At 37.6% G+C, this 69335-nt stretch overlaps 1 protein-coding gene across 11 annotated transcripts; it reads right to left on the bottom strand.

Moving 5' to 3' along the window:
* Window positions 1-8862: 8862 nt before the first annotated feature.
* Window positions 8863-43929, bottom strand: CR2 (complement C3d receptor 2). Of its 11 annotated transcripts, XR_006785551.1 has the most exons (28): window positions 43773-43927; window positions 35874-36053; window positions 34482-34581; window positions 33967-34052; window positions 32984-33382; window positions 31881-32057; window positions 31696-31798; window positions 30937-31022; window positions 29377-29766; window positions 27830-28018; window positions 27645-27744; window positions 27328-27410; window positions 26465-26872; window positions 25684-25860; window positions 25512-25602; window positions 25146-25222; window positions 23843-24250; window positions 23284-23460; window positions 23122-23209; window positions 22676-22758; window positions 21789-22181; window positions 20627-20812; window positions 18592-18780; window positions 17922-17945; window positions 17159-17234; window positions 12384-12492; window positions 10292-10339; window positions 8863-9622 (listed from the first exon to the last, which is right to left on the bottom strand). XR_006785551.1 is itself a non-coding variant. In XM_045837652.1 (27 exons), exons 1-26 carry the CDS (start codon window positions 43828-43830, stop codon window positions 12399-12401), a joined length of 4422 nt encoding a protein of 1473 aa, XP_045693608.1. In that variant the 5' UTR covers window positions 43831-43927; the 3' UTR covers window positions 8863-9622; window positions 12384-12398. The 11 variants fall into 11 exon arrangements, 10 of the variants coding, with proteins under 10 accessions (XP_045693608.1, XP_045693610.1, XP_045693611.1 ...); XM_045837652.1 differs by lacking the exon at window positions 10292-10339; XM_045837654.1 differs by lacking the exons at window positions 10292-10339; window positions 23284-23460.
* Window positions 43930-69335: the final 25406 nt, after the last annotated feature.

Raw genomic sequence — 69335 nt, 5'->3', positions numbered from 1 at the left:
GTAATTACATATGTTATGGATTATAAATATAACATATTCAAGTGTATAAACTTGTCATATAACAGAAATATAATTTTATGTTGTTATGCACATTAGTTAATACTATCATTAAATATTTATATTTGATATTGTATATTTATAAATTATATGTGTATACTACTATATTACATATAAATTGAGATTTAAAGAAACAGGATACAAATGAAATAAACATTACAGATGTTTTGCTAATAATAATTTAATATGATCTTTGCTAACATCTAAAGGGACAAAATAAGTTACAGTGAGTTTCTCTGTTAAAAATGATGAATATAAAGCTATATTTCAAGTAGTTCCTTGATGTCAACACTTCTGTTTCTGTCAAGTTTTGCATAAGTTGTGATGAGACTGACAGTGCTATTTCCCCATAATGCCTCTCACAAGGAGCTTGTACCTGTGTCTGTGTGTGTTTGTGTTCTGTGTGTGTAGAGGGGTTGTAAGGTTTGCCATTTTCTTGTTTGCTTGAATTGAGTGTTAGAATTATTTCACGCAGTGATTTTATGAAAGAAAATTAGGAAGTTACTTGTTCAGTCATGAAGGTTACAGTGGATATAACCAGGAAACAGAAGGCACGAAACTTCTTATCTGAGCATAGGTAAACTGAAATACTTCAGAAAACACACAGAGCAAACTGCCCTCCCTCCCCCACCTTTCTACTTTGCATCTCTGCAGCAGGGGACCAGTGAAAACTGACCTGAGAACCAGGAGAGGGCGACAGAGACTGCCTTATATTAAACACTATCTTAGTACTGCTTCCTTAGTATGATGAACTTTATCAAATATCTCAGTGAATTATCCTGTGCAACTGTTCTTTGGATTAACTTCTAAAGTGCTGCTTAAGCCATGCTGCTTCCATTCATCTTTCTCTGATCATTGGAGCTGAGATGTCTCCACTGCAGTCATCTTGTGGCCTTTAGATTCTCTTTTGTGACATCTTACTCAGGACCTGCTTGGGAATTTTCAGGTTATGAAACACTATCACATACATTTCCCATTGGGATTTTTGCAATAGGCCCCTCAGATGACCCCATGTCAATTACATTCATTTTATATACATGAACACTTAAAATTAGGGATGTTAATTGACTTAATGGATCCAAGACCCATGAACCCTGGTCTCCTAATCACAGAAATTTCATAAAACCCCACCCCTAGGTCTATATGCATTCACCTTGGAGGCATAGCTCTCCCATGCTTCTTTTCAATCCAAAGAGCTCAGATATTGTCAGCATTCCAGCAGCATTTTCTCTATTTAAATTATTTTGGCAGGTAAATCACTCGTTAGTTTGGTTTAGGTAGTTCCACATTAGGAGGTTATTGTGATAACCTTAATAAATATTTTTTTGCACTTAATAGTGTCTGGGATTTTTCTATAACAGTAACTTAGTAAACATGGGCAAACTATAAGAACATTCTAGTAAGACGTGAGCCAGATACTCACAAGGTCCACAACGATTTCTATGCACTGGTAACAGATTACTTAACTTACTTGGGATGATTTTCATGTCGTAGGAAATAAAATAGTAACTTGAACTGTCACGAACACTTATTTCCCCCCTTTCTTAGAGGAGAAATAATGAGTGTAAAGTGTCTAGTGACAGAAAAGAGCAACCCCAGTTGTCAAGAAGAAGCAGCACAAAAAGAATCAAGACTGTCTCTTAAATGAGATGTTGCCAATGAGTCCAAGCAACTAAGAAGTCTCCTGGGAAAGTCAAACATAAGAAGAAAAGGGTTCTCCTTGAAGTTGTTTACCTGTCTGAAGTTAAAAGGAAGCAAGGAAAGGTATGGTCCCAAAATTTCCATCAGTTATTACAGGCTGTACTTTGTACTGAACATATGAGTAAAAACAGACGTTAAGTAAACCACTCGACAGCTCCTTCCACCTGAGGCTACCTACACTCTGAGGGTTCCAGAGCTTCCACACCTCTTCTAAAACCAAGTGCCCTACAAGGGATAGGTCTTCAAGAAGGCACTCATTACGTTCACATTAATGATGGTGGTGGTGGTGCGAGATGAGTGGGCTGAATATAGCCCAAAGCAGCCGTTTCTCGTGAAAACTGCACCTCCCGGGACAGCTTGTTCAAACACCCTCATGAACAAAGTGCACAGCACCACTAGGTTGGGGAATAGAAATTAGCTGACAGGCACTGTGCTAGATAGACCCTTGGCATGCTTTATGCCATTTTGCAGCAACACCACAAGGTAGGGATATCAGTATTCCCATTCTACAAATGAGCAAACAGAAGCGGGCAGGGATAGTAACTTTCCTCACAGCTAAGAAGTTTTTAGGATTAGCACCCAGGCTGGTCAGCCTTCCAGAACTTTTTCTTTCACTAGGATAAGCGACAGGTTCTAACACAGCCAGCCTCTCTTGCTATAGGAATTTGGCTTGGCATCATTTTAACATCTGTGCTCTCCTCTGCTCTGGGGACCACATAAGACCCTGCAGAAGGGAACTCGACCTTTACCCAGAGGCAAGGAGGGTCTGGGTATACAGAAGGCATCCCAGAGTTTGAACACCGTTGCCCTAGCCCTCTCTCAGGCTCAGCCCTTTGAAAACAAAACCCCGGGATCCGAATGTCCAGCGGCTGCCTTGCCCTCTGGGTCTGCTCCCCACCTCCGCTGGCGTCTCACCCCAGGCTGCCGGCAGCGCGAGCAGTACCAGAACCGCCAGGAGGGCTCCTCGGGAGCAGGAGAGAAGGGACGCCGCTGCTGCAGGCCAGAGAGACTCCTGGCTCTTCGAAGGGGAGTCTCCCATCTTCCCCAAGCACTTCTAGGAACCCGATGCAATCTGGAAGAAAATCCAAGTCACGGGAAAACGCAGCTCAGAGGACAGAGACCACAGTCAGGGCTGTGCCCTCAGGGTCTGGGGAGCGCTGTTGGGGCTCCGGGACAAAAAGCTTTTGACCACAGCTTCCCCTTAATGGGCGAGGTCTTGTTTACTCGCAATTTACACTGTTTCCAGTGAGTTTGCCTCCCAGAGACCACCTTAGATTAGGGACCCATGTACAGAAACAAAATCTAGCAAAGCTTCAGTTCCTTGATGTGTTCTGCCTGCCTGAATGGGCAGTTCCAAAGGAAGTGGATTCTCCCAGCTCAGCTGCCTTACACTCCCACCTGACTTTTGCCCTTTGCAGGAATTTGCGTGGGTAGGTCATCTCATGACATGCTTGCTGTCTGTGTTGAAGTGACAGTTGCAGACAACATGTACAGTGTAGAGGGAGGATGAAGGTTTAATTTCTTTATGTTGAACTGAGATATACCAAGACATTGAAAGGTGTTTTCATTAAAGAGAGTGACTTAGATTTGAAATTTTTAGATATAGTTATGTCTGTTTTATGAAGATCAGTTTACAATAAGAAAAGGGTGAATAGACCCAGAGGCTAGCAAGGAGGCTTTGCCATCACCCAGCTTGGATTTGATATTGGTCTTGAGTGGAGGTAAAAGTGGAGAATTAAAGAAGATAGTGGAGATGGAATGAACAAAATTTGCTTGTGCATTGGATATTTGTTACTTCTTTTCCTAAAGTTAGTGGTGAGAAAAATAAAATAATAATTTGCTCCAGGACTCTAAATTAATGGTTTTATAGTTTATTACAATTTTTAAAAATATGGGGGTGGGACATATTTGGAGCATGGGGTTAAGAGTTTAAAGATTGGAGAAGTTGGAGTGTGTGGTACCCTGAATAATGGCTCCCTAAGGATGTCCACGTCCTAATCCCTAGAACCTGTGAATATGTTACCTTACACAATGAGAGGTTCTGTAAATCTTGAGATGGGGAAATTGCCCTGGATTATCTGGGTGGGGAATGTAATCACTGGGTCCTGGTCAGAGGAAGGAAGTAGGTAGATCATAGGGGGAGAAAGTGATGACCAAAGCAGATAGAATGATGCTGCCATAAACCAAGGAATGACAGTCCCCTCTAGAAGCTGGAAAAAGCAAGTCAGGAATTCTCCCCTGGAGCGTTCGGAAGGCACCAGTCATGCTGACACTGTGATTTTAGCCCTATCAGACTCTTTTTAGACTTCTGAACAGAACTGTAAAGAATCAATCTGTGTCATTTGTGCCTACAAGGTAACATGTTACTGCAGCAATAGGAGACAAATATGAGAGAAAGAGTGTGTGTTACTGGATCAAGAAAAAGCATAAAAAGATTTTCCTTTTTTTTTTAACTGATAAAGCCTTGGGTATGGGACAGATGGAGTTTACTGTGGTCCAGGGGATGTGGGAAAGTTCTAGGAAAAAGTTCTTTGGAAAACAAATATTTAACATTTTTATGTATTATGGATCTTTTTGCCTGTTGGTTAATCCTATGGATCCCTTCTCAGAATTATTTTTAAATGCATAAAATAAAGTACATGGATTACAAAGGAAAGCAGTTATATAGAATAAGCCCTAACCATGAACTTTTAGAGGTCTTTAGCCTCTGAGACTAGAACCCAGATTTCAAAATTAGTAGAAAGAAGACTCAGCTGTTTCTAAAGCAAGAGTTGACATGAGCTGTGTGGAGGGTGCAGGAATTCCAAATATAAAGTACTGTACAGAGGGGGTAGGAAGAGACTTGAAGAGATACGGTAGCAGATATGTCAGAAAATGTGTTAGCTCCTTTGTCTTCCATGCATAGCTAAGACTCATGGTGGAGCAAAGGCACTCATGATGGAAAGGTACACTGAGTGAAACTTCACACATGAACACCCAACATCCAGCAAACCTATATAATTCAGCATGCATAATGTCAGCTCACATAGATTCCTGGACACTGTCTTACTTCATTTGGCTCTTTTACTCAAGTCTTAGCTCTGACCCTCAAAGATGAGAAAGGACAGTGTCGCAAATTGTTTTTTATTTTCCATTAGTTTCCATTCATCTTTCTTTCAAGACTTTACTGCAAAAAATATTTATCATATTTGATCGTATCACTTTTTGCACCTCTTTTTTAATACATTTAATAACATATTTTCAAGGATCTGTTATTATCCTTTGAAGTCATTCCTAGTAGAGCAATGGAAGAAGCAGCAACATCCCAGTAGGCTGATGAAAAGGGAATAGAAGCTTCAACTCCCTAGCCTTACCTCACAAGCTATCAGAATACACCACTCATTACCATCTCTTTTGCACTAATCTCCTGGCCTCTGCTGTCTCCCCTCATTACTTGAAGGTTTTAGCTCCTACCTCACAGCAACCTTCAGCACTCTTATGGCATTCATACTCCCAAGTGATTCAATATTCATAGTGATGCTATTTCCAAATACCTGGTCTTTCAGTGCCTTATATTTTCTGCTGATGATCTGGTCCTTCACTCTACTCTGCCACTTACATCCATGGAAGTACCTTATAACTTGTCCTCATTAATAACTGCAGACCTTCCAGAGTTTCTGTCTTCCCACTGTCCAACCACCAGTCCTGCCCTTCTAGTTTGCCCTGACCACAACAACCTCTGTATTTCGCAGTACCTGCAACCCACTGATCTCACCACCATCGTTCAGCCTCAGACCCTCTTCTCGTCCTCACTTTCAGCCTTACCAGGTTAATTTCCATGTTCTATCACTGTAATCACTATCTTGCATGCAACCTCAGCTCCATTGCTCTTCTGTCACTTATGATACACTTCAGACAAACAATAATCCTGGGTAGAGTCAATTCTCCATAATTTTGCCCCTGTTTCCAAGAAATAGAATATGGCTGGAGAAAAACATGAATCCCTGATGACTACTCTTACTTTAAAGACAACTCATTTCAAGTGGACCATTATAATGCTGGCAAGTATTCCTACTGTATTTGCCTAGTCCATTTACTCTGTCATTCTATTAAGTGATGATTTTATATTTTTAATCGATGTTGAATGTACATATCTCCTAATTCATTCTCAATCTGTTTACAGTTTTTCTGCTTTTCTTCAGAGAAAATAGAAGCAATCAAAACAAATTCTCACAAACTTCTCTCCTCACTTCAGCTGAAGACCTATGGTTCTTCTGTTCACAGCATTATCTAAAGTTACCTTCTCCAAGTCTGCTAGTTCAGGACAGTTCATCTGCTTTTACTTGTTCAAAAACATCACTCCAGGAATTCTCCTCTTTCTTCAGCATGCTGTTTCCTTTTCTAATGGATTTTTCCAAATGTTGCCAGCATAGTTGTTTGTTTTCCTTTTAATGTTCTTTTTGCATGGAACACTTTCTGGCCCGATAGCTATCTGCATGGCTCCCTCATCTTGGGTTCTTTTGCTCACATGTGACCCCATCTACAAAGCCTTCCTTGGCCACTATTAACAATTGCACATCCCCATTGAACTTTCTTTCCTTTTCCACTGCTTTATATAATTAAAAGTATTGTATTTATATTCTTTGTTCAATTGTAATTTGACAATCTGCTTAATTGTCTGTTTCTCCTCACTAGAATGACAGCTACATGAGGACTTTCATTTTATCACCGCTGCATCCCATGACCTAAAACGTTGTTTAGCACACTGAAGGATGTATATAATTATTTGTTGAGTGAATAAGTGAAATAATTGAAGTAACTAAGGTCAACCACTTTTTCAGATAATTTAGTGGTAAAGGGTAGGGGGATAGCTTAAAAGAGAAGCATGGATGGTTTGAGGAGGATTTGTTTTCAGCTGGGCTGCTTGAAGTGAGCCCTTTTATCTGGGATTGGTCCTCTGATTATCCTTTAGGAAATTCCCCCTTTAACTTAGCTCCATATGGTTCACACAGACCATGGTTTCTCTACCCTGACTCTATTGACATGTTGAAACAGCTTATTCTTTGTTGTAGGAGGCTTCCCTATGCACTTGGGGATGTTTAACAGTATCTTTGACTTCTACCCACTGGATGTCAAACACTCCCCTCCTCCAGTTGTAACAACCAAAAATGTCTACAGACATTGCCAATGTCCTCAGCAGAAACTTAGTCACCCCATTTGAGAACCACTGAGGTTGATCAATCCTACCCCAGCTCCGAGCCTGTGCAGGCAGCTTAGGCCTTGTCATCTGGCATTTCATTGCCCTGGCCCTAGTAAGTGGTTTAGTTGGGGACATATGACCTGTGTCTGGACAAATCAGAGGTAATGAAGGGAATTTTGAAGACATTATTGGACAGAAAAAGTTTTTTTCTGGAATGCTAAGCTGATGAGGTGTGTGCTTGTCATTATCAGCAAATATTTTTCCAGTTTTTAGAGTTGTCAACTACAGACTGAGGCCAGCAGAGAAAAGCAAAAAGAGGATGGAAGATTCCTGAGGATGGGGTTTCAATATTAAATCCTGTTTTGACTGAAGCCAGCACACCCATGCTCTTTTCTGTCATGTGATACAATAAAATCCCATTTTGGTCCAAACCAGTGTGAGGTAGATTTTTGTGATTTGCACATGAATGTGTATTAGCTTATGCAGGTTTGCAGGTAGAAAGGAGCCAGTGATGAGAGAGGATATAACTATTGTAGCAATGTCCTGGAGGAAAGAGAAAGGGATGGTATAGAAGAGTATAATCAGTGCAAAGTGGTTGGTGGAAATGACAGTGGATATAGATAAGCTTGGAGGTGGAGGAAGAGAAAGTTGAGAGTTACCCATGATGTTTCCAACATTTGTTAAGAGAAAGATGAATACTACAGATCATGGTAGATTACAGTAGCTGGCCTGAGGTGCATGAACAGATAATAGAGAAATGAAAATGAAAATAGGAATGAAAAAAAGATGCTGAACTACATCCCACTTCTGGGTATATATCCAAAAGAATTGAAAGCAATGTCTTAGAGATATTTGCACACCTGTGTTTGCAGCAATATTATTCACAACAGCCACAAGGTAAAAGCAAGCCAAATGCTCATGGACAAATGAATGCATAAACACAATGTTGTATATATGTACAATGAAATGCAATTGAGCCTGAAAAAAGAAAGAAATCTGAAACATGTTACAATAGGGATGGACCTTGAAGACACTATGCTAAGTGAAATACATTTGTCGAAAAAGGCAAATACTGTATGATTCCACCAATATGAAGTAGCTAAAGTAGTTAATTGATTGAAACAGAAAGTAAAGTCATGGTTGCCAAAGACTGGAGGGACGGGGAAATGTGGAGTTATTGTGTAGTAAGAATAGCATTTAATTTCTTAAGATGGAATTTCAGGGGAACTTCAGGGGAAAAGGGGAAGGGTTTACAGGAATGAGTATAAAGGACACATGGATAAAAACTAGGGGCAGGTGGAAATGGGAGGGAGGAGGGAAGGGCTGGGTGAGTGGGTGGGGATGGGAGTAAAAGAAAATTGTACTGCAATAACAATTTAAATAAAATTTAAAAAATAAACCTGTTTTGTTCAAAGGAAAAAAATTTCTTAAGATGGAAAAGGTCTAGAGCTCTGTTTCACAATGATGTAAACGTACTCAACACTTCTGAACTGTACACTTAAAAAGGGTTTAGAGAGAAAATTTTATGTTTTTTACTTTTTCCACAGTTTTTTAAAAAGACCACAAACAGCATACATAGTCTGGGAGGAGATGGAGAGAGTAAATTCTTGATAGTCAGGAAGCAAGGTTTTATTTCCTCAGTAGTGGAAACAGAGAAATGGTGGAACAGAGAACATTGACAATCGGATTTAGAGTGTGGCCAGAGAGGAAGAGTGTGGTGATGGGTTGTGGAAAGGTGTTAGCTAGGCAAATATAAGAGAAAGTTTTGAGGATGAAGGAATTGAGTTTGTAGATTAAGACTGGCCAAAAAGATGTTGAGGAGGGATCTAGAATGCATAAATGTTAAATCATGAACTCTAAAAACCCTGACTATGTCTATATTCAATAGTTCATTGAAATCAGAAATAAAAGTCATATAAGGCAAGTGTTTTTTAAGATAAAATTTATTTGAATAACTAATGTACATATTATCAAGTGACATTTTACAAGCAACTAGAGCTTCTGACAAAACTGCCAAGGAAATATCTACAGATTGATTGCATACAAAAATGTTAGAATTGAAACTTGACTTCTATAACTTAAAAAATTGTGCAAATTATAATTACTGAGTGATTATGGAAAGGTAACAAATAAGCCAATACACTTTGCCAAATACCCAATAACCAAAGGCAATATGAGAAAAATTCAAACCAAGTGGAAATAGAAGTGAAATGTTTAACCATATCTGAAAATATATGTTTAACCATATTAAAATAAAATCAGACTTCCCAACAAAGGTATGCCCATACTAGCCACAGGAAATTAAAACCACACCATAACCAAAAGTATATGGTAACAGTAAGCATGCTAATTACAAAAAGAAGAGTGTACATAGAAGGACAGTTCATTTTAGTGCCTTCCTTAAAACGGTGACACTTTCAGAGCTACATAATTGATTACAGCCCCAGCCTGGCTCCAGGCACATCACAGATGATGCTTCAAAAACACCTTGAAGAGCAGGTGGCAGTGAAACCAGGCTCCCATCTTTACCATCAAGCAAACTTTCTTTGTTTTGCTTCAAAATAAGTGCAAATAGGAAGAAATAGCTTATGAAATTGTTTCATTCATATTGTACTCATTACTTGCTGATGTTCAAATGCTTTCTTTCCAATCCACATTCAGTTGGATTCCAAGCAAGAAGGCACACTGAAATAGATAATTTGTATTTAAGTAGCAGCACAAATAACATTGGTACAAATCAAACTTTAAATAATGGGAGTGGTAACATTCTCTGCATATACTAATTATAAGTGCTACAACCAATGAAGCATCAAGCCTATAAGAAGACATCATTCTATTAAGAGGTCTTTCTTCAGATAACATGATATAAAACAAATAACTTAAATTTTATATTGATAAATATGAATAAAAGTGAGGAAGAACTGAAGCAATAGTCTCATTCTCACTTATTCAAATATTCATTTAACTAATGTTTCTGTTATAGCTTTACTTTGAATCCCCATGACTTTCAATTTAGAGATCACTCTGCCATGGCCTGATGCTATTCTCAACCCTTTTGTTCTGACTCTCCCATAGCAAGTTACCTTTTCTTGCTCCACTGCCAGAGCTGTTTTTCTGTATCTTGTTTACTCAATGTATTCTTACACTATGATATGTATGTGTCCTATTTTTAATTTTACTATTAAAGTTACAAGAGGTCAGAGATGATATCTGTATTTTATAGATTATGTAAAAGAAAGCAGTTTGAAGTCAGATTTGAACTTGGATTCTACTTTTGTCAATTACTGACCCCAAAACCATGATCAAGAGAAACATTTAGCCCTGGCTTTCTCATCTCAGATATTATCGGCTCACCTTGGTATTATCTTGGGACAATACTCAACTTTCAGTGATGTATCAGGGCTAAACAAGGTAAGGCATGAGAGACTGTCAGTGTAATGCCTGCACACAATAAACCTTCAACTGTTCACTCCCATTTACTCCTGGAAACCTCAGGGGGACCCTTGCTGTTGCCTGCCAATGCAGGGTGGCTACTTAATGCCTTTGCCTTACTCCTTAAATCTCTATCATCTCCTTTCTCAGTCTTCTTCTCAGCTGATCATTTTACTTTCTAGTCAGTGGGAAAACAGAATCATCAGAAGAGAACTTCCACACATGCATTCACCATCACACCTCCCCACCTGCCTTCATCTGCACCCATATGTTGTGCTTTCCCTCCTGTTCCTAAGGCCATGCTCCTGTCTGAGGTCTACACCACCCTGCTTGTGCCCTAGATACTGTTCCTTCTAGCTGACCCAGACATTGCTCCAGCAATTCTGCCCTTTTTTGCCATCATTTTCCCACTTTCTCCTAGATCATTCGCAGCAGCACACAGGAATAGCAGTGCAGCTGCCATTTCTCCATTCTTAAAAGTATATCTCTTGGTTTCTTTCTTATTCTTGTCATCACTGTACTTATCTGCTCTTCCACCCAGAACAACTCCTTGAAAGAGTTGTCTTAATTGATGTCTCCAATTTTTCTTTCATTTTCTCTTAAGTTCACTTCAGTCAAGGTCTTGCTTCCTTCCTCTCCACCAAAACAGTTCTTGTCAAGTTTACCAACAAGTGTTGTACAGCTCAATGCAATGGGCAGTTTCACTACTCATTTTCTTGATCTATCAGCAGCATTTGACAGAGTTACCTCCTTGCAGTTCTTTATTCATATGACTTCTAGACTACCACACTCAGGTGGTTTCCTCTTGTATCAAGGATTCTTGGCTTCTTTGTTGGTTCCTTCTTAATCCGTGACTCCTAATGTTGGAGGATCCAAGGCTCAGCCCTTGGACCTTTTTTCTTCCCTAGCCTCCTTCTCACCCTTGGGGATCTTAGTTGATCTTGTTCATATGTAAATCCATACACTGTCAGGGCCCAAATTTGCATCTTGAGCCTGGACCTATTTTGTATATCCAGCTGCCTTTCTGGCACTTCTACTTGGATGTCTATTTGATATTTCATACTTAACATCTTCAAAGTGGAACTCCTGGTTTATCTTGCAAATCCTGCTTTCAAATTCTCTGGCATTTTAATTGATGGCAGTTCTATATTTCCACTTTGTCAGGCCAAAATACACTTGTATTGTTATTGATTCCTCCTTTTCTTTCATATTCTGACACAAACTGGCAACAAATCCTACTGTCACAATCCTGAAAGTGCATGCAGAACTTGACCTCTTCTCACCAGCTTGGTGGTAGCCACTCACTGCCTGCATTATTGTGGTAGAGTCCTCACTGATTCCCCATCATCCTGCCCTTGGCTTCCTACACTCTGTTCTTAACACAGCAGTTACAATGATAATTTGCTTCTCTGCTTAACACTTCCAATGGTTCCCATCTCAAAATAAACCCCAAATTCACTGAATGACCTAGCACACTCTACATGATCATTCATCCTTACCCTCCTTCCCTTACCTCTCTGAGTTCATCTCTATCACTTTGTTCCTTAGTTAGTACATACTAAGCCATTCTGGCCACAGCATGCACATAACACATTATGATCTTTGCCCTTACTGATCTTTCTTCCTGGAATGTTCTTCTCCCACATGGATGGCTCCTTACTTCACTCTAGTCTTTGCTCAAATGCCATTTTCTCAGTAAGAAGTTCCTCTTTAACCACCTTGCCCTACCTATCCCCTTTTCCTGTTTTCTTTTTGTTTTCATAATACCATCTTCTTATTGATAATATTCTCAATCATTTTGTTATTTATTCAAGTATTTGTTGAATGGCTAAGTGAATAAAAAATAACAGGAACATTAATTGGCAGTATGACCTAAGTAACAATTTCTATGCAAGATTATTTTAAAATTGTGCAATAGAACCATACATACTTAGTACTATGCTTACTGATAAATAGAATTTGAAGGACATTTTGACATAGAAATTAATAAAAATATTTTATTTTCATTAGATACCAGTTTATCTTCTGGTTAGCTTGCTGGGTTGTATGGATCAATAGAATAGACTTCTCGCGTTTCTAAATGAAGATCTTCTTTTGTAGGGCTTTTATTTGTATAATAATTGCTAAATGAAAGAAGAAAGAAAAGTAAAATTTTTACTTATTCACTATGATTGCTATAAACATGTAACAGTTGTCTTCTTTCCATGATTCCCAATACATGGTAAGTACGTGTCATGGATGATTCCAATGATTCCAATGGAATCATTCCAATGATTCCATTGTCCTAAATAGCTTATAAAATAATCACTAAAACCCCCATTTTGGGGGGAAAGGCCCATAAAAATAAATAACTTACTAGGTTGCCAAGTGTCCAAGTCAAAAGTTGAGACTAGGCAGCTTTCTATGAGAACCAGGACTTTTAATTACTAATAACTATAACCACCAGTTTGGAAAAAAATTAGTCTTTTTTTTAGGATATGATTATAGGTTTACCTTTTTGGGACATAATCTTTCTAATTTAAAAGAAAGGTTTTATATTTGATACTTAATTCAAAATCCTTACATGATCATACAGCACTAAAGTTTTATATGATTTTTGAGGACATTTTTACTTTTTGTCTTTGAAAGCACATATACTTTCTGGTGCTTCTAAAACCACTTTGCTGAAATTAGCAAAGGGCAAGAAATGTGATCATAATACCATGTAGAACTCAGAAAGTATTACATAAAGTATTACATAATTACTGGGAAAGAAAAATTACTTCTAAGGTTATTTACAGCATGCCTCTCACTACCATATTTAAGAGACAGCGTATAGGAAGATCCATTAAGAATATTATGAAATGGTAATTTTAGGTCAATGTGATATTTATATTTTATCAAAATATATTAAAGACCTAGAAAATAATAGCATAGTTTCCCCTTCAAATGTTTAGGTGATTTTTATAAACATTTAGTTTTGTTACAGGGCATCCATTTTATTGAATATTTTTTATTTTTTTATTTAAATATTTTAATTTTAATGCTATTATAGTTGTCTTAATTTTCCACCTTTGTCCCCCTCCACCAAGCACATGTCCCAACTCTCTCAGTCAATCCCCACACCATTGTCCATGCTCATGAAAGACATCATTTTAATTTTTAATTTTTTAAATTTTTTGTTTTTATTTTTTATTACCATTTAGTCCCCTTATGACCCATAGTCCCCAGCATCACCACACTGCTGTCCATGTCCATGAGTCTTTTTGCTTTTTGCTCAATTGTCCACCCCCAACCTCCCCTCCCCCCACCCCAGCTATAATCCCGCTCTCCATCCATTTCAAAATGATTATTCATCTCATTTACAAGAAGTATTCAAGGCAGCTCAAATGTCTATATCAACTTTCAAAAAATAAATTGAATTTGGTTCATATCAGTTGAGACACTTAAATAATAGCATGTGCTATAATTATGCTAATAAAATTAATAATAATCAGACTGGAACACTACGAATTATTTGAGTTTGTAGGCATTTCCAAAGGTTGAAAATTCCCTTACACATGCTATGCCCTGATAGCAAGCTTAGGAAGGAGAATGAAGGAAAGAGATAGAGACCACATTTTCTATTTATTTAAATTTGCAATTACTCTTGGCTAAAATTATCTCTTAACTTCCTGTGAGGAAAGTCATGCAAATGACATCCTATTTTTTTTTCTTGAGACCCTTTTCTCTCTTCAATTCTGTGAAAGTACTCTCTCCTAACTTTCTTCCTACCTATGACTGTTCCTTCCCCTCTTGCCTTTTAAACATTACAGTCCTTCTGAAATTGGTTTCATCCCTATTTTTATCTTTGATGTTCTTTCTCGTCCCAAAGCTTCATCTTTGAGTTAAATGTCACCTACCCAAGTCCAGGCCCCTCTCTTGAGCCCTACATCACAGGTGCCACAAAGTGGCATGGTCAGAACTGAACGCATCAACTTCCCCCACAAACCTGTCCCTCTCCCTTTTTGGTCTAACACTAGGACCACCCAGTGACCTCTTCTTGACTCAGTCTCTGTGCCCCCCTTTCCTTACATTCAAAAGGATACACAGTTCTGGGAATCTTGTAGTCTTAACAGTGAAGATTTCTCTTACATCTGTTCTATCTTCTTGATCCCTGCCACTGCTGCTTTGGCTGATGACTCAATCCTGCTACTTTATGAAAATGCAAATCTGAACATATTTTTTCCTTGCTTAAATTCCTATAAAATAAACCACAACTCCCTGTTACAGCCTGCAGGCTTTTGATGATTTAGCTCCTGACCACCTTTCTAGATTCCCAAATTGTCTATTAAATGTAGGTCAGTTCCAAGGGATGTTAAAAGCATTATGTGAGAAAAAAAAGGTTGTGCAGTCAAATTAGTTTGGGAAATTCCAGTTTAAAAAACATTAACTAGCTTCTTTATTACAGGACTTTATTCTCATGGTGATTGTGAATCTCCATGAGAAAAATATAGTATGCAGTATTTTTCCATCTTATTTGATCAAAGAATCCCCTCTCTCCTGAAGTCACTCAAAGCATCATTCTCTGGCAAACACAATGGTCTGAAGCACATTCCAATTGTAGACCCTTGCCAGGCCTGTCCTGCTTGGGCCCTCCCAGGCTTACAACAAACTACTCAGGTTCATCGATGCTATCATTGCATAGTTTCAATGTAGTCCCTTTTTGTCTGATATCTAGACTAGACATACAACTGTGAACAATGTAATCACATGGTACTGGTTGTATGCTAAATAAAAGATCCAGATCACTTGGTATATTAAAGAAACTTTTGCTGGAGTTTGTGAGTGATATGTTTGGGGTGATGTGACCTGGCCATTCCACTGGAATTTGAGACTTAGTAAGACTTCATCTGATTATCTTCGCTAACAGTCATGTATAGTACATAAGAACTTATGCACAAAGAACATTCCAAGACTGATACATGATGGTGTCATTTGCTAATAATATATCCTTTGCACATGCCAGAATATCCTGTAATTCCCACCAGACTTATGTGTCAAATAGGACTTTTATTCCATTGCCTCCACCTTAACATGTGCCACCTTCACCTATTTCCCAGTCGCGTCAAACTGTTTATTTGTTCTCAGAGTAAATGGTAGAATGATGAGCCTCTGGGTCTTTACTCAAATGGCTCCTTCTGCCTGTATGAACTTTCCATTTTTGTCTACACTCTCTTAAATCTCACCTAAAACAGCTCCTTCACTTGATTTTGCCAAAAGACAGAGAAGCAACAACAACAACAAGAACAAAAAACTTCTTCAATGTGGAAATTTTTCTGATCAAAAATCTCAAATACTGATTATTTGTTTTGCATCCTCACCAAACGTTACATGACATACTTTGGCAACATTATAGATTCAAATGTATTAAAAATTAATAAATCAAAAGCCAGTACTGGTATGTCTAAATACTGTATAGTAATACATAACAAAACATAGAAACCTAGTAATATACTTAAGTAGTTATGAAAACAACAACTGAGTGAATGATTACCTGAAAAGAAAAAAGGCCTAGTACGTTTCTGAATAGGAAGACCTTACAGAAAAGATAAATTTCTTACAAAATAATCTATACATATAAATGAAATCACATCATATATGTTTTTAGAAAATGACAAATGATCAAAAAGTTACCTGAAAGAACAAACATAAGACAATAGAGGAAAATATTCTTAAAAAATATATACAGTGAGGGGATTCCTGTCCAACCAAAGAGTAGAATAGTAGAAAGCCATACTTATTAAATACAAAGTAGCTTTTTTTTCTTTAAAAATTTTACTGTAGAGAGACAGGAAGGGAGGGAGAATAAGAGGGAAAGAAATATCGATGTGAGAGAAAAATATCAATTGATTGCCTTCTGCCTTCTGCTTTCTGTAAGTGCCTGACAGGGCAAAGCACAGATCCCCATAACTCAAGCATATGCCATGACTGGGAATCAAACCGGTAACTTTTGGGGTTTGTAGGATGATGCCGCCAATATGGTTAGGGCAACACAAAGTGGTTTTGATAAAATGGACATATCAATAAAGCAGAAAAAGGAGTCCAGAAGCACAACATACAGAAATACATACACAAATACAACAAACACAAATATATTAATCATTTGATATTTGGTCAAGTTAGAACAAACTTTCTGGAAAATCACTTGCAATATTTATCAAATATCTTAAAACATCATACATTTATCCGTACTAACTCCAGAAATATAAGCACTTGAAATAAGTACATGTGAAATTTATTAAAAGGTATTCCTCATATCTTTATTATTAAGATCAATGTGGAAACCACCTACATTTCCACAATGCAGAAATACACATAATAGAACAATGTACTATTATTTCATAAAAAAGAAAGCATGATGTAAAGATACAAAGAATGTAAATGTGCAAAGTAAAAAATATTAGGCAGAGGGACTATACTACCAAAGTAAATTTTGGTAATTTTAGTTTAAGAAGAGCAAAGAGAAAAAGAGTATGAGAAAAAGATCAGATAGGAATATACCAAAATATCTATAGTTGTTACCTCTAGGATTTTCTCTTTCTGTTTTCTAGAATTTTTATAATGTATCATTTGATTATAAGCCATTGAAATAAATGTTCAATATCTTTTAAGATCTTACAGATAGGGCTTCCTATACATAGCATAAGACATTGTATTCCAGTTCTCACATTACTATATTCCTTTCTTGTAACTTGTGCTTCTGTGTTTAGTTTCAGGCAAGAAGCTGAAACCTGTAGTGAATTTTGGTTAAGCATACATTGAACTTACTGTACTCTGTATTTTAATATCATGTGTAAGACGACACACATCAAGCAGATAAGAATCACAAAACCTGCAGAAAGACCTAGAAAACAAAACAGCATGTATCAAATGGCAGGAAAATGTTACCTATAAAGTTTTGAAGTGACTATGGAGATTATTCCTAGTGAAGGAGAATATGGCATGCTACTTTCATACTTACCATTTCCTCGCCATATAAATATAGAATTCCTAAATAATCATACTTGGCCTAATTACGGTTTTTCTGATACAATACATTCCACTGTTTATCTAAAGCATCAAGCATTTGACCCCAGGGTTCCAGTCAAGTTCTGTTGGGCTTCTCTGTCCCTTTCCATTTTACTAGTAATATTCTTGTCACTGAGGTAAAGTTAGGAGCTGGGGACATTAGGATCCTATGACTTTGCATGACAACATTTAATTCTCAGTTGTGAAAATATTTTCTGTTGTAGAATAAGCCAGCATATTTTGATAGTGCCAGATCATGCAAAAGACCAAGAGTAAATATAGACCAAACTTTCAACTTAAAAACTGGGAATAGCTGGATATTGAAATTATTTATTCAATTCTATCCAAAAGTGACAGTTTTCAAAGTGAAGGGCACATTAAAATTTCCTTAAAATGCCAAAAAAAGATAATTTCTTATGAGTTGAAGAGAACCAATGGTAACAGGCAGAATGTAAGACCTCAAATTTTATATAATTTTTTTATAAATCATTAAAATGATTCTTAATTATTTAAGAAAACTTACCACTAAGAAGAGGAGCAAGTGAGCCTAAGGAAAATCCAAAATTGTGAACATATTAATCTAGTTGCATGAATCAATATAGCCCAAAGTCCCACAGCACTCTCCCGAAGTTAGCATTCTCTCTAGGTTAACATTCCTCTCTCTCTAAGTCTACTTTAAAGGATGAATTGGAACCTTAGGTTTACCCACTCTTTCCTCATTTCTTATATTGCAACTCATTGAACTTGTTGAGTTTTCACTTTTTTAATTAAGTAAGTTGGGGTCGTTCACTAACTAAAAAAACAATATAGTCAAGGGATTTCTCAGGTTGGAATGCAATTATTAACTGCTGTGACTAGTTTGTTAACATATTTTTTGAGGTCCCTGTCAAATTGGTAAGCCCTTATAAATCAAGACAGCAACAAGGGAAGTCTCAGCAGCAGCCCCTTACAAAATGGAAGGTCGTGAGTTTTGTACCCTTTAAGTAAGTGTTCCTCTTTCTTTCTTTACTTCCCTCATCCTCAGAAAGCTTTGCTTTTTCTAGAATACACAACCAACTAAAATTTTGTCTATTACTGTACCACCGGTTACAGGCCTAGTTCAACTTAAAACCCAGGAGTCCCTAACATTGAGGGGTATCCCTCAGTCACTTCCCTCCAGTGAGACAAGTGCCAGCAAAGTCCCTTATACTTACCTTGTGATCTGCAAACAGCCAGGGGAGGGTTCCATCCATGATCCTCCTGGCACTGGCTCTGGGGACTGCCTTCCAGGGTATACCCTTCTTCACACTCCAAAGTAACAATTGCACCATACTGATACTTTTTCCCAGACTCCAGCCCCTTCTGCATTCCATTCATATACTCTGGGAAGCTACAGTTTACCTCTGAAATCAAAGAAATCGAATTTAGCAATGAAGTAGATTATGCCCCTAATGAAAAGTTTTACAAAACCAACTTAGTTCATCTCAGTAAGTAAAGTCTGACTGAAAAACAAAGATAACATAGGTAGAGTCTTTCAGTGTCAGCCATCTATCTCAATAACCTCTACGTAATTTAAACCAGGATTACTTTCCTTCCTTGTGATTTAGTTTCTAAACTAATAGCTGGTTAATTTTAATGACTTGTCAGGGAAATTGTGAGGGCTAAATGGGTAGGAATTCTGAATTACTGTTTTATTACTGTCAACTCTTACTCTCCAATTCATACATGTACATGCTTCCTCCTTTTTTCTTTCATCTCTTCAGTGTAGGGGTCAATACTGGGAGATTTTTGGATTTGATTCCTGGTACTAGGCCTTCCTAATGTGTGACTTTGGAAAAGTTACAAATCTCTTCATTCTACTGAGACTTAATCTCTAATATAAAAATAAAAATCGTACCAACTTCATATGGTTCTCAAAAAGGCTAAATGACAATGCACTCAAAATTCTGTGTACAGTGTTAGACACACAGGAAAAAGTGATCACCAAATGTACATGAGGAGGGATCCCAAAGTTGTAATTATCTTCTGGAGAATGGACCCCTTGTAGTACAGGCTTCCCCTACTATGTGAGTGTTCTAGGAACCCATCTGTATCAGTGTACCAGCTGATGTTGTTATGAGAGGCTACGTTCAGCCTCTGAATTTTTTTTTAAAGATTTTATTTATTTATTTTTAGAGAGGGAAGGGAGGGAGAAAGAGAGAGAAAAAGAGACAGAGAGAGAGAGAGAGAGAGAGAGAGAGAGAGAGAGAGAGAGAGAGACATCAATGTGTGGTTGCTGGGGGTCATGGCCTGCAACGAAGGCATGTGCCCTGACTGGGAATCGAACATGCGACACTTTTGGTTTGCAGCCCGTGCTCAATCCACTGAGCTATGCCAGCCAGGGCAGCCTCTGAATTTTTTTAACTCTTTCAACACATTTGCCCATTTCATGATGGGTGATTTACAGGTGTACCTGCCCACACATCGCTGAGTAGTCAGCAGTTTTTGTCCAAAAATGGCATGACCCCCATACCTCACCCTCCCTATTCACCTGATCTCACCTCGAGTGACTATTTTTTGTTTCCCTGGCTGAAAAAAGTCCTCAAAGAGAAACATTTTGCCAATGTGGAAGAGGTGAAACAAAAAATAAAAGCACTAAAAGGCACTCAAATTGATGAGTTCAAAAACTGTTTTGAGTAGTGGAAAAAATGTCTCAATAGGTGTACTGCATCAAATGGAGAGTGCTTTGAAGGTGAGTGAAGTTTAAACAAGTAAAAATAAATACACAATTTTTTAATAAATAAGGTCTAGGTTTTTTGGGTCCCCCCTCATTTTAACTCACTCCTCATATTCTATGTGCCTAATGAAATGACATTCTGAAGCTGTTATAAAAAATATATACTCATAATTCCATCATCACACAAAGGAAATACACTGAAAAATGTCACTGTACTTTTTCATCAGTGTTTTGTCAGATGCATACTTACCATAATTGTTATCACAGTGTAATACACTTTGGTTGTTTAATTTATATAAACATTTCAACTTTCTATATTTAAAGGATTACATAATTGATCACTCATCCAATAAACTACACACACAGTCATTTTTCTTATTTTGTGGTAGTTAGGTTAATTAATATATTAATCTAATTAAAATGCACTTAATTAAATAATCTAATTAAACATTTATTTGCTGCTTCTAAATTGAAAGTTCCTAACTAAATATATCTATTCAGAACAAATTTAAAATATTAAGTAGATAATGCACCTTTACAAAAAGGGGCAGGGTGACTCCATGTTCCCTCACGTGTGCAATAAAGACGTGCGTCTCCCACCAGCAGGTAGCCTTCATCACAGCTGTACAGGACTGACCTTCCAGCATAAAATCGAGCTGTATCTCCACCAGTGTGATTCCCATTGGGGATCTTAAATGGAGGTTGACATCCTATGAGGGCTTAGACACCAATAAAAAGGGTCTTTAGTTTAGTGCAGAGGAACACATAGCCAACACTTTCTGTGAGTGATGGCCATACAGAAAGAGGGCAGGCAACAAGCCAACTAATTGGTATCTAGTCATATCCCTTCCACCCAAACCAAGCAGCACTGGACAGAGATTTGCACTGTCTATGTATGTTGTACACAATCTGAAGAAAAATGTCAAAAGTAAGATAATGAAACACCTATGGCTGCAGCCCACAATTGTAATCTATCAACCAATAGTAGTCTTCACTTTCCCCTTTAGAGACCACAAAGAAGAAAGAACCTGCCCTTCTAAAAATGACAGCCAAAGGCCAATTCAAGCAACTGCTGCCTGGCAGGTGAGCAGAGGGAACCCTTAATAAATCAGAGGTTCAACATTTATCTTGAGCTGTAAACATGTGCTTCACTTAAAATGAGAATATTATGTTGGCCAAAGAGAACCATTCTGGTGACTTAAATTCAGTTCTTGGGTCACTAATTGCCACCCTCTATTGTACATAGTCACCTAGTCACTGACAGAAATAAAACAGACAAATGATAACTACAATTACAAGAGAGAGAATTCAAAGAGTCCAAAGGCCAGCTTCACTCCTCAGAATATGCAAAGTTCTCTTTCTGGCTGGTCTTACAGCCTTAAATATCCAATTATCAAGCCACACCTTTGACCACCCCCCTCAATGGTAGGTATGTTCTTATCATTCTAATTTAGTAACAAAATAAATTTTGTAGACAATAACCATTTACCAATTAACCATTGTCCTTTCATATATTTAGCTCAATCCACTTATAAAGAGAAGAAAAAAGAATTGGGTGAGAAGATAAGACAGGTATCTTCTTAAGCAAGCTTTTACATGCTTTTCTTTAAGTCAAATAGCAAGCAAGTGCAGATTTAAAAATCTTTGTCCTTATATTGAGCACCATCCTATAGTTAATATCCTAAAATAACTTACCCATTTTGATACAAGTTGGTACACCTGGCACCCATTTGTTATTGGTATGACACTTAATCAGCTCACTGCCATTTATGATGAAGCCAGGGTTGCAGGCAACATACACAATGTCATTGTGGGAATATGATGAGTGAGTTTTATTAAGTATGTATCCATGTTTGACTTCTGGGTTAGAGCAATGGGTCACAGGATGAGGTTTTAAGCACTGTGGGGGTGGTCTATTCCAAGATCCATGTCCTTTAGAATCACTTATGCATCGTATAGTTTTCTCTCCCAGAAGAGAGAATCCTTGGTCACATTCATAAGAGATTTCAGTTCCATACAGAAAGTGTTCTGCCATCACACCGGTGTGCCTCCCATTGTCAGTCACTGGTGGAGGTGGGCAGTGAATAGCTGCAGAAGAGATTCAGGAAGTTCTGCTTTAGCAAGTACACCAAGGTAAACAGTCATCATTCAGATACAAATGAAGATTTGCAACTGTGTGTATAGCACATAACTGTAATATGATTTAGATTTACAATGTGTTCTTTCAAACAGTTTATAAATATTTTGATTATAGAAATAATATGTATTCATTCTAAAAAATTTAAAAATCCAGTAGTAATAAGAGTAAAAGAAACACAGTTATATTACCATGAATTAGAAATATATATTTATATATAATTTATATCCATAGCATATAAATATAATTTAGGAGATGTATGCCAAATACTCAGCTCCTACTTGACAGCTTTGCTTCCCAGTGACACAGTGATAACCAAACAGTGAAAGATATTTCTTATCTGAGGTACACTGAGATAGAACCCAAAGACTGTTGAGGTAGTTCCTCAATGGCCTGACGCTTGAATGCCTTACTACCCCAGTGACAAATTTAAGTGCTGTCTTACCTTTACAGTGTGGAATCTTTTGGAACCAAACCCCATTCTCACCATCTTGACACTTCCGATAAGAATGTCCAGTCAGCTGGTACCTAGAGAGAGATTATAATACATTTCTTCTTCTCAATGTCACATCTCTGAAACCTAGCCCCCTCACAACACAAATGCAGAGGCACTCTTAAACATGAATTTTGGTAAAGAGAAATTAAAACACTAGACCCTCCAAGTAAGAAAACTATTAGATTTAGAGTTGCTCACAGCAAAGCCATTTCTAGGTCAAGAAAGAACTAAAAAGTCAGAGATGTTAGTTGGACCTTTGGAACCTCACATTCCCTGTGTGAGACATTGTGTGACAATGAGTAACCTCTAAAGAGAGTCATCAGGACAAGCTGAGGGTAGGAGTACTGCACAAAACCAAGTGGAGAGCCTCTCTGAATGGGCCATCTCATACTCACCCGTCATGACAGGATGTATTAACTGGAATCACAGGGAAATCACCTGGAAGCTCTTGAACATCTTCTCCCACAGGCTGACATGGTGCCTCTAGAGGAAGAAGGTTGGAATTACTTATACATGCCTGGGACCAAAGAGAAAGGCAGCTCTGGAACTGAAAGTACCTTCACACCGAGGGGCAGAAGGACTCCAATTTCCTGAAGACATACACTGAATGGATTTGTTGCCCACAAGCAAGTAGCCAGGGTCACAGGTGTAGTCTACAGTCATCCCAGAGACAAAGAGGACCCTGTTTCCACCTGTGTGCTGACCATGGAGGAGCCCAGAAGGCGGCTGGCAGTCTGAAGAGAAAACTCTCCACATAAATACCAACAAAAAGGAATTTGTGTTCTGGAACATTAAGCGTACAAAATTTGACAATAGACAATCTTAAACATTTAAGCCAAGGATCACAAAGCTCTAATTAAATACTAAATGCTTTCTGTACTTTTGAAAGAACTAAGACACCTTTAATCAGGACCTGTCATTATCTACCCTGAATATCCTCTAGATACAAGAGGTATTTACATGAAGAACATATAAAACACACATGGAACATTCTGTTACAGATGGAAGAAACAGGAGAGTAATTTGTGCCCCACTGACTTTTCCCATGACTCTAGTTTTGGGTGGGAGATAAGAAAATTAAGTAAATACCTCCTATTTTTCTCTGTTTGGTTTTACCTTTTTCACACATGGGTATTTCAGGATCCCAGGTGTTATTGGCTTTGCAGCGAATCTGACTGCTGCCCTTCAAAGTAAATCCATCATCACACTCGTATGTCACACTGTCATTGTAGAAATATGGGGCTTCCTTGCCAGATATCTTGTGTCCATTTGCAATGCTGGCATATGAGCACCAAACAGCAGGGAGGGAAAGTTTACACAGAGGAGCAGGGCCACTCCAGATGCCTCTCTCTTCACTGTTGCTTATACAGTGGATGGTGTTTTCTCCAATGAGGCTGAATTCTACTCCTTTCTCAGGCCCAGGGTTACATGTATAAGTGACTGTGGTTCCATACAGCATGTCTTCTGAGGAACTGCCTGTGTGACTCCCATTGTAGGTAACAGGGGGCGGTGGACAGGTGATTTCTGGATGGATGAGAAGTGACTAAATAAATCTGTTTCAGTATTAGAAACCAAAGAAGAGACACGGACCTGGTTATGAAACCACTGTTATCACATTTCCTGGAGGATACAGGTGAATTTTTATATGAGTTATGTCAAAGCTCATTAGATGTGTAAAATTCAGCTTAAACAGGGTTCATAGAAAGGACTTCTGTAATGGAAATCTTTGTTAAAAATGAACATGTACATCAATATCACATTGTAAGGCAGTCAAGACCAGTAGGAAATTAGTAATTAAAATTTTGGTTTTTAATAAACAATAGGTGAATAAAAGGCACAGGAGCATATAGAGTTAAGTATATTTGGAGTGCCATCTTTGTGTTGAGGTGATATGATAGTTTAGTCAAGAATATTGTTGATTGAGCATTTACTTTTTGACAGGCAATATTCTCATTTACAAAGTAGGGATACTACCACTTAATTATAATAACTTTGAAGTCTGCATTCTTGAGCTGACTTTACAGATGAGGGGCTAAAGTTTCAGAGAAGTTATATAAATCACCAAGATCATACAATGCAGTAGATACAGAATAAGAGATCAGATCCCATACCAATCTCCTTTTTCTCCACTAAACTACAGTGTACCTCAAATTAAGCATGGTGACTCATACACTCACTGCTTTCATCATCTTATACTCTTAAATCACAAAAGAGGAGCAGCAACTGAATACATTTAAATTAAGTGGTTGCTATGCTTTGAAGTAGAGAGAGGTCACAGTGGAGAGACAGCAAAACTTGACAAAGTTAATGGAACAGAGTTTAATATTCTTATTCCCAAAACATAGCCTAAAACAGAAATCTCCCAGGGCATGCATAGGTCTCACATTATTTTAATTTCTCTGTTATATATGCTACTCACCTTTACAAAGACGAATCTCCATAAACCAAGGAATCATGCCTTGACAAAGCTGATAAACACTCTCACCTAACCGGTACCTAGAGGTAGAGTCATGTCATTTTGTCATCTAGTGACCACTAAGCTAAGCAAGAGCTATTGGCGCTATAGCAGATTCACCACATTCAGGACAAGAAGCAATAGGAACAAAAATGTAGCCAGCATCAGCTCCATCAGCCATTGCCATAGTTCCCACACATGGAAAAATAACACAATCAGCATTTCCATGAACACATGACAGAGACAGGTCTTTGCAGAAAACTCTTACACAGAGCTTGCAGTGTGCACTGATAAGCCAGCCCTAGTTCAGGTGAGCCAGCACTCACTCACCCTTCGTCGCAAGAAGAATTAACATCTGGTCTAATAAATTGAGCCTGGGGTTTTCTATAGAGATGTTTTCCTATAGGTTCACACTCTGCCACTAAGAAAAAAGAGACTAGAATGAGAAATCAACTCAAGGTAATCTCAAAATCATAAAACACAAGCATGTAAAGCCTGGCACCTTTGCACTTGGGGGCAGTGGGTGTCCACACCCCCACAGAGGTACAAAGTATGGATTCTTCTCCCACCAGCACATAGCCAGGGTCACATCTATATTTTATAGATGTTCCAGGTTTGAAGAGGATTCTGTGTCCATCTTCCTTGTGCCCGTTGAGGATTTTAGGAGGAGCTTGACACTCTAGAGGGAAGGAAGGAAAATTTTCATACATAAACAACAGCAACAGGAGGAAATAACCAAAGAAATTTACAGTAATGCAATAATTTCCCTCTGGCAGTAGTTGTATGATACAGAAGGTATGTTGCAACCCATTTGGGGTAATTTTAGATCAGTGGTTCTGATCTTTTCCTCTTTTCTGCTCTTAGGCTGCTGCAGGTTTTGTTCAATTCCCACTCAGTGCTTTACCTTCTCTTTTGTTTCTTTCTTTCTTAAGGAATCACCTTGTATGCTTTCAGGACAGATTTTAATGTTTCCATGGGGTGGGGGCTTTGCTGACTTCCCTTCTAAGACACCAGTGTTAGGATAAACAAGCATTTTTATTCCCTAAAGAAATGAGCAACTTAGTGTTCCCTAATGTTATTTTCCCAAGGATACTTCCACAAAATGAACCAACACTGGGGCAGTGTTAAAAAAAGCCTTCTACATAATTCATAAACACTGTAGTATTTAGTAAACTTGAGGGGACTAGAAACTAGAAAAGGCCCTGCCTAAGTCCACAACCCATTCCTTTAATTGTTTGAAGGGATCAGTCAGTAGCACCTTTGGTTGGTATTGGAACACTCACCCTTTTCACAGACTGGTGGGGATGGCTCCCAGATGCCTTGGCCATTACATCGTATTTCCTTCCTACCTTTCAAGGTGAAGCCAAATGAGCAAGCAAATACCACAGTGTTGTTATATGAATATTGATCTTTCTGCCCAGACAGTATTTGGCCACTAAGGATCTGAGGAGGTGGGCAGCGAATCCCAGAAATAGAAAGTTTGCAGCGTGGGGCAGGGCCACTCCAGGTCCCAGTCTGCTGACTATCATTGGTACAACGGATCGTGCTCTCCCCAGTCAGGATGAAGTCCACTCCTTCCTCTGGGCCCGGGTCACAGGTGTAAGTGACTGTGCTCCCATATGGAATGTTCATTGAAGGGTTGCCTGTATGTCTTCCATTGAGAATAGAAGGAGGTGGTGGGCAAAGAATTTCTAGAGAAATTACACAGAGAAATCACAAGATTGCAGCTGAGCTGCAAACAAAGCCACAAACTTGATGCCAGTCTTACCTCCTATGTTCCCAGACCTAGGACACTTGAGTTTCAATAAACAATCAAGGCAGCTGTAAGAATATAATTTAAAAAAAAATGATCTATTCCAGAATTTCTTCTGGTCCTTCGATTTCTTTTACTGAGTATATTATCTCCTTTATATACATGGCCCAGATTACAAGTCTACATAGCTTTCAGAGAAAGAAAAGCCTAGGAACCCTGCCTTACTTGAGTAAACAGAGAATAAAGAGGTAAGTGAATGCTTCAGTTATAACCCTTAGAGATGTCTAGGAGAAATACCTGCTCTCTAATTAGAAACTTTTTGTCAAAAGAATTCAGTGTCCTCCTGAGCCTCAGACAAGGAACTAATTGCATAGCACAGTTTGTATAACCTACCTTTACACACTGGCATCTTGGTCCATACAGCACTCTGTCCAACAATTACACACTGACTAAAAGATGGGCCTTCTAATTTATACCTGTAGACAGAGGGTGGTCATTCAGAATTATTAGACAGCCATTGATATGGGTCAATAACCTCTACTTAAAGACCCAAGTAAGTTTATTTGATTTGTGTGCATTTACTTTTATTAGCATTATCTGTCACAACCTCATCACCAGCTATCCGTAGATCCTCACAGAGGAGCCTTCACAGGTTACCATGCACAGAGAAGCCCAAAGGGTTAAGTCTCATAGACCCTCCAGACACTCACCCTTCATTACAGGAAAAGCTCACAGTTACGCCAACCTGAAGACTTGAAGGCTCCTTTATCTTCCCATTGAGTAATGGTCTTGAAGGTGCACACCGTGCTTCTATGGAAACACGCCAAAGATGCACAAGGCATGGCACACAACAGAATAGCCTAATTTCTGAAAATTGATTGTAAATTTAGAGTACCTTCACATTTTGGAAAGACAGCACTCCAGTCTCCTGAAGACAAACAACGAATGGTTTTTTCACCAACAAGCAAGTAACCGGGTTCACAGTGGTAATTCACAGACGATCCAGGGACAAAGGGGCCAACATTGTTTCCTGTGTGATTTCCGTGGGGGACCATGGGAAGTCGTGGACACTCCAGGGGGAAATCTTTACACACATACATTTAAAAAAAAGGCTATTAGATGAAATGTCCTTCACAATATACATTTTAACATAGTACACAAATCCAAATAAATGACACATGATCTGTGATAACAAGTCATGAATTTTCAACTCAACATTTTTAAAGGTCAAACAAGTGTGATTTAATCATATCCATTTTATACTACAAATAGCTCATTGTTTTTCATTTTTAGTCACTATGATTTATTTTGTGAGAAATATCAATTATCAAAAAATAGTCCATTTTCACAGATACTCTCACCTCCATTTAAGCTTATTCTCTTCTCCAAAAGTAGCATATTATTAGGGGGTTATCCTGCTAGATATTAGTAACAGTTTTGTGGGCTCCCATATGTGATACATATATATATATATATATACACACACACATATTGGGTGACACTCTGTGTACTCATATCTTAATTTATGCCTTTCTTTCTTTGCTTAATACATATGAGACCTTTCCATGTAAATACATAAAGATCTACCTAAATCTTTATAAAGGCTTAATTCTTTTGTACAGTCACCTCATTTTGTGACTATCTTCAGATCATCCGTACCTCTGAGATTATACATTTATTTATAAATATATACATAAAATTATATTTTTCCAATAATAGTTTTTTTAACTTGTTAATTTAAAATTGATTTTGTTCTTCACTAAGTAAATAAATAGCTAATGTTGATGGTAAAATGTTTGTCAAACATGCCAGTCCCTGTAACTGTATAATTGAAATTCAGATTTAGATTTCAGCAACAGCATAAGCCCAACTACATAAAAACTAATGGAGACCTCACTTGTAAAGTCATTTGATTTGAAATGTTATGACTGGGAGATAATTTGGAAAAATACTGGATCACTTCAGAAAGTGTTTATAGAGTCACATAGAACAGGGCACCATTGTTGCCAGCCTGTATCAGTGGCTATTTATAGATAAGTGTTGAGTCCATGGGGTGGTAATTTTGCTAACAGATCTCACATTTCTTCTCATTTTAACATTAACTCAGATATATGCTTTAAAACCACATAATTCACATAGCTAACAAACTCTGACCCCTAATTTTGTGAGACTTATTCAATTATTAGGTATGTTCAGTTACATTTTCCCATCATAATTTAAAACATTTGTTCTATTGATGATTGTTGAATGAACATTCATATCCTTTACAACTAAAAAAAATACCCCAGGAAAATTATACTTTTCACCCTGGCCATGCTTCCACCCTAATCCCCACCATTCATACATCGACACTGTTGTTCCTTCAGAATGATACAAAACTTCACCTGCACAGAAATACAAGGACCCACCCTCCCAACTCAGTTTAATTTCCTTTTGACTCACCACTCTCACAAATTGGTAGTGGTGTTGGTCCCCATTTCGTATTTGCTCGGCACCAAACAGTCTTGTTTCCTTTCATGGTGAAGTTGGTGTTACAGGTAAATGTTACAGAATCACCATGTCTGTATGGTGGCCTAGATATTTTATTTTTGTGTCCCCCTGGTACTATGGGCTCAGGGCAAGTAGACCGCCTGTTGAAATATTCACATATAGGAGCATCTTTATCCCAGGTTCCTTTCACTTGGTCTCTACTAATACAAAAAAGGCTTCTTTCTCCAATGAGGCGGTAGTTAGGCAAACACTTGTACCTCACGACAGTATTAATAGGTACAGGGACAGAAACATAACTGGTATGACCATTTTTTATTTCAGGAGGACGGTCACAAGAAATCCCTGGAAATTAAAAAAAGAAATATGCAGTGAAATTAATTATGACAACAAAAAGAATCAAATTTAGATTAAATGTCCAAATACAGGATATGTCACTTTATCAAAAACAGAGTTAGAAATGTGTATAATTTATTTCTTACTCATAGTCCTACTGATACCAAAGATCCTAAATTCTTACCATTCACTTGATCCTCAGCAAACAAATCAATATACAAGTTATAGGTATCATCTTGACCAAACAATGACAATAAAACATATTTATTAAATAATTCTGAGTCTAATCTATTTTAATAAAACAAAGACAAACAGCACATGAAATTATATGTTAATGACATGCTAATCACATGTGGGGGCACCATGGACTAATGAAATGTGGGCTCAGGTGACCTGGTTTTAAATCCCCACTGTCATTCAATAGCTGAGTGACTCTGGGCAAGTCTTACCATCTCTAAGTCTCAGTTTCCTAGTGTATCATATAAATCAAGCTACTTCATAAAGTTATAATGGGGACCCAGAGAGATAAAAGGCCTGAAATGAGCAAGTACAACACCCGGAATGTAGAAATTATTTGATGCCTGTTTCAAACACACAACTGGGGCTACAAGTGGTGAAAAGACATTCTGTTCCTCTACTAAAGATATTGCAGCCTCACTACAGTCATTTGTCATCCTTTGATGCCGCATCCTTTTGAAAAAGCCACAGGAAGTAGTCAGGGATTTGGAATAATGACTTCATATTTTTCACATTATTGTACTAATGTTAATTCTTTATAGCTGGGTTGGTATATACACACCTTTCCTGAGTGAGTCTCAGAATGAAGGAAAAGTGCCAACCTGAGACCTGCTGGTTGATTTCCATTTAGCTCTAAGAGTTGCTCATCCATAGAGGAACTGAGATAAGAACACATGGCCAAACCATTTCAACACAGATGTGCTACTCAGTGACAGTGGGGTGACTTTCCAGAGCATTTATCTTAACATAAATAGAATATTCAATAAATATGTAGCCAACTGAATACCTTTCATTTTGGTCTGCACTCTAGAACATACTGAAGAGTCCATGACCATGTCCATGTTCAAAGTACACATACAGGTAAGATGTTATAATTTATATATGCATGATAACATCAAAAATCAAGAGGTGAGATTCATACTTATTTTTGCTTCTACTCACGTTCACAGATGGGAAACTTATTATTCCAGCGTACTCTCATCCCTTCTGAGACACACTGACTAGAAGATTTGCCACTTAACCGGTACCTTAAACAATAAGGGGCAGCAAATCATCACCAGAAGAAACCAGTTCTCAGTTGCATGGAATTAATCACATTTCTCAAACACGTGGTATTAATGAGCTCAGTTTTTAAAAGCATTTTAGGCTGGAAAAGTCCAAGATTGTTTGTGAATCAGTTCAGCTATGTGATGACATCAGACCAAGTGAAAACAGAAAAAAATATTAATGATTACAAATTTTTAAAATATTCTCCTTTTTCTCTTTGGCTTCCAAATTTCAAGATTCTCTTGATAATTTTGAAGGAATAAACCTCAGTTTTGAGTGAAGTAAATATCAAAGATCTTTTTCCCTAAGCGTATCCCAAAGAGTCTCTTTCACTAAACCCCCCATCATCTATTCATTCTCCATAAGAGAAGTCTTCTCTTTGGACCTCAAACTTTCCTTTTTTAATGATGAGTACATAATGCCCACTTTTCACAGACCATGCACAATATCTATACTTGAAGAAAACCAGTTTGGTTAATAACAGAATTCTTAACCAGACTTGATTAATAACAGGATTCTTAGTCATAAATGGTAAAGAACAGGAGGGAAAGGACTAGAGGGAGGAAAAAACAGTAACAGTCCTAGAGATCACATTTTGTAATGCATAGCTACAAGTCATAAGTCTCAATTCAGGCCCTGTCACCTCACACTCACCCCTCATTACAAACAAAAGAAACCTCTGCCCCAGGATGGAGATTAGGAGGAGCCACCACCTGGCCGTTGAGAAATTGGTTTGGAATGGCATCACATGAGTCCACTAGGAAAAAAGAGACAGAGCTGGCACATGAAGATTCAGGAAACAGCTGAGTTTCCTTAAGATGGAATTGAGCTTTAGGCACCTTCACATTTGGGGGCTGTATGGCTCCAGGTTCCCAAGGATGTACACTGCATAGCATTAGCTCCAATGAGACTGTAGCCAGGCTCACAGCTGTAGGACACTTTCTGTCCAATTGCAAAGAATTCCTTATCCATTTTGTTATAATTACCATGGTGAATATGTGGAGGTGGTAGACACCCTGAGGAAGGAACATGACCAGAGGCCTTTTATTTGTGAAATAAGAACTTTCTTCTCTACAACCTAAGCCAAACTTGGGGTCTCAGGGGTGGGATGAAGTTGGTCATGTCAACTCTCCTAATATAAAGCAGAGAGTCCTTTAGTAATGTGGAGTGGACTAACATTCATTACTTTCTTTTATACATGATGAACCATGCAACCATCTGCTTTCTCTCTTAATGTACCAGGAAACATTACATTTACTCATCATTTTCCACTTTATTTAACTAAAATGATGGTGGTTTTCTTTTCACTGATACAGTAGTCAAGGGAACCAATCTTTGGTAATCCATTTTTACCACCAAAATCTACCTCATTTTTCCTGCTCCCCAAACCAGGCCAATAAGGGTTCTGGGCCTTGTAGTGTGAGAGCAAGGGGATCTGAATGTAGCCACATTTTTGCAAGTCAGATATTCTCAATAAGAGTAGGGGAGAAAGAGAGAATGGGGGAAGAGACTAAATCTTAATTCTAGCCTTATTTTCAATATAAGAATTTGTAATGTCTACAAATATTTGAATCAAATTCCAACATCAGCCAATTACCCCATTGGCATGACTAATGGGATTGAGAATTCATTTTAACTTCAAATAAAATTGATTTATGTACATGTTTCAGAAAAATATCTGATCATTGGCTCTGGCACTATCTGCTTTTTGAAAGCACCTTCTAAATTCCCCTACATTAATGTAGATCTCACATTGCTCCATGATGTTTATAAATTTCCTATCTCATCAATGGGTACATTTTACTTTCAAAGTTCACATTGAAATTCTTTAGTGAGGATACCCAACCATATCTACTATCTTTCTCCTCCTCCTTTCATAGCTACCATGTGTCTATTCAACCAAATTTCATTTATAGATTACCAAATTTTCAATCCAACTCACCCTTGAAGCACCTTGGCAGTGGAGGATCCCATTTACTGTTTGGTTGGCACCATACTGTGTTGCTGCCTTTCATGGTAAAGCCAGGCTTACACTTAAACATCAAAGTATCATTTAAGGAAAATGAACGTCTATATCCAAATTCTATAATTCCATTTTCAACTTCTGGAATTGGGCATTTGACTAGATCAATACACTGAGGAGGAGGGCCACTCCAGATGCCAACTTGATTGTCTTTGCTGGTGCAATATATTGACTTCTCACCCACAAGGTCAAACAGCTTTTCCCCATTCTGTCCAACATCGCACTGATAAGTCACCACCATTCCATAGTAAAAATTCTCTCTACTGCTGCTAGAAAAGTCCCCATTGGAGATTTCTGGGGGTGCCTCACAAGGAATAGCTTTGAAAATCAGGTGGAAAAAGAAAGGAGATATTTAAATGTTATACCTTCTGGGAATTTTATGTTCAGCCTTAAAAACGTAACTCTAATTCAGTCTACAAGGAACACATTTTATTGAATAGTATAACCTTGTCTTAAAGATGATTATATAGGAGGCTGAAAGGTAGGAAAATTCCTGGAACTTCCCTGATATAAAGTAAAAAAACAAACAAACAAACAAAAAAACTATGACAAGATCACTAGATCTCATCTTCAGAATACAGATAAATTGTTATATGAGGTACCTGGGATGACCTACATTTTTCATGAAATAAAGTTGGCAATGTAATCTCATGGCATATTTTATTTAGATTTAAGCCCTTATTCAGTATGAAATAACTTATCATCAAAGGGGAGAAATGAAAGGAAAGTGTGGTGGGATGGGGGTAATTGGAAGAACATAAACCACAGCTCTGTGTCCAGAAATTTCCAAACCAACTGTAACTTTGTCTGGGTACACATTTTGATATGCAGATGCCTAATTTCCCTCTAGAAGAATACAAGAAGAATTACATAGGGTACAGTAAAGGGATCATTGTACTCACATTCACATAAAGGCATGTCCTTATCCCAGGTTACAGTATTGCCTGAGATAATACATGTAGCAGATGAGTCACCAATGAGTCGGTATCTAAAGGCAAAGAGATGAATGGTCATCTCTCAGCTAGATGTACACTTCAGCAAAGCTTAGTTCTTTGTCCACTGAAAGAATGGCAAAGGATGGAATGTCATGTATGACAAGATCAGTGATGGACTAAGGACTCATACAAAAGATTAAAGAATCTAAAGCCAAGTAAAATTTGCCTGCTGGTCAGTAACACTGGAGATTTAAAATTGGAAGAAGGGTAGCCCAAGCTACTTTCTCTTCTAGGTAACCTCTCTTGTGGGTAATCCTGAAAGACAGTCTCTAGAGCAGATGAGGTAGGTGATCATCTTTTTGCTTCTCTATTTTGAAGGGTAGGTGGCAATTACTCAAATCCCCTTTTGAAGACAGATGGCTTCTGGCTAAAATGATGGCTATAAAACCCACGTACCCTGGAAATGTCTCCTGCCAACTCACCCTTTGTCACAAGAATATGTAATTGTAGCCCCAAATTCGATATTCATGTGTATGAGGACAGAGCCATGGAGGAGTTCTCCAGGACTTACACATGATTTACCTACAAAGGAAAATAAAACAAAACAAAATAGGATTTGGGGAGCCTTTCATGTTTTGTATAAGTCCCAACCTGACTGGACTTTCCAGCTAGCTTATTTATGTTTACTCAAAGAAATTTCTGACATTTATAAAACTTCTATCTTCCAAGGGAATAGTCAACTCCAGAACAACATTTACTTAAAGTATATAGCCTATATTTCTGAGTGTGCATGCAAAACGTTATTTGTGGTCAACAAAATTTATAATCTCTATTTCCCCTTTTTATACTCTGTCAGGTGATGGCATCATCTACCAGCTCTTGTGACTTAAAGAAAAAAAAAACAAACTTAATAGTCATCATTTCCTTTTTGTAACTCATTCTTTATCTCCGGCCCTTCATTGAGCTGGTCACCAAATATTAGTAACTGAATTCCAAAAATCTCCAAACCAACTATTTTATCAAAGCTGTAATCTCTCACTGGAGAATTGAGTAACAAAATTTACCTTTCCAACTCTGGTTTCCAACTTCTATGCACATCTACCAGTGAACACATTACCTTTCCGAAGCACAAGTATGGTTGTACCACTACCTACATTTTAACTTACAATAACTTAACATTGTTGATTGAAAAAATTCATGGCCAGTCATAGTTAAGCTCCAATTTACTTAATCAACTACTATTCCTCACTGTGTACTGAATTTTTCTATTTTCTGAAGATGTCATGTTCTTTTACATTTTCATGCTTTTGTGTATGATATTTCCTCTGCCTATCATGTATAGATTTCCCTAATTCTCCTAGATTGCATTTATTATTCACATTTTTTATGATCTCATAGAAATTTTCAGCTATGAATAAGTGAAATTACATGATAGTACAGTATTTGTTTAAAAGCCATTCTTACAATTAGTATAAGATTTCCTCACAGGAAGGGACTAGCAGACTTTTATGGTTCTCTCTAGCCCCATCATCTAGCGTAAAGCTTCATACCTAGTAGTCACTTAAAAAAAACTCTTGAATTAAATGGAAGTAAGAATGATGTGAAACTATTATTCTGTGCATACTAACTTCTAACCTCACTCTAACACAGTACAGAGAACATAAAGTCATGGAAATCACAGGTAAACAGGGTGGGCCAGCTGTGGTGACTTAACCTCAATACTTAACACCTTTAGGAGTAAAAGAGAAGAAGAAAAACCCAGGAGCCTTCATTGAGATGACTTACTAATTTTCTAATCATTTATCATGAAAAATAACAGGTTAGCCCATAGAGATACTAATAGATCCAAAGATGCCTCTATTATGATTACTCACGTTTACAGTATTGCTGAGCATCTGACCACTCGGAGGTCTCTAGGCAGGTGGCAGAGAATGACCTTTTGCTATACCCAGGAAGGCATTCATATTCCAAAGATGTCCCAATAGCAAACTCAGACTGATTACTCTGAACTTTTGGCTTAGCAAAAGGATACCTTGGCAGGAACTTACACTGACCTAGAGACAAAGACCACATGAATATCGAAAGTAAGAGAGGCTAAAACTTCTACTTTGCTTCTGTTTTGTCACCAATTACCCTGATAACTTTTAGAAAGTAAACCCAAAATGGGGCAATAGTTGCTTAGACAAAGTACATATATTTTGCAGTGTGGGTGCATACACAGAAAAAATAAGCTGATAAGTTCAAAGACATTTTAGGACAGACTTTAGATGGAGAAAATAAGTTTTCATAAAATATCATAAAGACCCTGGAGTTATTTCATCTTTTCAGAACCTCACATATAAGAAATAAAACCTTATAAATAAACTTTTCTAATATAGCACAGGAAACTAAAGTACATCAGAGGCCTAATAAGCTTGAGCATGGTAAGATGCCCTAAAATTATTTTAATGAATTAACATTACTTTGTTAGTCATTAAAGCTTTAGTTTCTACCAATAAAAATGTGTGTGTTTATTATCCTTCATTATTGCATTCCATTAACCTAGTCGAATAATATGCCCTCTAAGAGAGCTTAGTAATTTTTTCTGACAGGTGCCAGATAAAAGGAACTAGTCATTTCAAGACAATTCCCTGTGAGTTAAAAAATAATAATAACACTATCTAAGAAACAAATTTTATCCTATGATATGGGTAAGAAACTGTAATACCCACATATTTAAGGATATGCTTGGAAAAGTCATTTTTCTAGGTATGAAATCTCAAGTTTTAATTTTAGAATGGCAGTATATTTAAATAATAAATTTAGAAATCTCTTTTTCAAACAAACCTGAGATGGGTACAAGTGAAAGGTAAAGAAAAATTATGGACTAGTGGACATAAAGGCAAAGAGACCTTCCACAGTTTTAGCCAGTCCCAGCCTGTCTATAGCCCAACACTTCTGCTGAAGTCATATAGATTTACTAAGAATATCCATCACTGTTGGGAGCCAGAGCACACTGTAGGTCTCCTTCTATTCCTTTTCTTGACTCCTTTGGTGCCCTCCATTAACAACTGTAAATATCTCTAAGTGCCTGCCTGTGTAAAACACCAGGCCTCTATAGGGAAAGACAGGGTTTGACCTCATTGAAGACCAACTTCACAGGCATGACATTACTTGTGTCAATTTAAGCAAGTGATTTAACCTGAAATTATCCAATGTGGATAAGGACAATATCAAATAGCTCTCCACAAGCTGGGAAACCAATTTTAGTCCACAAGATTGTAGCAAAGACATGGAGTACGATGGAACCAAAATTCTGAAGCAGCAAAAGCAGAAAGGTACTTTATAACATGACCTTCCAAAGTGAAAGGAGAGGAGAATCACACTTTCCAAATGGCAAATGGGAAATTTGCATCCTTAATAAGAATACTTGGGACTTTTTTTCTTTTGGCAGACACTAGCTCTCATTAGTCATGAAATTATCAAAATCCCAGGTCAAAGACAGAATTTTTAGCAATCATGTTCTGTTCCATTTCAGAAAAGGGAAGGTTAGTTCATGAATTCTGAGTAATATGAATTTTCTTAAGCATCACTGAACCCTCTTCATATCTCCTAATATCCAAAATAAAAATGTGAGTAGATCATGACTAGATCTAAAATAGAAGATAGTGGCAAGACATTGACATATACATTCCTTAAAACATGTTAAAAACTAAATAGAGAAAGTTATTTCTAGAGAACAGAAATACATTTAATTTTTTATTTAGATCCAAGTAGCTCTTCCTAGAATGGCTTAGAAATTCATTTGAAATTAATGAAGAACAACTATACATGATTCCACACCAGGAAGACAAACAATCCAATTAAAAAATGGGCAAAGGATCTGAACAGACATTTCTCTAAGGAGGACATAGAGAGGGCCCAGAGACATATGAAAGGATGCTCAGCATCACTAGCCATCAGAGAGATGCAAATTAAAACCACAATGAAATACCACTTCACACTGGTCAGAATTGCCATCATAAACAAATCAACTAATAGTAAGTGCTGGTGAGGTTGTGGAGAAAAGGCAACCTTAGTACACTGTTGGTGGGAATGCAAACTGGGAATGCCTCTGTGGAAAACAGTATGGAATTTCCTCAGAAAGCTAAAAATGAAATTATCTTTTGCCCTGGCAATTCCACTACTGGGATTATATCCTAAGAACCTAAAACATCAATCCAAAAGAACCTATGCACTTGAATGTTCATAGCAGCACAATTTATAATAGCCAAGTGCTGGAAGCAGCCTAGGTGTCATCAGTAAATGAGTGGATCAATAAACTACAGCATATTTACACAATGGAATACTATACAGCAGAAAGAAAGGAACTCCTACCCTTCACGACAACATGGATGGAACTGGAAAGTATTATGTTAAGTGAAGTAAGCCAGGTGGTGAAAGACAAATACCATATGATCTCACCTATAAGTGGAACCTAATTGACAAAACAAACTGGCAAGCAAAATATAGCCAGAGACATGGAAATCGACAAGAAACTGACAGTAACCAGAGTGCAGGGAAGAGGGAAATAATGTGAGAAAGAAGGGAAAGGAATGTAAATTAACATGAATGAGGGATCCATGGATGGAGCCAAAGTGGGGTGGGATTGAGGGTGGGAGGTGGGCATGGGTAGGGCAGGGGAAAGTGCTGGTGGAAAAATGGAGACAACTGTATTCAAACATGAATTTTTAAAAAGTGAAAAAAAGAACTATATAAGATAATTTAAGTAAAACTAAAAATTAAGTCAAAAAGCAGGTAGGAGGAAAATTATTATAATCAAACACTTTAACACTGGGCTTCCTTGTTATTTGATCATTTTTGAATAATGGTTATATATATTAACCAAGGTACTGTCCTAAATATAGGAGATGCATCAGTGAACATTAGAGACAAGGCTCCCACCTTCATGAAATTTATATTCCAATAGAGCAGGACAAATAATAAATAAATACCAATAAACAGAAGATTTGTAAAGGAAATAAACAGAGTGATGTGTCAAAATGTAATGCACCAGAAGGACGAGGGGATAGCACGGTATATCTCTTTAGTTATGATGCTTAAAGAAGGCCTATAAAGAATCAGCATTGAGTTGCTACTGAAGGATAAGAAGCAACCAGCCAGGCAGAGCACTAGATAAAAGCTTTGTACACAAAGGCCTAACAGTAGGGATGGATTTGCTACTCTTTAGGGAGAGACAAAAGGCAAGTGAGTCTGGATACAGTGATTAAAACAGAGGGGCATGACATCAAGTTAGAAGTCTCAATAAGGACAGGTTGCACAGGGCTCCTCAAGCAGCAGTCAGATGTCTGGAGATTATCCTGAGTGGAAGTCATTGGAGAGTTCAAGCAGGAGAGTCAAACAGCCTGACTGACTTTTTAAAAGGAATACTCTGGCAATTGGGTGGAGAATAGATTGGACTTTTACTTTCAGAAGCCAAGGAGTGCAGTCTGGAGGCTATGATAGTATTTCAGACAGTAAAAATGAGGCATGGACTACAAGGACATAGTGAGAAGTGGATCAATTTGGAATATACTTCAGAATAAATTGTGAAGACTTTTTGTACATTAGATGTGGGGTTAAGGAAATGAGAGGATTTAGTAATAACTTCTAGGCTTTTCACTTGAGTTACTTAGTTGATTGTAATATATGTACTAAGAGGGGAAAGCCTGGGAAAGAACCAGTTTTTTGGGGGGGACGGGGTGGAGGGGGTGAGTAAGATATGGTAGGAATAGAATTGACTGCACTTTAGATTTGGTATATTCAACACACTTACTGGGTCTCCAGATGGAAATGCTAGGTAGGCAGTTGGATGTACAAATTTGCCACTCAGGAGATAGGTCAGGATTATAGATAACAAATAAAGTCATTAACATATAAATAGTGTTTAAAGCCATGAAATTGGATGAAATCTTTTAGGAAGAAAAGTATTGAGAAAAACAGAAGAGGTCCAGCATTGAAGCCCCAAGCCCTCTAACATTTGGAGATAGGGCCAAAGGGACTAAGAGCAACCAGAGAGGTACAGAAAAAGTAGGTAAGAGTGTCCTGTCTTGGAAAATGAGGATGGGACTGTTTTAAGAGGTTAGAAGTATTCAGCTTTTGCTGAAAGACTGAGGAAGATAAGGATAGAAGAATGATCACTGGATTTGCCAGCATGAAGGTCAGTAGTGAGCTTGCTGAGAGCAGCCTTAGGAAAATGGTGGGGAAGGAGGCTTGTCTAGAGTTGGTTAAGGAGATAAAGGTATGTGAGTAAGTAGGCAGTGGAAAATTTTGCTGAGAATGATGAGGAATAGATGCAGAAAAATGAAGTTCCACTGGTTATGAGAAATTCTCTTTACCAAATAAAGAAAGTCTTAGGGCATGTTTAACTCCTGATGGGAATAAGTCGACAAGTGATGTAAATGGAATGATGCAAGTCAGAGTACATTGCAGAAGTAAAGACCTTCCAAAGACAAGAGGGGATGCAATGTGATCATGAATACAGGAAGAGGAGTTGGTTTTTCAGTAGAAAGGATACTTTTTCCATTGTTGAAGAAGGAAAAGAACACCTTTATTGAACTCCTAGTTATATGCTAGTTCTAGAATTCACTGAGCAATGTTCTCTTGGAACATGCATTCCAGTGAGGAAACAAACCCAAGCAAGTAAATAAGCAAGAGTATTTCATGTGACATAGGCGCTCTTTGGGAAATAGAACATAGTTATGTGACAGAGAGTGATCTGGGGGAACAACTGCTTCAGATAAAAGTCAGAAAAGAATAAAGGTGAAGCTGAGACCTGAATGCCCAGCAGGCAGTCAAGATGATCTGTAGGAAGAGCATTTCAACAGAGGGGACACTTAGTGCAAAGACTAAACAAATGTGTGTCCAAGGAATGGAAAGAAAGTCAGTGTGGCTGGAACAGAGGAAGTTGGGGGGTGGGATAGAGAATTTTAGAGAGAGGCAGAGGCCTGTAGTCAAGGATAAGGTGTGTTAATTTTATTCTAATGTGATGGGAAGCCCTTGACAGATTTTAAGCAAGTGAGTAAAAGGATCTGATCTTAGATGGAGGTAGATGATTAGAAAACAAGGGAATTCCTGTTTGAGGATCTTGGCAAGAATGAAATTAATTAGTGCAGTAAATTTGAATCATGTAAATAGTCAAACTAAAGAAGTGGAGAAATACTCTAAGAAGGAGATTTGCTTCCCATATACCTGCTTACAGCAGTATGCCCCATAGATACTTACTTCAGAATTTTCCAGAGTGCTCGTTAAACCTCAGCTTTATGGGCCACATCCCAAACCTACTGATCTCTAGAGTGTGATGTGGAACCTAGGAACCTGTATTTTAAAAAGGTCTCTTAAGAACTTAAGCATGTTCAGGGGCAGGAACTGGCCAAGAGCCAAGAAACAGTCTGGGGAGGGTACATAGTAGGTGACAAAGTCAGGATAGGGGTGTGGGCAAAGTATAAACAAAGAACCATGGGGGGACAGTCAGGGAAGACAATGAATGGTATGTGCATGATAGGAAAAATGAGGAATCTGGAGGGGCATGCTTTGGTGAGATCCATTTACAAAGGGCTTGAAAGGCTGAAGACATTTGATTTTTTTTTAATCACACAGGCAGTAGGAAATCCTTTTAGATGTTTTTAAAAAATACATTCTCATGTTCTATTTGAGTATAATTCTTACATCATATTTAGAATTCTTAACATTTATGCTGCCTTGTAGCTAAAATTTTGTCATTTCTTGTTCCTCCATTTTTTCTCTTTTTGAACACGTTCTGTTGCATACGTTTTCCATGCAGGTTGTGAGAACTTGAGCTGTTTAGAAAGAAGCCAGCAAGGCCCCTACACCAACAGAGGCGGGGTCTGCTGCCACCAAACCAGCAGCTGACAGTCAGTTTAAGAACACATAGAAGGAACAAAGCTCCTTGCTCTGCAGGCTAAAAGCATTAAATGGGTCCCTCAATGTTGAGTTTGATCCTGAAAAACTAGGCAGACAGAGCCAAACACTGCCCTTAGGGGCCCCAGAGACTCCCACTGTTGCCCATTGAAAGAGTCCTTGATGAGGGGGTAGGGTCAATGAGGTTGAAAGTGATGACTTCATTTTTCCCTAACAAATCAGTTTTTTTCCCCCTCTAAACATAAAACCCTTTTAGATTTTTTGAGAAAGGAAGTAGAATAATGAAAAATATATGTAGTTTCAAGAATTTTGATTTTCCACTATTGGGAAGGTTAAAGACTGATATCATAGCGACCTGTAAGAAAGGAGGTTGTTACACAGGTTATATAATACCCACATTAGAATGACAGATACAAACAACAGGGGAGCATTAGCTAACAGAGTTGTCAGGTTGGTAGACCTGGTCTCTCAGGTGTTTGGGTTTAAGTGACCTAGAGGATGGTACTGAGAAGGGATACTCTGGCACATTTGGAAGGGATGGTGAATTGGCAGAGCTGGTGAAGAATTTGATTTTCAATTTATAATCGTTTCTTTAAAAGTTAGAAATAGCAATGCGAGGCTGGTGGGAAGCCTGGTCTGCAACTGTGCCACACAGGTGTTGGAGAAAGTTGTGAATGTGCATTTAAAGGGAGTTAATGTGTAGGAGAGAGAAAGAAGACAATCGTTTGGGGAAACAGTCAATTAAGGGTCAGGAGAAAGTTAATGTCAGGAAGCAGAACAAATAAGTTGTAATTTTTCCTTAACGAGCTGGAGGTGGTTAAGCTTAAACGCTGGTTCCATAAAAATAGGTCCATCAAGTAGTTTTATTACTGGTAGTTAGTAGTAACAACTAATATCTAACTCGCATTTGTCAATTTCATCCGCTATTCAGGGAAGCTCAGTAAGGTGGCAGAGCAGTTTATCTCTAGCTTCATTTCACAGAGGAAGAAACTGAGAATCAGAGAGCTAACTGACTTGCCCAAAGTCACCCAGTCATTGAGGTCTGCATAGAGTTACCTTCTTAATAAACTAGGAGTTCACTGTACCCTGGAGGTAATTAGGAGAAAGTTAGACCTATCTGGTCTCCAGGAGGTTCTAATCTTGACAAACTACATTTCTTTAAGATTAGTCCAGTCTTGGGGTGGAGGTTGCAATAAATGTTAAATGAGACCTTCTGCAGCTATAACCATCACAGAAGGTAAACAACACAAAGACAACTAGTTTTAATTAATGCCTCGCGTTTTCTAAGTAATTTCAGGAGTTTGTTGTTTAGGAGCTCTTTACAAAAATTACAATAAAAAAAAGCGGGGGTGGGGGGGTGGGATGTGAGCACCATGCCTAGGAAGCAGACATTCTTAGGGAAGGAAGCGGGAGGACACGCTGCACGCGGCAGGAGCCAGTTCAGCAGATACAAAAACTCCCGCGACTAGTAGAGCGTGCTTCGGACTTTGCACATATCAAGGGCAGCTTTTGGCTATGGGGCCATGGTTAGAGCTAGCAGAGCCCCCCGCGGAGAGTGTGGAGCACCTGCTGAGACTAGGGGCGGGGAGCCAGAGGGAACTGAGAGTGCATGCCACCAGCCTCACCAGGTAGATCACACAGCGCCCCTCTGTAGGGCAGCCTCCAGTTTTGGTGCTCCCAGCCCCTGGGGCCGCCAGTGAGTACCTTCAGAACCAAGAGATTGCAGGGGTCCCCCAAAGCGAGCTGGAGGAAGGCAAGCGTCTGATATTGCCCCCACCTTCTCGCTTTTGATTCTGCTTTGCCTCATGGCACAAAACGTCGTCCCTGACCCAAACAGACGCGTCCCTACCTCCATGCTCCCCCTCCCAGCTCACCGAGGACCCTAGGCGTGAGGAGAGCCAAGAAAACCCAGAGCAGACCCGCGGTGCCCATGCCACGGCGGCAGCCTCAGCGGTGGGATGCGTTCCGAGATCCGCGAGCCTCTGGCAGCTCCAGGAGCGTAGGGCTGAAACAGGAGGCAGCTGCAAGCAAGGGAAGGTGCCCTCTTAAATAGTATCTGGCATCACGTGTTAGCTTTGCACGTGCACCTGCAGGCTGCCTGGGGGCCGGACGCCCACGCCGGTTAGGGTGGCCCTGGCAGCAAGAGGCAGGCCAGAGGGGGCGGGCGAACGGTGGAATTCTGACCCCCGGTCATTGGCTAACACTCTAGCCAACAGTGCCGTGGCTTTCCAACTTTCCCACTGTGCTATTCAGTGCATCTGCCTTTGCCTCTGGAGAAGTGGAACAAAAGTTTCACAAAATAGTAATCACCCTTACTAATCAAGAATAACGTTTCTTTTCCTCGTTTTTTTTTTAAATTTTGGCTTGAATCCACTAAATTTATTTAAAAAGCTATTAATTCTAACCCCCTGGTTGAAACAAGAGTTTATTTAGAAAGGAAATTTTGAACAGCGGCAACCTCTGCTATCATGTCCTTTTTTAAAAATCATTTTTATTAGTATTCTATTACAGTTATCCCAGTTTTTCCTCCATTGCCCTCTGCCCATCCCACCCCTCCCACAGTCAATTCCCATACTGTTGTCCATGTCCGTGGGTCATTCATAGATGTTTTCTGTCTAGTCCCTTCCCCTTTCTTCCACCATTACCCCCCTCCCCACTTCCCTCTGGTCACTTGCAGTCTGTTCCATGTTTCCCTGTCTGTGATTCTAATTTGTTTATTAGTGTATTTTGTTCATTAGATTACTCTTACAGGTGAGATCATATGGTATTTGTCTTTACTTTGAAATAATTTCTACAGAAAAGTGGCAAGAGTAGCACAAAGAATTGAATATATATATATATATATATGTATATGGATATATGTAATATATATATATATATATAGTCTCCAAATGTTAACATTTCACTTTTTCTATACCATTTCTGTCTCTCTTTCACTTTGGATGGCTGGGTAGATAATGACAGAGAGAATAAATATAGATAGATATAGTTTCATATATATGAATATAATATACATAGATGCATGCACATATTATTATATAATTATATAATTGTTACTTTGGAATTGTTTGAGATCACTTACAGGAATGACCTCCCTCCTTCATCCATACTGCAGTCTGTATTTGCTAAAAACAAGAACATTCTCTTGCACAACTACAATGCAATGAGCAAAACCAGGAAATTAATATTGACACAATACTATTATCTAAGCAATAGACTATACTCAAATTTCTCCAATCATCTCAGTGATGGTTATTATAAGCAAATACACAAACATACTTTGTTTCTAGTCTAGGATCATTCTAAGATCATACATTGCATTTGAATGTTATGTTTTTTATCTCATTTAGTCTGAACAAAGTCTTCAGCTTTTTTTTTTTTTTTTTGCCTTTCATGACCATGACATTTTTGAAGAGTACACATCAATTATTTTTGGTAGAGTGACTTTAAGATTGGTTATCTATTGCATATTATCAAATTAACCTAAACTTACTGATTTAAATCAAGAATAAATATTTATTGCCTTGGCCTGGTGGCTCAGTTGGTTAAAGTGTGGTCCCATGCACCAAAATGTTGTGGGTTCAATTCCTGATCAGGGCACATACCTAGGTTGCAGGCCGATCTCGTCAGGGTCCATATGGGAGGCAACTGATTGATGTTTCCCTCTCTTCCTTTCTCTCTCTCTAAAATCAGGAAACATATCCTCAGGTGAGGATTGAAAAAATAATAAATACTTACTATCTCACACAGTTTCTGTGTGCCAGGAATTTGAGAGCAGCTTAGCAAGGTGCTTCTGCCTTGGAATTTCTCATGAGGTTGCAATCAAGACATCAGCCAGAACGGCAGTCATTGGAAGACTTGACTGGGACTGAAAGATCCTCATGTGAGATGGTTCACTGACATGGCTTTTGGCTGGAGGCTTCATATCCTCACCATGTGGACCTCATCATAGTATTATACTATAGGGTCTGGCAGAAGTAAGGCTTGCTAGAGTGTGGTTGGTAGGGTAATAAAATTGGTATAATAATTTATAGTTTTAATTTAAACATTTCACCTGAAATGTCATATGGAGTGCTTGAGTGTGATATTATGTTACAGAATTACATGCTTATGATTTTTTAATAAAAGGATTTGTAATAAAAAGGGGGTCTTACTTGTGCTGGACCCTGTATTTGAGTAGTCTTATGACATGGAAGCTCATTCTTATTCTACTCCCATAACAAGAGAGTACAGCAGAAGCCACAATGTTTTTTATAATCTACCCTTAGAAGGTATAGTATGTTATTCCCATGATATTCTATTGGATACTATGATGATTAATTTCATGTGTCAGATACATGGTCAAACATTCTGAGTCTTTCTGTTAGGGTGCTTATGGATAAGATGAACATTTTTATAGTGGTAAGTGACTTTTATTTCCATTATTCCCATTTTATTGAGATATAATTGACATATAATATTGTATTAGTTTAAGGTATACAACATAATGATTTGATATATGTATATATTGTAAAATGATTACCACAATAAGGCTAGTTAACTACCATCACCTACATAGTTACATCTTATTTCTTATAATAAGAACTTTTAAGATCTATCTTCTTAGTAACTTTCAAATATACAGTATGGTATTGTTAACTATAGTCACCATGCTGTACATCACATCACCAGAATTAATTTATCTTCTAACAGGAAGTTTGTGACTTTTGAACAGCTTGACCCATTTTGCCCACTCCATACCCTCCACCTCCAGACACCACCAACCTGCTCTCTGTTTCTATGAGTTTGCTTTTGTTAGATTCCACATATAAATGAGATCATACAGTATTTGTCTGTGCCTGTGTGACTTATTTCACTTAGCATAAAGCCCTCAAGATTCATCTATGCTGTCACAAATGGCAAATTTTCATTCTTTATAATTATTGAATAGTAGTCCTCTGTGTGTGTGTCACAATTTCTTTTTTTTTTTAATTTTTTTTAAAGATTTTTATTTATTTATTTTTAGAGAGGGAAGGGAGAGAGAGAGAGAGAGAGAGAGAGAGAAACATCAATGTGCGGTTGCTGGGGGTTATGGCCTGCAACCCAGGCATGTACCCTGGCTGGGAATCGAACCTGGGACACTTTGGTTCCCAGCCCGCACTCCATCCACTGAGCTACGCCAGCCAGGGCTTTCTTTTTTCTTTAATATATTTTATTGATTATGCTATTACAGTTTTCCCAATTTCCCCCCCCTTATTCTGCTCTACCCTGCACACCCTCTCCCACCCACATCCCCTCGCTACTTAGTTCATGTCCATGGATCATACATAGAAGTTCTTTGGCTTCTCAATTTCCTGTATTATTCTTAACCTCCTCTTGTCTATTTTGTACCTATCATTTATGCTGCTTATTCCCTGTACCTTTTCTCCATTCCCTGCCCCTCCCCATTGATAGCTCTCCATGTGATCTCCATTTCTGTGATTCTGTTCCTGTTCTAGTAGTTTGCTTAGATTGTTTTTGTTTTTTGTTTTATTTTTAGGTTTGGTTGTTGATAGTTCTGAGTGTGTTGTCATTTTACTGTTCATATTTTTTATCTTCTTTTTCTTAGATAAATCTCTTTAACATTTCATATAATAAGGACTTGGTGATGATGAACTCCTTTAACTTGACTTTCTTTGGGAAGCACTTTTTCTGCCCTTCCATTGTAAATGATAGCTTTGCTGGATAGAGTAATCTTGGATGTAGGTCCTTGACTTTCATGTCTTTGATACTTCTCCATCCCTTCTTACCTGCAAGGTTTCTTTTGAGAAATCAGCTGATGATCTTATGGGAACTCCTTTGTAGGTAACTCTCTCCTTTCCTCTTGCTGCTTTTAAGATTCTCTCCTTACCTTTAATCTTGGAGAATGTACTTATGATGTGTCTTGGTGTGTGCTTTCCTGGGTCCAACTTCTTTGTGACTCGCTGAGCTTGCTGGACTTCCTGGAAGTCTATTTCTTTCACCAGAGTAGAAAAGTTCTCCTTCATTATTTTTTTCAAATAAGTTTTCAATTTCTTACTCTTCCTCTTTTCCTTCTGGCACCTTCCTGATTTGGTTGTTGGAATGTTTCAAGTTATCCTGGGGGTTCCTAAGTCTCCTCAATTTTTTGAATTCTTGTTTCTTTATTCTGTTCTGGTTGAAAGTTAATTTCTTCTTTCTGCTCAAAACTATTGATTTGAGTCCTGGTTTCCTTCCCATCACTATTGGTTCCCTGTACATTTTCCTTTATTTCACTTTTCATAGCCTTTACTTCTTCCTTCATTTTGTGACCATACTCAACCATTTCTGTGAGCATCTTGATTACCAGCGTTTTGAACTGTGCATCTGATAGGTTGGCTATCTCTTCATTGCTTAGTTGTATTTTTTCTGGTCTATTCTTCTATCTATTCTTTCATTTGGGCCATAGTTTTTTTTGTCTCGGCATGGCTGTTATGTAGTAAGGGGAGGAGCCTTGAGTATTCAACAGGGCAGGGCAACCCAAGTCACTATGTTGTGGTGCTGTATATGGGAGGGGTCCAAGAGGAAACAATGCAGCTTGTTCAGCTCTGGGACAGCTTTCAGTAACTGTCTCCACTACCCACAAGCAAATTGGGCCCTTCTGGTGCCAATTCATGGGTGGGTAGGTTTGTGTAACTCCTAGGACCCTGTGGGTTTCTTCAATAAACTCACCCATGAGGCTAGGAATTTCCCTTGCTGTCACAACCCCCACCGTTTTTTTCAGTCAGAGGTTTTGTGGTTTTATGTCTCATCACTGAAACCCTGGGTTGCATGGTCTGTCTTGCTCCCCAGTTGTTTCTCCCAGTTTATCAGCACACAAACATGGGATCACCCACTCCACCAGCTAGTTCTCCACTCCACTTTGCCCAGTTCTCCAGCTGAGGCCTTGCCATGAGTTCTCTCCACCCAGCTTCCCGTTTCTGCCCCTTCTACCATTATGGATGAATGTTTATTCTTTATCTCCTTGGTTGTTAGACTTCCATACAGTTTGATTTTCTGGCAGTTATGGTTGTTTTTTGTTTTTAAATTTGTTATTGCCCTTTTCATTGTGCAAGGAGGCACAGTATATCTACCTATGCCTCCATCTTGGCCAGAAGTCCTGTGTCATATTTTCTTCATTCATTTATTCATCTGTTTCAGATAGTGATTTATTTCCTGTTGGATATATACACAGAGGTGGAGTTCCTGGGTCATATAGTAATTCTATTTTTATTTTTTTGAGGAATCACCATACTGTTTTCCTAGTGACTGTACCAATTTACCTTCCTACCAAAAGACTACAAGGGATCCCTTTTATCCACATCCTCTCCAACACTTACCAATTGCCCTTTTGGTGATAGCTATTCTAACAGATGTGAGATTATATCTCAGTGTAGTTTTGATTTACATTTCCTTGATGGTTAGTGGTGTTGAGCACCTTTTTGTGTTTGCTGTACAGAAGGTTTTTAATTTGATGTAGTTACACTTATTTATTTTTGCTTATGCTGCATTACCAAGACCAATGTCAAGGAGCTTACCCTGTTTTCTGTTATGAGTTTTAAAAAGCTTTAGATCTTAGATTCAAATCTTTAATCCATTTTGAGTTGATTTTTGTGTACGGTGTAAGACAGGGAGCCAGTTTTATTTTTTTGCATGTGGCTGTCACGTTTGGCCAACACCTTTATCGAAGAATTTATCTGTCCTCCATGGTGTATTTTCTTGGCTTCTTTGTCACAAATTAACTGACCACATATATGAGGTTTCTCTAGAAGGTATCCAGACATGTAATATGATGAATAGAGGCATTTATTGAAGAAGATATAGGATATGAGAAACACTGTACATAGGACAATGATGCCTCTGTCCACTTCAAATCAGGCACCTTGGAACCTCACATAGTTCTCCCAATCCTATCAGCTGCCCTGTTGTATTTTCCTGAACCTCAATGATGGTTCAAAATCTCTTTCTTTTCAAAGGTGATTTTAGCTTTGGGAAAGGCAGAAGTCACTGGACACCAAACCTGGGCTGTAGAGTGGTGAGTCATCTGGGTGATTTGATGTTTTGCAAAAAAACTCTTCATGATATGTGATGCATGAGTGGCCATGTTGTCATGATGAAGCTGTCAATCACTGGTTTGCTAATAGCTGCAGCCTTCTGAATCATCCAAATAGTTTCCGTAAAACAGTGTTCAAACTTAACAAAAAATTTGATGCAGATTCATTGCTCTACTCTCCCAGTCATTTTGAATGTGTTGGCCACACAGTACATGTACTTGCTCAATGCATTCACTGCCCCCACTGACTAGTACAGTGAAATCATCACTGTTGACATGGGCAAATTCTAGTCCACTCTACTTGGCTGCCAGGTTACATTGATTTTGTGTGAACCATTCTCATTATTTTAACAATGGCTGGAATTTTTCCTGACAGACCTTGATTTCTGGATGCTCTATTCTTTCCCATTGATCTATGTTCCTGTCTTTATGCAAATACCATACTGTTTTGATTTTTTAAAGCTTTGTAATATAGTTTGAAACAAGAAGCATGAGGCCTTCAGCTCTGTCTTCTTTCTCAAGATTGGCTCCTTGGAGTCTTTTGTGTTTCTGTACAAATTTTAGGATTGTTTTTTCTGTATATGTGAAAAAATAATTGGAATGTTGATAGAGATTGCATGGACCTGTATGTTGTTTTGGGTTCTATGGACATTACAGCAATATTAATTCTGCCAATCTGTGAGCACAAAATATCTTTCTATTTTTTTGTGTGTGTGTGTCTTCTTCCATTTCTTTCATCAATGACTTATAGTTTCAGTATACAGGTCTTTTACTTCTCCATTTAAATTTATTTATAGATATTCTATTCTTCCTCAGTGCAATTGTACATGGTATAGTTTTTTAATTTCTCTGAAAGATTGTTATTAGTATATAAAAATGCAACAGAATGTTTCATGTGCACTTAAAGAAAACATGTATTTCCTGCTGTTAGGTGGAGTGTTCTTTGAATGTGATTTATCCACCACAATTACAACATTACAGTAATCTGAATTTAACTATATATTTGTCTTTACCAGTGAGATTATACTTTGATATGTGTTCCTATCACTAATTTGCACCCTTTTATTTCAGCTTAAAGAAGTTCTTTAACATTGCTCATAAGACTGGTCTTGTGATAAATCACTTCAGTTTTTGCCAGTCTAGGAAACTCTATCTCTCCTTTAATTCTCAAAGACGACTTTGCTGTATAGAGTAGACTTGGTTGGTAGTTGTATTTTTCTTTCAGCACTTAAATATATCATGACATTCCTTTCTGGCCAGAAGTTTCTGCTGAAAAATCTGCTAATTTTCTTATGGGATTGCCCTTATATGTACCATATTGCTGTTTTCTTAAATGTTTTTAAGAGTCTCTCCTTGTCTTTAATTTTAGCATTTTAATTATAATGTAACCTTGTGTGGATCTCTTTGGATTGGAACTCTCTGGAATTCTTGAATCTGATGTCTGTTACTTACCCCAGGTTATGGAACTTTTCAACTATTATTTTTCTGAACAAACATTTCTGTCCCTTTGCCTCTCTTCTTTCCTTCTAGAGTAATCTCCTCTAATATGAATATTGATACAGATGATGGTATCCTACAAGTCCCTTACATTATCTTTACAACTTTTTATTATTTTTCTCTTTTTGCTACTCTTATTTGATTAATTCTTTTGTCTTGTTTCCCAGTTTGTTAATCTTTTCTTCTGCTTGATTTAGTTTGATATTGAAGCCTTCTACTGAATTTTTTTAGTTTAGTGATTTCATTCTTCAGCTCTATAATTTTTTAAATTCTTTTTTGTATTTTCTCTTTGCTAAAATTCTCACTTTTTTCATACATTATTCTCCTAATCTCAGTGAGCATCTTCATGAGCATTATTTTGAACTCTTTATTAGGTAAATCACTTATCTTTATTTCATTAAGGTCCACTTCTATTTCTGGAGTTTTATCTTATTCTTTAATATATAAAATATTCCTGTTTCTTCATTTGCCTTGACTCTCTATGTTGGTACATTAGAAAAAAGATTCAAGCCCTGGCTGGCATAGCTCAGTGGATTGTGTGCAGTCTGTGAACCAAAGTGTCGCAGGTTCGATTCCCAGTCAGGGTACATGCCTGGGTTGCAGGCCATGACCCCCAGCAACCACACATTGATATTTCTCTCTCTCTCTCCCCCAATCTTCCCTCTCTAAAAATAAATAAATAAAATCTTTTAAAAAATTAAAAAAAAGAAAAAAAGATTCACCTCTTCAGTCTTGAAAGAGTGGTCTTGTGTAGAAGATTATTATTCAGCCTAGCTCTAGCTCTTGGTTTTCTCTCAAATCTTTGTGATTTCTCAAGCCACCTTTTTCATTCTTACTGGCTCACAGTGGTTGAAGGTATGCCAAGTTCTTTCAGTGCCCTAAAGGGAAAGATCTTAATCAGCACCTATATGCAGCCTGGTTGGAAGCTGAACCCTCAGGAAGAAGCCTTTAAAGTATGAATGTAGACCTCTTTCAAGAAAAAATAGAACTGGGCATTTCTGTCTGCTCCCTGTGGGTTTTAGAGCCATGTGGTTTGAGGGCCCATTCTTTATGTGGAAGTCTTAAAAGCTAGGGTGCTAGATAATGAGTCCAAACCTTTCACTTTTCAAGGATAGGCTGAGAATTGAGTTTCCTCCCAGTTGTACATTACTGTACTGACAGGGGCAGGGGGTAAAGGCAAGATTATATCTTAACCATTTTTATTCATCTTAAAGAGAGTTTTTTCTTTTCTTTTTTAGTGTGTAGGAGCCATTCAGCTGATTTCTGGACTTCTTTCAGAGAGAATTGTTCCATGTGTAGCTTACATTTGGCTTATCTGTGGAAGGGAGGAAGTTCAGGAGCCTCCTATGTTACTATTGTGGATCAAACCCCCTGAAATTAACATTTAAATTAGTAGACTGAGTAAAGAAAGTTGCCCTGCTTAATATGACAGGGACTTATCCAATAATTTGAAGACCTAAATATAAAAAAAGGATGACCATTCCATGAATAATCTAAAATTCCTCCTATCTGACTACCTTCAAACTGGAATATTAGCTTTCTTTTTTTTCATTTTCAGACTTGAACTGAAATATCAGCACTTCCTGGGTGTTAGCCTGCTAGCCTTCAGAAAAGAGGTAGACATGGGCTCTCCTGAGTGTCCAGATTGCCAACTTACCTTACAGATCTTGGGACTCATCAGCCCCCATAATAGCATGTGCTAACTCCTTACAATTTCTCTCCCCCTCATTCTTTCTGATTGGTTTTGTTTCTCTGGAGAATCTTCAGTAATACAGGCGCACATATCAGCCCATTTCAGTATGAGAGGGCATGGCACTATATATGAATGGGAATATCAGGAGATGAGGATCATCACTTGGGGTCATTTGGGGACTGGCTACCCCATGCTTCAGTTTGGTTTTATCAGATGTGTCTTGTTGATCAGATCTAGGTCATGCTTTTTTTTTTTGCAGTAACATCACAAAAGTCATGTATCCTTTTCATTGAATTATATCAGGAGGCATATATTGTCTATTTATCCTGTTGCTCATGATGTTAATTTGGCTCACTATTTTTCCTTTGAAATTAGTAAGATTTTGTGAAGAGATACTTTGAAAATATGCAAATGTCTTATTTTTCATGAAATTTTCATCCACTAATTTTAGTATTTAGTGTTTTAGGTAATTCTTGCCTGAATCAATGATTACTATGGTGGTTGTTAAACAGTATTTTTTTTTATTCAATCAGTTTTTTCTATATTTAGCTGTTGACATTCTACTGTAAATTAAAGCTTTTTCTTTCCTTTCATTTATTTATCTATATCAACATGGACATATCTATGTCAATATAGACTTTATCTTAAAAATGGCATAATTTATTACTACTATTGTTTATTATGGTGCTCAGCTTGCCCCTGTTTTAGCCAATGGGAGCCCTCAAGTTAGCTCCGGTATCACATTGACCAGTACCCCTCATTCTTTGAGCTCTTCCTTTCTGGCAAAACAAGATGTCCCAAGCTCACCTTGTATTTTTCCAGACCCAGCACTGGAACTTGCCATTTCTCCAATGAATGCTAGTTCCTTTTAGCAGAGATTAGTATTTGAAAACCAAGAATTTGATGCCAAGTATGTTCATTGCTATTGGAGTATCATTGTTTCTACACCCTCTGAGAAGGCAGTGCTGGGAAATATGTTTATGTACACTTATTCCTATATCTATTTACATTTTTCTATCTATGTTTATATATAAATTATGAATTTCATATTAATTTACCTTAGAGTAAGAATTTATAATAGACATAAACAAAGAAAAGATGGATGAACTCCACTATATTCAATTAAGAACTTTGTTAATTGAAAGACACTATTGAGGGTAAAACCATATAAACTACCTAAGATATTTATAGATCCAAAATGGCAGCAGAGTAGGTGGAAGTTACACTCACCTCATTCCAGGACCAAATTGGAAGTACAACTAAATTATATTTAGAATAATCATTCTAAATAACCAACTGAAGACTGACTGAAAAAATGTCTTATGACCAAGGATTTACAGAAGCTATATCAAGGCTGGTAGAAAGAGCAGGAATGTGGAAAGGGCTGGCCCTGTTCTCATGAGCTGCAGTTGAGGTTCTGGAGGTATATCTCAGCTGCAGGGGGTTCCTGTTGAGAAGCACGGAGTCTTAACACCATGCTGGGCTACCTAGCTCAGAGCACTAGAGCTAGGAATAGGTGCCCACATAACATCTGGATGTGAAAAGGAGATGTCCACCAGAGAGAGATGAGAGTCCACTGGAGACAGGCACTTTCTTAAAGGGACAATGCATGCAGCCACTCACCCTGAGATCCAGTGGAGGAAGTGAAGAGTGCACTAGATTCACATGAGGAGAGTCTGGGGTTTGTGGCTCTGGGGAAGAACCTGAAAAGACAACCACTGGGATCACTGTGCTAAGTCATTCTCCCATACCAAAAACACAATTTTTCTTGGGTGGACCACTCCCTTCCATTCAGCATCAGCCCGGAGGAAAGCAATAGCCCCACCCTGTAGATTCCTTCTTGGGCCACCCTGTGGAGCTTATGCCCTGTTGGAAAATACAGCCAGAGGCTCTTTCAGTGACTGATCCTAAATTAAAGCTAGCAGGTGGAGGCAGGGAAGGCTGATATAGGGGTGCATTGGAATTTTGCTGACCTTCCTCCAGGCCCAGTGCTGGTAAAAGCCAGCTTTATGCTGAGCTTGGCCCTCCCTGTGTGCCAAGACCCAGCAGAAGCAGGCACAAACTGTGGATCCCTTGCAGCTCTGAATGAGTTATCCAGGGCATCTCACACAGGTAGCATCTCACCTTGGTCTGACCAGAGTCCCTCCCAAGAGGATCCCAGAAGTAACATACCCAGTGGCCCACTTCAGACAATGAGTAGGGTCCAATTAGGTTCACAAGTGCCATATCCAAAGGGAGACCTCAGTGGGCAACAAACCCTGATGAGGTGAATTTCACTTTGTGTGGTCAGCACCTGCACAGCAGTTTGCACAATGTGGTCTGAGTTGAGCCTCACAGTCAGCCAGCCTCGGGGTCAATCCCATATACAACTGGGCCAATAGTAATCAAGATGTAATGACAAAAGAGGGCCCACATAACCTACACAAGGAAAATTATGAAGCACCCAGCTCAGGTGATCATGGAGAGTGCGTCATGGGACTCCACAATACACTTACTAAATTAGGCCACCTCACAAAGACTAGAAGGCATAGTAGATCTATCTAATACTTAAAAAAAAAAAAAAAAAAAACAGAAAGAGGCAGCTGAAATGAGGAGACAAAGAAACAGACCCCAAATAAAAGGACAGAAAAAAATGCCAGAAAAAGACCTAAATGAAATGAAGGCAAGCAATTTATCAGATATAAAGTTGAAAGTGATGGTTACGAGGATGCTCATAAGCAATAGAAATCATAAAAAAAGATCAGCCCAAAATGAAGAACATAATATCTGAAATAAAGAATACACTGGAAGGAATAAATAGTAGGTTGGATAAAGCAGAAGATCCAATCAGCAATTTAGAAGACAAGGTAGGAAACAAACACCGAATCAGAGCAGCAAAAAAGAAAAAAAAATACATGAGGATAGTTTAGGGACATCTAGGACAACATGGAGTATAACAACACTTGTATCATAGGGGTACCAGACATCGAAGAGAGAAAGAACAATAGGTCAAGGACCTTTTAAGGAAATAATGACCAAAAACTTCCCTAACCTGGTGAAGAAAAAAAAAGATACAAAAGTCCAGGAAGTTCAGAGAGTCCCAAAAAAGATGGATCCAAAGAGGCCTACACCAAGACACATCATAATTAAAATGGCAAAGTTTAAAGACAAAGAGAGAATCTTAAAAGCTACAAGAGAAAAAAAGTTAGTTACCAACAAGGTAGTTTCCATAGGATTGATAGCTGATTTCTCTACAGAAACATTTTAGACCAGGAGGATTTGGCATGAAATAGTCAAAATGATGAAAAGCAAGGACTTACAGCCAAGACTACTTTACACAGAAGGGCTATCATTTAAAAATGAAGGAGAAATCAAGAACTTCCCAGACAATCAAAAGCTAAAGGAGTTTGTTACCACCAAACCAGTATTATAAGACATATTAAAGGACCTTCTTTAAGAAGAAAAGAAGAAGCAGGAAGAAGAGGAGGAGGAGGGAGAGGAACATAGTTAAAAAGAATAAAATGGCAATAAATACATATCTGACAATAATCTCTTTAAATGTAAATAGTTTAAATGTTCCAATCAAAAGACATAAGGTTTCTGAATAGATAACATAATAAGACCCATATAATCCTGTGTACAAGAGACCCGCCTCAGAGCAAAAGAAACATACAAACTTAAAGGGATGGAAAAAGATATTTAATTCAAATGGAAAGAAAAAAATCTGAGGTAGCTATACTTACATCTGACAAAAATAGACATTAAAACAAAGTCTAAGAGTCAAAGAAGAACATGATATAATGATAAAGGGAGCAATCCAACAAGAAGATATAACCCTTATAAACATTTAGGCCCCCAACATAGGGGCATCCAAATATGCAAAGTAAATCTTGATGAACATAAAAGGAGAGATTGGCATAATACAGTCATGGTATGGGGTTTGAACACCCCATTCACATCAATGGATAAATCTCTCAGACAGAAAAATGACAAGGCAATGAGAGCCTTCAATGACATACTAGATCAGATGTATTTAATTGATATCTTCAGAGTATTTCACTCCATGCAGCAGAATATACATTCTTTTCAAATGCACATGGGACATTTTCTAGGCTAGACTACATGTTAAGACACAAAACAAATCTCAATACATTTAAGAAGATTGAAATCATACCAACTGTCTTTTCTGACCATAATGGGATAATACTAGAAATAAATCACAAGAAAAAAAAATTGAAAGCACAAAGAGACATGGAGGCTGAGTAGCATGTTACTAAAAAGTGAATGGGTTAATGATATCAAGGAAGAAAGAAAAAGATACTTTGAAACAAAAGAAAATTAGAGCACAACAACAAAATTTATGGACACAGCAAAAGCAGTCCTTAAAAGAAAATCCATAGCATTGTAGAGCTACCTTAAGAAACCAAAAAAAAAATCTCAAATAAACAATATAAATTTGTACTTGAACTGGAAAATAACAACAAAGGTCAAAGTGAGTAGAGGAAAGAAATAATCAAGGTCAGAGTAAAAATAAAGAAAATATAATCTAAAAACACATTACATGTTTTGTGTTGAAACACTCGATGAAAGCAAGAATGGGTTCTTTGAAAATATAAACAAAATTGACAAAGCTTTAACCAGACTCATTAAGAAAAAAAGACAGAGGACCCAAATAAATAAAATTAAAAATGAAAGATGAGAAGTAACAGCTAACACCAAAGAAATATAAAATATTATAAAAATATTATAAACAATTATATACTAACAAATTGTACAATCTAGAAGAAATGGGTAAATTCCTAGAAACATTCAAGCTTCCAAAAGTAAATCAGAAAGAATCAGAAATCTGAATACACAGATTACAACTAGTGAAATTGAAGCAGTAATCAAAAATGTCCAACAAATATAAGTACTGAACTGGATGGCCTCATAGGTGAATTTTACCAAATATTCAAAGAATTAACACCTATACTTCTCAAACTATTCCAAAAAATTTGAGAGGAAGGAAGACTCACAAACTTTTTTATTCTTTTTTTTTTAGAAATTGTTTTTCAATTACAGTTATCCCCATTCCCCCCATTACTCTCCCCTGCCCTACCCACCCCCAACTCCCACATTCAGTCCTTCCCCACCACCCATTGTCTTTGTCCATGGGTCCTTTATACATGTTCCTTGATGACCCTTCCCCTTCTTTCCCTCATTATCCCCCTCCACCATCCCCTCTGGTTATTGATAGTTTTTTCCTTATTTCCATTTCTGTGGTTATATTTTGCTAGTTTGCTTGTTTTGTTGATTAGGTTCCACTTATAGGTGAGATCATATGATATTTGTCTTTCACCACCTGGATTATTTCACTTAGCACAATACTCTTCAGTTCCATCCATGCTGTTGTGAAGGGTAGAAGCTCCATGCTGTTGTGAAGGGTAGGAGCTCCTTCTTTTTTTCTACTGCATAGTATCTCATCATGTAAATGCACCACAGTTTTTTTGATCCATTCATTTACTGGTGGCCACTTAAGCTGTTTCTAGCACCTGGCTATGGTAAATAGCACTGCTATGAACATTGGGGTGCATAGGTTCTTTTGAATTGGTGTTCCAGGATTCTTAAGGTGTAATCCCAGCAGTAGAATTGCCAGGTCAAAAGGCAATTCCATTTTTAGTTTTTTGAGGAAATTACATTCTGTTTTCCACAGTGGCTGTACCAGTCTGCATTCCCACCACAGTGTACTAGGGTTCCCTTTTCTCCACAACCTCACTAGCACTTGTTGTTTGTTGATTTATTTATAATGACCATTTTTACTGATGGGAAGTGATATCTCATTGTGGTTTTAATTTGCATCTCTCTGATGGCTAGTGATGCTGAGCATTTTTTCAAACTATTTTTTATGAGTCCAGCATTATCCTAATCCCCAAACCAGATAAAGATAGTACAATGAAAGAAAATCATATACCAATATCCCAAGTGAACATAGAGGCTAAAATATTCAACAATACATTAGCAAACTATACCTAGCAATACATTAAAAAGATCATACACCATGATCAAATGGGATTTATTCCAGATATGCAAGTTACAATATCTGCAAATCAATGTGATAAAACACATAAACAAAATGAAGAATAGAAACCACATGATCATATTAATAAATTCAGAAAAAGCATTTGATAAAATTCAGGACTTAATTATTATAAAAACTCGCAGCAAAGTGAGAATAGAAGTAACATACCTCAGCATAATTAAGGCCATATATGACAAACCCACAGCCAACATTACACTTAATGGAAAAAAAAGTAAATGTGTTTCCCATAAGATCAAGAACAAGACAGGCATGTCCACTTTTACCACTCTTATTTAACAAAGTCCTGGAAGTCTTAGCCACAACAATAAGAAAATAAGAAGAAAACAACATTAAAATTGGAAAGGGAGAAATAAAAACTGTCATTATTTGCAGATGATATGATACTATAAATAAAAACCCTAAAGATTCCTTCAAACAACTACCAGAACAGATAAATGAATTCAGTAAAGCAGCAGAATATGAAATAAATATCCAGAAATCAGTTGCATTTTATACACTAATAATTAACTTTCAGAAAGGAAAACTAAGAAAACAATCTCATTTATGATTGCAACAAAAAAAAACCCTATAAAACTATACCTAGGAATAAATTTAACTAATAATGTAAAAGACCTGTACTTGGAAAATTATAAGACACTAAAGAAAGAAATAGAAAAAGTGGAAGCACATACTGTGTTCATAGACGGGAAGAATTAACACCACAATCTGTAGATTCAGTGCAATTCCTATCAAGATACCAATGGCATATTTCGCAGAACTAGAACAAATATGCCAAAAATATATATGGAACCACAAAAAAACCCCAAACAGCCACAGCAATCTTGAAAAAGAAGAACAAAGCTGGTGGAATCACACTAGCTAATATCAAACTATACTATAAGAACATAGTAATCAAAACAGCATGGCATTGGCTTAAAAACAAACATATAGATCAATGGAACAGAATAAAGATCCCAGAAATTAACCCAAACCTTTATAGTTAATTAATATTTGACAAAGGAGGCAAAAACATACAATAGGTTAAAGATAATCTGTTCAAAAAACGGTGTTGGGAAAATTGGAAATATATGCAAAAATATGAAACTAGACCCCTTCTTTACACCATACACAAGAACAAACTCCAAATGGATTAAAAACTTAACTGTTAGACTTGAAACCATAAAAATCCTAGAAGAAAGCATAGTAAAATCTAGGACGTTTCTCAGAGCAGTGTTTTTTTCTGATATATCTCTTTGAACAAGGGAAACAAGAAAAAAAATAAACAAGTGGGACTATATCAAACTAAACAATTTTTGTAAAACAAAGAAAGCCATGAGCAAAATGAAAAGATAACCCCCTGACTGGGAGAACATATTTGCCAATATGCTATTAGGGCTTCATATCCAAAATGTATAAGGAACTTATAAAACTCAACACACAAAAAGCAAACAATCTAATTAAGAAATGGGCAGAGGACATGAGTAGACATTTCTCCAAAGAGGACATACAAATGGCCAGTAAACACATGAAAAGATGCTCAATGACACTAATTCTCAGAGGAATGCAAAATAAAACCACAATGAGATATCACCTCATTCTTGTCAGAATGGCTATCATCAGTAAATCAACAAACAAGTGTTGGTGAGGATGTGGAGAAAAGGAAACCCTCATGCACTGTTGGTGAAAATGCAGATTAGGGCAGCCACCTGTGAAAAGCACTATGGAGATATCTCAAAAAATTAAAAATGTAACTGCCATTGCCATATGACCCACTGTTTCCAGTTCTGTGAATTTATATGAAGAAACCTGAATCAGCAATTAAAAAGAGCATATGCACCTCTATGTTCATTGCAGTATTATTTACAATAGCCACAATTTACAAGCACCCCAAATGTCCAACAGTGGATGAGTGGATAAAAAAGCTGTGATACATTTACACAACGCAGTACTTCTCAGCTATAAAAAAGAAAGAAATCTTACCTTTTAAAACAGCATGGATGGGCCTGGAGAACATTTTAAGAGCATTAAGTGAAATAAGCCAGACAGAGAAAGACAAATACCATAAAATCTCACTCATATGAGAAATCTAATGAACAAAATGAACTAACAAGCAACATGCAAAAAGACTCATAGAGAACAGGTGACAGCTGTTGAGGTGGAGGGATTGAGCAAAAAAGAAAAAAGTGGAGAAAAAATCATGGACATGGACAACAGTGTGGTGATTGCTGGGGGGAGGTGGAGGATAATTAAGGGGGATAAATGATCATGGATGGACTTTCATTGGGGTGGTGAACACACAATACAGTGTACAGATAATGTGTTATAGAATTGTTCACCTGAAATTTGTATAATTTTGTTGCTCAGTGTCACCACAATAAAGTCAACAAAAAGAAAAACCCTGCAACTTATTTAATTAAAATTAAGATTATTATGCAAGACATATAAATACCTCTACATATCAACCAGAATAAGAAAACATGAAAAAATAAACAAAAGAACATCATTCTACTTTTAGTTACATTATGTCCTAAGTTAAATAGATGAATCATTCCAATGGAAACAATTCTGAGTGCTAGAATATGTGTATGTGCATGCACATGTGAGTTCTTGTGTATGCATGGATATGGATCTAACTATCTAGATATTCATATAAATATAACTATAAATATATAATATAAATATAAATAGTCAAACTATATCAGTGGAAGTATCAGGACAAAATAAAAGAGAGAGAGGGAAACCAATTGATCAGTTTTCAGGGTGTGTGAGAATTTGAGTTTTGATTTTGAAAGATTTTGGGCCACTGGAAAGAAATCAAGGCTTGTTTGAATGACAAAATCAGATAATAAAAAGTGTTTCAAGAATATGGAAAAACTGAAACCCTCATGCACTGCTGGTGGGATTGTAAAACTGTCAGTTACTGTGGAAAATAATTTGGTAGTTTTTTGAATGATTAAACACAGCAATTCCACTCCTACGTATATACACAAGAGAAATGAAACATAGTCCACACTAAAACTTGTACATGCCTGTTTATAGCAGTGTTACAGAATGAACCCTTTGGGGGGCCAAGATACTATTATCGAAACAAGAGCCCTCCCCCAGGGCTTTTCTGTACTGTCTTGCCCGCCACCAGGTGTTAAGAATTGTGGCTCTCAATGCCAGAGTTTGGTAAAAGGGAAGGGAGCTATTTATTCCAAAGTTATATGGGTTCAGGGTAATGGCAGAATGTCACCTTTAAAATTTCAAAACCCACACACACACAGAGTCCTGCCTTCCCCCCTTTGCCCAGTCAGGCCACTCAGGGGTACCATATCTCAGGAAAAAGAAATAGAAGTCTGTATCTTGGCTAGACTCTCGGTTCCTCCCAGTAATCCATGCTCTTCTGGGCAGAACTCCCTTGGTTCAGAGCACCTTCAGCTATTTTGCCTTGATCTCCAGTTCTCAATCCAAAACCATGTGGCCCCTTCTCATGGTCCACCAGTGAGAGTCCTTTCACCCCTTTCCTTCCCGCAAGGTCTCACATTGTCCTTCTGCATTCTTTCAAACTGCTAAGAGAGAGAGAACTTTTCATGGCTGCTACATCTTGCTTTCCTGCTTCCTGAACCACGTGGTCAAGGGAAATCCCTCTCCACTCCCTAAACCACGTGGTTAAGACTCCAGCATGACTGCCATGCCTAGGTTTAAACTCCAGTGCAAATCTTCCTCTGTAACCCCATTTCTGACTCCTCCCACAATTGGTTACACCTGGTAGCATTCCTGCAGTTTTTATGCCTTTCTTGACTGTCAGTAAGTCTAGGCAAGTGTGGCCTGATGGCATGGAGCAAACCATCTCCAAGCTCTCAAGCAGGCACTGTAACCAGGGGGAGCTGCCCCCCAGTTACATCACTGGTCAAAGCCACTCCCATCTCCCTAGCTAGACTTGTTGATATGCAAAATAACCATTTTTGCATACCAGGTATGAAACTATCCTGCTGTTATTGATTTGCAAAATAAGTCTCAATGGCCCTGTTCCACATCTTCCATACCCCATGGTTGCCTGCCTTGTGGATGTGGGAATATCCCATATTCCTCAACACCCCAAGTTCTAGACCCTGTTGCATATCCCCTTTTGTGGGAGGTGGGGACTGGCTGCACCCTGTTGCAGCAGCAAAATTCTTTTTTTTGGTAAGATATTATTTATTTGTTTTTAGATAGAGGGAAAGGGAAGGGGAAAGAGAGGGAGAGAAACTTCAAGTGTGCCTCTTGCACGCTTCCTATTAGGGACCTGGCCTGCAACCCAGGCATGTGCCCTGACTGGGAATTGAACCAGTAATCCTTTGGTTCACAGGCCAGGGCTCAATCCACCAAGCTATACCAGCCAGGGCAGCAACACTATTCTTAATAGCCAATAGGTGGAAAAAACCCAATTGGTAATCAGTTGTTGAATGGGTAAACAATCCATACAATGAAATATTGTTCTGCCACTAAAAGGAATGAAGCACTGATAAATGTTACAATTTGGATAAACCTTGAAAACATTCTCAGTGAAAGAAACCAGTCACAAAATTCCACACATTATATGATGCCATTGGTATGGAAGTGGGGAAATCTATAAAGACAGAAAGTACATTAGCCATTAGTCACTGATGAAGAGGAGGATAATGGAAGCATAGTAGAGTGATAGTTAAGGGGTGCAAAGTTTCCTTTTCAGGTGATATAAACATGCTAAAATGAACTGTAATGATTGTTGCACATATTTGTAAATATACTAAAAACCATTTAATTGTACACTTTAAATGTATGTGAACTGTTAAATCACTCAATAAAGCTGTTTACAAAAAACTTAAAGATACAGAAAACTTAAAAACCAATAACGGTAAAATATATAACATGCAAATACCAGTAAGATAAATATAATATAGTTACATCAATCGTTGACAAAATAGAAAGTAAGGCAGAAAACACTAGAGGTAAAGAGGGTCACCTGATAATGTTAAAAGAATAATTCTTCAGATGATGTCATGATTGTAAATTTGTCTGCATACCATAACATAGCATCAAAGCACGTAAGGCAAGTTTGATAGTAAGAAGAAATAGAGAAATTCACAATTTGAAAATCACATATAAATTTTAATTTACCTAGAAAAATAAATTGATAGAATGAGAAGACAGAAAATTAGCAAATGTATTGAAAATTTGTACAGTGTGATTAATAAGTATGATATAAGTAATGGGCTTACAAAATACTGAGCCCAAGGGTGTACTTCACACACTTTTGTTAAGTACATAGGGATAATTTGCAAAAGTTGACCACAGACTAGGTAATAAAGCAATTCTCAAATAAACCCTCTAGGATTCAATCATACAGTATGTTTTCTGACTTCAATTTGAAAATTAAGATAAACATTTCCAAATAATGCATGCACCAGACAGAAAAATTATAATAGAAATTAACATATATTAGTGTGTATTTCAAATGAATCAAATGAGAAATATCACATTAAAATTTGTAGGATTCAGCTGATGCAGGTTCTAGAAGAAAATGCGAAGTCTTACATGGATACATTGAAAAGAAAATCAGAAAAGCACCTCTTTCAAGTAGCTAGAAAAGGAAATCCAAAGAAAATAGCAGAAGGTTTTCTAAAAATAAGAGTAAAAATCAGTCAAATAAAAAAATAAAAACAAAGTTTTTTTAAAAGTCTAATTAATTGGACAAATGAATAGTGAGAGTGTTCAACAACAGAGAAAAGAATAAAAGTAATGGTGAACATTAGAAATGTACAAGAGGTCATTAGAATAGATGGATCAAGAAAGCCTGCCAAGTGTGTTCAATGAACCAATCTACAAGTCTGTAGCAAAATGCTTCCCAGTATGATTTACCCAAAATACTGTTTATGACCATTGATCAGTTGTGGAACTTCCAGCTTTTGGTGAATTATAAAGGATATTGATATCAAGTCATCTGAAGCTATCTCTCTCTAGTCCTCCTTTCTTACAACAAAATTTTATTTATGCTCAGGTGACCTTAGACCGTAGGAATGGATGGGATCCTTGCTCCCGCACATTTTATAAGTGCCATACATGTGCAGCTAACACATCTGCTACTTGTGGTTTTCAGTGGTGACAAAGTCTAGGGCTTGAACTTCCTGGCATATTGCCAAGAATACACATGTATAGTGAGTGTCTGGGCATGGTAGAGAGCCCCCAGGTAGCTACCAGAGAAGGAAATCGTTTTCCACAAGGCTTATTTTTTTCCCCAAATCAAACAGTGTTTTAAAAATCTGTCACAACACTAATTCTGTCATGACATTATTATGGAGTTTAAAAACAGTTTCCATACTTGTACCATCTAACTAAATTAACATCCTGGAATGTGGGTCTCTTGAATACAACAAAATGTCATTTTTGTAAAGAAAGAAAAATCAATTCCTAGGGATTTCCTGAAAGAAAAAAATGGTCAGTTTATTTAAAAAGCAAAAGAGGAACTGCTCCCTTTTGGGGGGTTTCCATACTGGATTTGGAGTGTGGAATGTTGCATCCTCAATAGTGAAAGAAGTTTATTCAGGAGTCACATAAAGAGCAATGTTCTTTCCCCTTTAAAACAGAATTAATGTAATATAAGCTTCAGTAGAATCAGTGTCTAGATCCTGGTTAGGACAATTTTTTCCCCCTTCTAAACCACTTGATTATTTAAGGGAGCAGTTGGTTTAGAACCAACAGCCTGTATTGTAAATTACTTCAGTATAATTCTATTATACGGTGTTAATGAATGAACCCTCCATGAAAATGGTCAAACATCGGGTTGCAATGCTGAACCTTGAGACTAGGTGGTGGTGCTAGTGGTGACAATGGTATGGGATGGTCAGAGGCTAGGGACATTTACAGGGGCTTTCCAGGCTACCTCTTTACAGACATTTCATGATCATTTATATTTTCATTCCTTTGAAGTCAAGGCAGAAGAGATTTTGCTGCCATTTGGATCTACCTTCCTGCAAAAATTCATGGATTTGCATATATTTTACTGCTTTTGACCTACTTCAGATTCTGTGTTTGTGGGGTACTGAAGCAAAGACTTGAGCACCTACAGTTTTCAGAGGTGCAGAATACTTGAAATATCCCCCTGATCACCAATGGGAATGGTGACTGCTGTCATCTGTGGAATCCCATCTTTGCCTCTGCAATGGCCTGATTAAGAAGAGCAGTGAGGGGTCAGTAAGTAGTGGAAGAGGGTGTCCTTTCATTCTTCTTCCAGACTTCTCTACCCTTTCTTAGTGGCTCCTTTGTTTCTTCTTTGGGGTTTATCCAAATTTTACACAAAGATCATTGGTTTCAAGAAGTTAAGACTTAGTCATGGCTCATTGCCTTTATTTCTATTTTCCTCGACATGTGAAGAAATCCTTCAGCTCATCTTCCTTGCCTAGAGTTCACTTTTAAAATAACTTCAACAAACTAATTTACTAATGACACTAAATTAAATTCCAAACATTTAATACATAATTTCATTAAAAAGAAAGCACTTTCCCTAATTTACTTAACAGTCAAGTACTTTTTGAATGGATCTTTATTGTAGTTTTTCCATTACTATTTAGCCCTCTTATACGCCCCTCCCCCTAGCAATCATCACAGTGTTTTCCATGTCCTTCAGTCCTTTTTCCTTTTTGCTCAATCCCTCTACCCCTTACACTCCCTGCACTGCCCCCAGTTGTCATCCTGCTGTCCATTTATGAGTCTGTCTCCATTTTCCTTTTTAGTTTAGTTTGTTCATTAGATTCCAATAAGAGTGAAATCATATGGTGTTTGTCTTTCTCTGACTGGCTTATTTCACTTAGCATAATGTTCTTCAGGTCCATCCATACTGTTGCAAAAGGTAATTTTCTTCCTTTTTATGGCTGAGAAGTATTTCATTGTGTAACTGTCCCATAGTTTTTTTATCCACTCATCTACTGATGGACACATGGGCTACTTCTATATCTTGGTGACTGCAAACGATGCTGCAGTGAACATAGGTGTGCTTATGTTCTTTCAAGTTAGTGTTCTGGATTTCTGCAGATATATCCCAAAAGTGGGATAGCTGGGTTGAAAGGCAGATCCATTTTTAATTTTTTTAGTTATCTGCATAAAGCTTTCAACAGTGGTTGCACCATTCTGCATTCCCACCAACAGTGCAAGAGGGTCTCCCTTTCTCCTCATCCTTGCCAGCACTCATTTGCTGATTTATTGATGGTAGCCATTATGGAGGGTGTGAGATAGCATCTCATTGTGGTTTTAATTTTCATTTCTCTGATGATTAGTGATGCTGAGCATCTTTTTCATATGTGTTTTGACCACCTATAAGTTCTTTTTGGATAAGTGTCTCTTAAGTCCCTTACCTATTTTTGATATTAGGTTGTTTGTTTTTTTGGTGTTGAGTTTTGTAAGTTCTTTATAAATTTTGGATATTAACTCCTTATCAGATGTATCAGCAAGTATGTTCTTCTATTCTGTGGGTTGTCTTTTAATTTTGTTGATGATTTTCTTTCCTGCGCAAAAACTTTAATTCTGACATAGTCCCATTTGTTTACTTTTTCTTTTGTTTCCCTTGCCTAGGGAAATATGCAGATAAAATATTGCTACAAGCAATGTCCAAGATTTTGCTGTTTATGTTTTCTTCTATGATTTTTATCATTTTAGATCTAGCATGTAAGTCTTTGAACAATTTTGAATTTATTCTTGTGTATGGTGTAATAGGGTAATCTAGTTTCATTTTACTGCATGTTATCTGTCCAAAATCCCAATACCACTTATTGTAAACTATCTTTAGACTATTGCATGTGCTTGCTTCTTCTGTTAAATATTAATTAACGATAAAGGCATGAGTTTATTTCTGGGCTCTCTATTTTGTTCCATTGATCTATGTGTCTATTTTTATGTCAGTACCATGCTGCTTTGATTACTATGGCCTTATAATATAGTTTGATATTACCTAGGTAGTGTGATTCCTCCAACTCTGTTCTTTCTCAGGATTACTGTTACCTATGTGGGACATTTTGTGGTTCCATATAAATTTTTGAAATATTTGTTCTAGTTCTGTGATACATGCCATTGGAATCTTGATAGGAATTGCTTTGTATCTATAGATTGCTTTGGGTAGTATAAACTTTTTGATGATGTTACTTCTTTCTATCCGAGAACACAAAATGTGTTTTCATTTATTCGTATCTTCTCAATTTCTTTCTTCAGTGCCTTATAACTTTCTGAGTACAGGTCTTTTAAATCCCTGGTTGTTTATTCCTAGGGTTTTTGTTTGTTTGTTTGTTTGTTTGTTTTTTGTTTTGTGGCAGTTATGAATGGGATTGTTTTCTTAATCTCCCTTTCTGTTAGTTCATTATTGGTATATAAAAATGCAACTAATTTCAGATGTTAATTTTCTATCCTGCTATTTTGCTGAATTCATTTGTCAGTTCCGGCAGTTTTTGTTGGAATCTTTGGGGTTCTCTATGTATAGCACCATGTCATGTGCAAATACTGATAGTTTTACTTTTTCCTTTCCAATTTGGATGCCTTTTATTTCTTCTTATCTGACTGCTGTGGCTAGGACTTTTGGTATTAATTTAAATAAGAGAGGTGAAAGCAGACATGCCTGTCTTGTTCCTAATCTTAAGGGGAATGCTTGTAGTTTTTGCCCATTGAGTATGATGTTGGCAGTGGATTTGTCATACGTGGTCTTTATAGTGTTGTGCTATGTTCCCTCTCTTCCCATTTTACTGAGAGTTTTTATCATAAATGGGTGATGAATTTTACCAAATAATTTTTCTGCATCTATTGATATTATCATGTATTTTTTGCTTCATTTTGTTTATGTGGTAAATCACATTGATTTGTGGATGTTCTACCAATCTTGCATTCCTGGAATAAATCCCAATTGATCATTATGTATGATCTTTTTGATGCATTTCTGTATATTGTTTGCTAATATTTTGCTGAGGGTTTTAGCATCTATGTTCATTAAGGATATTGGGCTATAATTTTCTTTCTTTGTAAAGTATTTATCTGGTTTTGGAATTAAACAAATGCTGACCTCATGAAATTAATTTGGGAGCCTTCCCTCCTTGAATTTTATGAAATAGTTTGAGGAGAGGTGTTGGTTTTTCTTAGAAAAAAATTTGGTAAAATTCCCCTCTGAAGTCATCCAGTCCAGGGCT

The sequence above is a fragment of the Phyllostomus hastatus genome, unplaced genomic scaffold (assembly GCF_019186645.2).
Source record: "Phyllostomus hastatus isolate PE091 unplaced genomic scaffold, TTU_PhHast_1.1 phas_contig_2248, whole genome shotgun sequence".
Lineage (NCBI taxonomy): Eukaryota > Metazoa > Chordata > Mammalia > Chiroptera > Phyllostomidae > Phyllostomus > Phyllostomus hastatus.
The sequence above is the reverse complement of the archived record's forward strand: the minus strand, read 5'-3'. Positions and strand labels throughout refer to the sequence as shown.

Coding starts and splice junctions, on each gene's coding strand:
- CR2 (XM_045837652.1), bottom strand. CDS start 43,830: ATGGGCACCGCGGGTCTGCTCTGGGTTTTCTTGGCTCTCCTCACGCCT. Junction 25,861..26,464: donor CCCACCAGTCTGTGAAAAGG/GTGAGTGTTCCA, acceptor CCTTCCCTCTAG/AGTGTCAAGCTCCTCCTAAA. Junction 22,182..22,675: donor AAAGATTCCACACTGTAAAG/GTAAGACAGCAC, acceptor TCTCTTCTGCAG/CTATTCACTGCCCACCTCCA.